General features: G+C 40.9%; 6 protein-coding genes and 1 long non-coding RNA gene across 10 annotated transcripts; 3 read left to right on the top strand and 4 right to left on the bottom strand.

Annotated features, from left to right (window-relative positions):
- Positions 1-9,420: 9,420 nt before the first annotated feature.
- Positions 9,421-9,816, top strand: LOC105896534. The gene is made up of 3 exons (XR_004164192.2): positions 9,421-9,466; positions 9,583-9,687; positions 9,775-9,816. It is a non-coding gene; the product is annotated as an uncharacterized LOC105896534 (long non-coding RNA).
- Positions 9,817-26,873: 17,057 nt separating this feature from the next.
- Positions 26,874-27,716, top strand: LOC105893716 (gap junction beta-2 protein-like). Its single transcript, XM_012820173.3, has one exon. The coding sequence runs from the start codon at positions 26,952-26,954 to the stop codon at positions 27,714-27,716; it is 765 nt and encodes a 254-aa protein (XP_012675627.1). The 5' UTR covers positions 26,874-26,951.
- A 5,329-nt stretch (positions 27,717-33,045) lies between these two features.
- Positions 33,046-33,752, bottom strand: LOC116221583 (solute carrier family 22 member 8-like). Its single transcript, XM_031572785.1, has 2 exons — positions 33,554-33,752; positions 33,046-33,270 (listed from the first exon to the last, which is right to left on the bottom strand). Exons 1-2 carry the CDS (start codon positions 33,729-33,731, stop codon positions 33,116-33,118), a joined length of 333 nt encoding a protein of 110 aa, XP_031428645.1. The 5' UTR covers positions 33,732-33,752; the 3' UTR covers positions 33,046-33,115.
- Positions 33,753-34,091: 339 nt separating this feature from the next.
- Positions 34,092-38,141, bottom strand: LOC105893202 (reticulon-3-B-like). Its single transcript, XM_012819572.3, has 7 exons — positions 37,996-38,141; positions 36,483-36,759; positions 36,044-36,182; positions 34,959-35,028; positions 34,820-34,866; positions 34,543-34,601; positions 34,092-34,363 (listed from the first exon to the last, which is right to left on the bottom strand). Exons 1-7 carry the CDS (start codon positions 38,075-38,077, stop codon positions 34,315-34,317), a joined length of 723 nt encoding a protein of 240 aa, XP_012675026.1. The 5' UTR covers positions 38,078-38,141; the 3' UTR covers positions 34,092-34,314.
- Positions 38,142-39,174: 1,033 nt separating this feature from the next.
- Positions 39,175-40,944, top strand: LOC105893206 (microfibrillar-associated protein 3-like). Of its 2 annotated transcripts, none has more exons than XM_031571391.2 (3): positions 39,175-39,473; positions 39,590-39,841; positions 39,941-40,944. In XM_031571391.2, the coding sequence occupies exons 2-3, from the start codon at positions 39,607-39,609 to the stop codon at positions 40,717-40,719; spliced, it is 1,014 nt and encodes a 337-aa protein (XP_031427251.1). In that variant the 5' UTR covers positions 39,175-39,473; positions 39,590-39,606; the 3' UTR covers positions 40,720-40,944. The 2 variants fall into 2 exon arrangements, with proteins under 2 accessions (XP_031427251.1, XP_031427250.1); XM_031571390.2 differs by having other exon boundaries at positions 39,180-39,473; positions 39,585-39,841.
- A 3,708-nt stretch (positions 40,945-44,652) lies between these two features.
- Positions 44,653-52,404, bottom strand: LOC105893195 (E3 ubiquitin-protein ligase RNF4-like). 3 transcript variants are annotated; one of them, XM_042708403.1, is made up of 8 exons: positions 49,552-51,108; positions 49,181-49,268; positions 48,501-48,630; positions 48,196-48,272; positions 48,069-48,081; positions 47,774-47,873; positions 46,048-46,099; positions 45,165-45,627 (listed from the first exon to the last, which is right to left on the bottom strand). In XM_042708403.1, the coding sequence occupies exons 2-8, from the start codon at positions 49,190-49,192 to the stop codon at positions 45,478-45,480; spliced, it is 534 nt and encodes a 177-aa protein (XP_042564337.1). In that variant the 5' UTR covers positions 49,193-49,268; positions 49,552-51,108; the 3' UTR covers positions 45,165-45,477. The 3 variants fall into 3 exon arrangements, with proteins under 3 accessions (XP_031427249.1, XP_042564337.1, XP_012675019.1); XM_012819565.3 differs by lacking the exon at positions 49,552-51,108 and adding an exon at positions 52,266-52,400 and having other exon boundaries at positions 45,166-45,627; XM_031571389.2 differs by lacking the exons at positions 49,181-49,268; positions 49,552-51,108 and adding an exon at positions 52,266-52,404 and having other exon boundaries at positions 44,653-45,627.
- Positions 52,405-52,749: 345 nt separating this feature from the next.
- Positions 52,750-59,579, bottom strand: sesn3 (sestrin 3). The gene is made up of 9 exons (XM_031571388.1): positions 59,518-59,579; positions 59,191-59,406; positions 58,732-58,914; positions 56,796-57,005; positions 56,519-56,651; positions 56,139-56,257; positions 55,855-56,045; positions 55,609-55,753; positions 52,750-55,084 (listed from the first exon to the last, which is right to left on the bottom strand). The coding sequence occupies exons 2-9, from the start codon at positions 59,296-59,298 to the stop codon at positions 54,998-55,000; spliced, it is 1,176 nt and encodes a 391-aa protein (XP_031427248.1). The 5' UTR covers positions 59,299-59,406; positions 59,518-59,579; the 3' UTR covers positions 52,750-54,997.
- Between the last annotated feature and the right edge of the window lie 4,276 nt (positions 59,580-63,855).

The raw sequence follows: 63,855 nt of genomic DNA, 5'->3' as shown, positions 1-63,855 counted from the left end.
CTTAATGCTTTGCGGTCACATACTGACTCACGCAAATCCAAGTCAAGCTTTCGCCAATCACATTCGGACTTCCTGTCTGCAGGGAGTGTAAGGTCGAAGCGAGCAAGCCTGTGTTCTTTAAGGAAACAAGAAGCTGCTGCCGAAGTAGCGGCCACTCAAGCAGCCTTAGAAATTCATGAAGAGGAAGAGCGCCACCTACAGGAGCTTGAAGAGCTTGAGGCTGAAAACAGGGAACGAGTAGCACAGCAAGAGGCAGAAAATGCTGCCAGAAAGAAAGCTCTGCAAGTGAAACGTAGAGAGCTGGAACGCTTGGAGACAATTAAGCGACTTAATGCTGCTAAGGCACGTATGGAGGTTTATGATCAAGATTCAGACTCTGACATAAAGGAGCTGCTTCAAGCTTTTGATCCCAAGATAAAGAAACCTCCAACCCTTACAAAGATGTCTTCGTCTCAGCATTTAGCTCAAGCACAGCCTGCAAAGTCAGTCCAACCTGCAACAGATAAACATCATGAGGACACCATGCTTCTCATAAAAACTCTAGCAGAGTCCATCAGTGCAAGTCGTCTCCCCATACCAGAGCCAGTGGTGTTCAGCGGAGACCCACTAAGGTTCAGGGACTGGAAAATGTCATTTCAAACATTGATAGACAGAAAGGCAATACAAGTAAATGAGAAAATCTATTACTTGCGCAAGTATGTCGGAGGTCCAGCAAAGACTGCCATTGAGAGCTACTTCCTGTTAGGAACAGAGTCAGCTTACCATGCAGCATGGGGCATTCTTGAAGAAAGATATGGAAGCCCGTTTGTGATCGCTAAAGCCTTCAGGGACAAGCTTAACTCATGGCCAAATATAGGATCAAAGGAAAGCTGTGAACTCCGTGAATTTGCAGATTTTCTAAGAAGTTGTGAAGCTGCAACATCACAAATTAAGAGTCTAGAAATCCTTGGAGATTGTAATGAAAATCAGAAGATTCTTTCAAAGCTTCCTGATTGGCTGACGTCAAGATGGAATCGAAGAGTTGTGGAAATACAAGAAAAAACTGAAGCTTTTCCTACTTTCAGTAAGTTTGTGGAGTTTGTCACAAAGGAAGCCAAGATAGCCTGCAATCCAGTGACATCTCTGCATGCACTAAAATCAAGTGAAGGTCACACGACAAGACCTTCAAAAATCAGGAGTATTGGTGCAAAGGTGCTAGCAAGTAGCAGTGGTGGGAGGGCAGATGTTACAAAATGCCTCTTTTGTGAGAAGCTAGGGCATGACCTCCATGTATGCCGGAAATTTATGGAAAGGGCTGTTGCTGAACGAGTCAAGTTTATACAGACTACAAGGCTATGCTTTGGATGTTTGAAGACAGGCCACCACTCAAAGGCTTGTGAAAGCAGAAGTGTTTGTGAAACCTGTAAGAGGAAACATCCAACTTGTCTACACGAGGACCGTGTTAAAGAAAGAAAAGAAGGACAATCTAAGGATTCAAATGAACGTGGGAAATGGAAACAACCATTAAAGGAAGTGGACAAATCGAAGGAAAGTAAAAAGGTTCCAACTGAAGCAACATCTAACAAGGTTACACAAGGCGTTATGAGCACTCATACTTCTACCATCATTCCAGTGTGGCTATCCACAGTAAGTGAACCAGATTCTGAAGTATTGATTTATGCCCTTCTGGATACCCAGAGTGATACGACCTTCATGCTCCAAGAAGTAGCAGATGTTCTTAACACAGAAAAGAAACCAGTGCAACTGAAATTGTCCACAATGTCCTCAAGAAGTACAATCATACCATGTCAAAGATTGACTGGTCTGCAGGTGAGAGGGTTTTACTCTCCAAAGAAAATTTCACTCCCTGTGACCTACTCAAGAGATTTCATCCCTGCTAACAAGGCACATATTCCCACACCCAAGACTGCAAGAGCATGGTCACATTTGGAGCATATTGCAGAGAAGATTGCTCCTCAACAGACCTGCGACATTGGCCTTCTTGTAGGTTACAATTGTCCACAAGCACTCTTACCAAGAGAAGTAGTGTCTGGGGAAGATGGTCAGCCATTTGCTCAAAGAACAGACCTCGGCTGGAGCATAGTTGGCTATAGCAATCCCTGTTTTAACAATGGTGATGCTATCGGACTAAGTAATAGAATTGTTGTCAAACAAGTGACACCAAGTTCTGGTCAAAGTCTTGCAAATGAAGTACGATACATATGTCAGAGTCAAATTAAAGAGCTGGTCACACCACCAGATGTACTCAAATTGCTTGAGTCAGACTTCAATGAAAGATCAGTAGAGGACCATCACATCTCGCAAGACGACCTGAGGTTTTTGCAAATAATGGAGGATGGTATTCGACAGAAGGACGACAGTCATTATGAAATGCCTCTGCCATTCAGGGAAGACAAGCCACAATTGCCAGACAATAAGCGGTGCGCTATTCATCGTCTCAAATGCTTGGAAAAACGACTTAAGAGAGATGAACAATACTACAAGGATTATGTAGCATTTATGACAGAAACAATTAGTCGCGGAGATGCTGAAAGGGTCCCAATTGATGAGCTAAACAACCAACCCGTGTGGTACATCCCACACCATGGCGTGTATCATCCCCAGAAACCAACAAAGATTCGAGTTGTCTTCGATTGTTCAGCAAGGTTCCAAGACATGTCACTGAACGATTACTTGTTAACGGGTCCTGAACTGACCAATGCCTTAGTTGGTGTCCTCTGCCAATTTCGTATGGCTCCAATAGCTGTAATGTGCGACATTGAGCGTATGTTTCATCAGTTTCACGTCAAGGCAGAGGATCAAGACTATCTGAGGTTCCTCTGGTGGGACGAAGGTAATCTCGAGGCTCAACCTGCAGTGTACAGGATGAGGGTGCACTTGTTTGGGGCCGCATCATCACCTGGCTGTGCCAACTTTGGCTTGAAGCACATAGCAGCCTAAGGTCAAGATCGCTTTAGTGAAGCTTCCATGAAGTTCATAGAAAGGAATTTCTATGTTGATGACGGACTTACAAGTGTATCAACTGTGGATGAAGCAGTTCAGCTGGTCAGAGAAGCGAGGCAACTATGTTGTACTGGCAAGTTGCGGTTGCACAAGTTCATATCTAACAGTCAGCAAGTTATGGCATCAATTCCAAAGGAAGAATGTGCTGTTGGGGCCAATAACTTGGACATGGATTTGGGAGAAACACACATTGAAAGAGCCCTTGGAGTTCAATGGTGTGTTACATCGGACCATTTCCAGTTCAGAGTAATTGTCAAAGAACAGCCACTCTCTAGAAGAGGAATTTTGTCAACAGTTGCTTCTATTTATGACCCACTTGGATTTATTGCTCCATTTGTTCTTATGGGGAAGAAAGTTCTGCAACAGATGTGTCGCGAAAGAGTCGGCTGGGATGACCCACTCCCTGATGATCTACGACCACAATGGGAGTCTTGGCTTTTGGAGTTACCACATTTGGCTGACATAAGAATCCCGTGCTGCCATGTTCCACATACGTTTGGGAAGGTTCAACGGTATGAACTCCATCACTTTGCTGACGCAAGTGTAACAGGATATGGGGAATGCACTTACCTCAGGGTGACCAGTGCATCGGGTGAAGTTCATTGTTCGTTGGTCATGGGCAAGGCAAGGGTCACTCCTACAAAGATCACCACAATCCCAAGGCTTGAACTGACAGCAGCTGTTGTAGCAGTCCGAACAAGTGACTTGCTTAAGAAAGAATTGGAGATCAAGGATCTAGAGCAGGGGTTCTCAAACTTTTGCAAGCTGGGCCCCCCCAAAGCTGGTTAGGGGTAGTTGGGGCCCCCCCAGCGCACGGCCCGCCGCCACCACCCTCAACTACACCACCATATATAGATAGATAGATAGATAGATAGATAGCATATTGTTATTGATAGGCCTGACATGTCAAGGTTAGGCTATTGTTAGGCCCATACAGACAATTATTATAACTATTTATTATTATTATTACTATTGTTATTATTATTATCAGTAATAGTAGGCCTATTAGTAGGCTATTCATTATTATCACCATCATTATGTTATTATTATTATAATTAATGACTATCGACCAATTATTATTATTGTATTATTATCATAATAATAATTAGTGTTATTATTGCTATAATTTGGATACTGTTATTATTATGGGCCTCTTGTGATCTTTACAAAAAAAATCCTACAGGTCTGTCAATGTGAGACATGAGCCTGCTTTGCACTGCAAAGGTTCTCAAATCTTGGGGCAATGTTTGAAAACATATCCTCAGGTCATCCTCGATCTGTGCGCGGTTGCGGTATTTAGTTTCGAGCGCAGTCAGTCTTGAAAAGCCTGCCTGGCACAAATATGTCGACGCGAAAAGGATGAGCATTTTTAAGGCTATGTCGCAAAGGTGATCATTGCTATCCAGAATGACGAAATAGGGGAGATGCTTAAGTCTACTGTCACTCTTCAATTGCTCTTTCATGTCTATTGACAGCTCGTCTGCTGAGCAGAGAAATGGATCCCGAACTTAGGTGAATGAACGGTAGTCCTCTTTGAAATAGGACCCAAACTGATTTCTGATATTCGGCGTGATACAATGTCATTTGACATAAGTATTGCGCTGAGTTTAGCTTCTATTCTACACGTCTTGCGCGGCCGGCAAAATCAGTGTTTCGGCAATTGTATGGAGTTGGCCAAGCTTAGCAATTCTATGAGCAACTACATAAGATGCCTCCAGACACTGCTTGGAGATGGTGGTTCGTTGTTGCTGGACGAACACGTTCATGTTTAAAGAAGTCCACAGGCTTCTCTTTCTGACTTTTACGAATCAGAAACGTGTCCATAGTTGTGTTTGTTTGCTGATACAGTGTATGTGAAGTTAATAAGGTTCTAATTTCAACGTCGTGTTCTTGTATGTGTGGTAGTGAACGACATGGATAAGGATAAGGCTGTGCTAGGCAATGATTCCTAACAAAACTAACTGTACACAATGTAGACAGGGACAGCACAAAATAGTATTCAAGTGCTGGTGTTTTATTTGTTGCAACACGGTGGATGATACAAAAATATAAAGGTAGGTGTTAAGGAGAAAAGGGCTAGCTGCAGTTGGGAAAAGGTAGCTAGCTAGGCTAGCTCTCGGGGCTACGAGCTTTTTCAAAAGACTGGGGCAAATTACTCCTTAGAATAGGCTACGAATAGACCTACTGCAAGCGCAGTAAGGTATTACTAAGGAAGGAGTGAGTCTTTAAAAAGACTGTTTATAAAGCAATGAATATCTGAATGATACAGGAAACAAGAGAAATTGAACAAACTCTGCAGAGTCATCTCAGGGTGAGAGCTTACCAATGCCTGCGGTTTTTTTTTTTATACTCGGAAACTTAGGTGCAACTCGCGTTCAAATGAAAAAACTCCGTTTTGATTGGTGGATCAGGAGCAAAACCGTATTTGATTTGTTTGGGTCAGTCCAGCCCCTTGCATTTCGCCCTTGCATCACGCCACTTTCACTAACCAGTGACAGGTCGGCGGTAGTTTTTTTTTTTTTCTCCGTCTGTGACATCGCGCCCCCCCTGGAGAGTGTTCGCGCCCCCCCAGGGGGGCGCGCCCCCCACTTTGAGAACCACTGATCTAGAGGAATACTTCTGGACAGACTCAAGAGTGGTACTTGGGTACATTAATAACGAGGCGCGACGTTTCCACGTGTTCGTGGCAAATCGCATACAGCGTATCAAGCAAAGCACAAACCCTAGGCAATGGAACCATGTGAACTCGGAAGACAATCCAGCAGATCATGCTTCCAGAGGTCTTATGGCTAAAGAGCTAATCGCTTCCAATTGGTTTACTGGTCCAACATTTATGTGGCAGAATAAGATTCAGAGTAGAGATGCTAAGGTGGGAGAAGTTGCCATCGACGATCCAGAGCTTCGGAAGGCCCAAGTCTTTAAGACTCAGGCCAAGGAAGAATCACTGCTAATTGACCGTATCCAAAGGTTTTCAGATTGGGGAAGAGCTGTAAAGGCTATCGCTAGGCTGAAACGATTTGCCAAGGAAATCAAAGGTTTACAGCCAAAGACCTGTAAGGCAACAAGTCTGGAAGAAAGGAAAGAAGCAGAACTTACCATCATTCGAATGGTGCAGGAATCCACCTTTCCTGAAGAGATCCAAAGCCTGCAACAAAATGAAGAAGTTAGTACCAAAAACAAGACTAACAGATTACATAAATTAAACCCATTCTTAGACGAACATGGTGTTCTCAGGGTGGGTGGACGCTTGGAGCATGCTGCATTGCATCCAGATGTGAAACATCCAGTCATCTTGCCCAGGAAGAGCCATGTGTCGGTCTTACTTATTAAGCACTATCATGAAAAGATACAACACCAGGGTCGAGGTATGACTCTGAATGAGCTAAGATCAAATGGTGTCTGGATTGTGGGTGGCAGCAGTGCGGTGTCCTCTTACATCTATAAGTGCACAAAATGCAGAAAGTTCAGAAGATCTGTTGAGGTACAAAGAATGGCCAACCTACCTCCAGAACGCTTGGAAGCAACACCACCATTTGTTTATTGCGGAATGGATTGCTTTGGGGCCGTTCTATGTCAAAGAAGGAAGGAAGGAGATGAAGCGTTATGGACTGTTACTTACCTGTATGTGCTCTCGCGCTATACACATAGAAATGCTGGATGACCTAAGTACCGATGCATTCATCAATGCTCTACGTGCCTTCATCGCAATTCGTGGTCCAGTTCGTCAGCTTAGATCGGATCAAGGCACTAACTTTGTCGGTGCAAGGCATGAGTTAACTGAAGCGTTGAAGGACATGAATCAAGAATGTGTAAAGGAGTTAGGTTGCGAGTTTGTAATGAACACCCCAGCAGCAAGCCACATGGGTGGAGTCTGGGAAAGGCAAATTAGGACAATTCGAAGCGTGTTGACATCCATTTTGGATCAGTCATCACGCAGACTTGACAGTTCATCTTTACGAACCTACCTCTACGAAGTCATGGCTATAGTTAATAGCAGGCCCTTAACTACTGAACATCTGAATGATCCATCTGGACCACAGCCCCTTACACCGAATCATATTTTGACAATGAAGTCGTCAGTAATCTTCCCACCACCTGGGAAGTTTGTTAAGGAAGACCTTTACCTGCGAAAAAGATGGCGCAGAGTTCAGTACCTGACCAACGAATTCTGGTCGCGATGGAAAAGGGAATATCTGCTAAATTTGCAACAAAGGCAGAAATGGCATAAGAAATGCAGAAATGCAAAGATTGAGGATGTAGTGATAGTAAAAGATGACACTGCACCACGTAACCAGTGGAAATTGGCAAGAGTTATTGACGTTTATCCTGGAGCAGATGGACATGTAAGAAAAGTGAAGTTGTTGATTGGAGATTCAACACTGGATTCAAAGGGCAAACGAACAATCAGAAAGCCACTCCACCTTGAAAGACCCATTCAGAAGACGGTGACACTGATTGAAGCAGACGGATAGTCATGCTACGTGTCTCCACCTTACCTTGGGGTAGTTCTTAGTTATAATAATAAACTAAATAGTTAAGGTTTGATAAGTTTATGGAAAGTAAAAGAGTTTGATTTTGAAGTAGTTGAAGGAAATCAGAGGTGATTTGGTGGGAGTGTAACTGCCAGAGAGTTTTTGTGTTTATTATTTTTGATTAACACATTTTCTTGATTATTTTATTTTAAGCATACTGTTGAGGTAATGTACATTTGCCATTATTACTGTCATTATGTAATTGCTGAATGCAAGTGTAGGAATTGGAATGTGTTGCACTGGGGAATTGAATTGGTGGCACACACTTGACCAAGCAGGTGGCAGCCACGGCAGTCCTGTGTAGCATGCTCATACAACATCAGCATCATTAGTGCTCATTGATAGTTAAGAAGTTAAAGTTTAAGGTTAAAAGAAAGCTAAGAAAAGGACAACAAGTTTCACCTACTCCCTTTGGTTGTGCGGCCAATGAGGTATGTGTATATGTCATTTCAATTTATATTACGTTTAGCTATATGTTTCATTGTGTAGTGTGTAAATTCATAAGTTTTATGTCTTTTTAGTTCTCACGGCAAAGCAAGACCTTATGTATGTTGTACATACAATAAATTGCCTGTCAAAAGAATTCGCAAGTTGTCATTGAACCGGGGGGAGCTATAGTCATCACTGAAATATTTGTAGACACTTTTATTATATGTCGTTTGTATCCATATAATAGGTAATGTAATGTAATGTATTTCACGTATGTCAAGAAGCTATTTAGTTTTGCTGATCTGTCATAAAACCACAGTGAAAAGCACATAGGGGAGGCAAACCTAACCTCTGCCTCAATGAAGGGGGCGTGCGATAGCCTGGAAAATGGACTTCCAATCCAGTGAAGTGATAGATAAATACATAATGGGAGACCAATGCCAGAGCTAAAAGGTTTGCTTCAAACGACAGGACAGAAGATAACTTTAGCAGCTAAACTCCGGACCAAACTCGGCTGACGGCCATGTATTTTAAGTAAATGTACATTTTTCGGCGTTTTCACGCTTAGATTTTTTAAAAGTTACCGAGAAAAAGACACTGTACTATCCGATAACACCGTTACTGTAACCAGCAAAAATAGTTGATGTGATTTGCGAGGCGTCTGTCAGCCAACTGTCTGACATTAGCACGTTAGCCTACGTTAGATAGTATAACGTTCTTGCAGCGTACTAACGTCACACGTTACCGTAAATGCCATATTAAAAAGGCCGCTCGAAACCAACGCTTTCACCCGAAAGACATGTCTTGTAATACACCTGTCTATTACGGCATCGAGGCAGAAGACCCGAAATAAAAAGCGTGCCTGTCATGGTGACATGGAGTTGGCCAAACGAACAAGCTTGAAAAAAATATTCATGACAGCTTGTGTTCGCAGATTACTTGTAGGACCCCCCCCCCCAAAAAAAATATTGTTATTGCAGATCTACACGAATCACACAAATGACCTATTTTGGATCAAAAACGGCGAATTTCGCCGAAAGGTGACGAGTTTGCACCCCTGTAAACATGGCTTCATTTGCAAAGGTGGTTGTGTGTGTCCTCATTGCTTGTGTCTGTAATGGTGAGTTTTCCCCTTGTTTCTGTTAGTTGCTTTTTATCTTCAAATTCTCTCTGAAATAGTCACTCGTTTTGTCTTCCTTTGAACAGCATTCTGTTTTCCGAAGAGAGATGTGAACTTTAAGGCCTCTGCAGTTGACCGCCAAAGTGATGATGTGGTTGTCACCACAACACCCGTTCCCCACAACCAGACCACATCTGCCCATACTGAAGCTGGTGGTGAGGTTTTCTTTTGCGAAATGTATGGGTTCCGTTGAGTCTTGTGTTGGTTAAAATGTTGACTCTTGTATGTTTATCCTAAGGTGGTGCAAGTGAAGATGCTGTGGCTACTACCCCAGCACCTAATCCACACAACCAGACAACTTCTGCACAAACTGAAGTTACTGGTAGGGTGTTTCTTTTTAGTTTTTGTGTGGTTTTCTGCAAGTTTGTTTTTTGTATAAAATGTGTAAGTGTGTCCCTTGGCTTCTCTTTGGCCCCCTCACTCATGTGGAATCCCAAGATGGAGCCAGTGAAGATGCTGTGGACCGCCAAAGTGATGACGTGGTTGTCGCCACAACACCCATTCCCCACAACCAGACCACATCTGCCAATACTGAAGCTGGTGGTGAGGTTTCCTTTTAACTATATTTATGGGTTCTGTTGAGTCTTGATTGTGTTGGTTAAATGTTCACTTTTGTATGGTTATCCTAAGATGGAGCAAGTGAAGATGCTGTGGATACCACCCCAACACCAAATCCCCCAACTACATCTGACCACACTGCAGCTACCGGTAAGGACATCAGTGCATGTCTGTTTTGATGGAACACTTTGAATGTTCGCGCCCCCCTTTTGACAGTGTCGCTTTCTATTTGTGTGTAATCGCAAGATGATGCAAGTGAGGGTGCTGTGGCTGCCCAAACTGGAACTACTGGTAAGGGAGTTAATGATTATACAAGGAACCACTTGGATGGTTCAAACTGTTTGCTCTGAAAAATGTATTAACAAGGAATCTGATGCAGTGCAAGGGTCTAGGAACTTTGAGTGTTGTGGTTTGGCATGGTCACTCGTTAATGTTTAAAAATGCAGCCTGGCAGGTCTCTAACAAATCTATACCTGTATTACAAATGTTTGTTTGGTTGAAGTTGAACAGCTCTGCCTGGAGCAGTGGCATACCGTAGGATTTCACCCAATAAATGTGCAATTCAATTTTTTTGTTTCTTCTCCCTGTAGTATCCCATACGACTGAAGTCTGATTCGACTGCTCCTCTGGTCACAAAGTACCTGAGTCACTGTCTGGACTTTTTGCCTCTACATGTTGACTGCAATAAAGGACAGTTTTGTTTTTTGAATCAAATGTTGTCTTGCCTTTTTCAAATTGAGGCCTTGTCCTGTTTTGGTGGTGGAGATGACTATGAAGCCTCTTTCCTAACGTATTTCCTGTATTGGTTTTACTATATGCTTCATGCAACAAGGCCTTTAACGACTCAACAATTTAAAAGCATCTAGTTTTGTCTGAATTTGTGAAATGGTTGAACTGGTAGTGATGCGCTATAATGGTGAACTGCTTGTGGCATTTCAGTAATCTCTACTGTACTGTTTGACATGTAGATCTCAAGTGAATTTGCGTGGTAATTGGTAAACAGCTGTCCGTCCCTACTAAGCAAGGGCATAGGTTTGCATATGGTCCATAGGGACTATCACGACCAAAGTTTGGGAAAGACCCAATTGTCCCCACCAATATTTTGTTATAAAAAATAATTTTGCCCAATATATTTGCAAACTCATTCTTATTATTATCATCTATACTATGTTTCTCACCCAGAAGAGTGAGAAATGTCCAAGTTTTCCAATGCGCCCTTGAGCCTGCGAGTCAAGATGCTGTCATTTCATTGGCTGAAGAGGCTCACATTCTACTAAACGCACTATTAAAAGCAACTAAATACACCGGGAAATAAGAAAGCCTCATATTAGTATTTCGTTTGGTCTCAGCATTGATATTTTTGTTTTTTGTAGATAGGAAAATGCCACCAAAAAAGAAATCCAAAGTTTTCACCACCCAGAGAGTAAGTAGCCATCAAGAAGCCTAGGTCATTGTAAGTTAGCTATCCTAGATAGTAGGCTAACTACCCACACAGTGCAAACCTTCTAGCTAGCCTAACAACGCCACCCATTCTACAATGGAATCATGTTTTGAAAGTTGTTAGTGTAGACTGTAGAGCATGTAACTTTTGCTTGTATTAAATCTATCCTTAGCGTCTTTAATCTTTCAACCAGTGTGTTAACATTATAAGGACTTGCTGAGCATGGAGCGCGCAGCTTCTCTGCTGGGGTATTCATAGGCGCTCCTGTTTCATGTTTCATAGTAACTAACTTATTTCTGCTTAATGCCATGTCTATGTCTGCTGTCTTAAGGTGTCCTCCTTGCACCCTTCCCCCATCCCTTGTTGTGATCTGTCAACTATTTGTTGTTGTTCTCATACATGTTTGTAGATATTTGTGTCATTGTGTTTTTATGTTTAAAAAAAAACAACATTAGCTGGTCTTCTAGCCAGAAGAATAAAGCTAACCTGCCCACAAACTGGCACCATGCTATTTTAGCCTAGTACCAGCAGGCTATCAACTCAAAAGTGATATTAACTGGTGATAAGTAGGCCTATATGATCCTTTGGATAGCAATAATGCTATCTCTCGACCAATGTCAGCAGTCAACTAAGCATGGTTAGTCTCTGTTTTAAATTGATGAATTACTGTGTAGGAAAACAGCACCCTGAAGCTACAGATGTAGAGCAGGGTGATGACGAATCAGCATCAGGGGTTCAGGTGAGACGTTGAATTGTCCATTTTGGTAAAGATTGCATTAAATTGCTGTTTTTTAAGGGATGTTTAGACAAAGTTACCCATGAATGTTATCATTCACATTGGCTATTTTTAGGATAAATGTTATACTTGTAGGTAGTAAGAAGGTGCCATATATTGGGGTGCCCAAATGTATGAATCATATAATTCATTAATACATTATTTCATTGCTCAGAAACGCTCTGTAGCTGCATCCAGTACAGATGATGTAGGCCTAGTACAGCTCCATAAAACCTGAACCAATTACCTACATATTAAAAATTCATTTCAGAACAAACAAATGCATTGCATGTCCTTCTGATTAGGTATTTTTGTTCATTAAGGCATTATTTTGAAATGCATTCAGAAAACAATGAAACCAGCCATTTTGTCTGATCACAAACCACTAATAACCACATTCCAATGTGCTGCCTGGGGAGAAAAGTCTAGAAGATGGCAATTTAACACCTCCCTTCTCCAGAACACAGAGTTTGATTTAGAATTTAGAGCTAAACTCACTGAATTTATATTAGTCAACACAGGCTCGGTCTCTGATTCAGCATTTGTGTGGCAGGCGACAAAGGGATTTATCAGAAGAAAAAAAGAGGCGCAAGGATTGCAGAATTGGAGGGACAGTGTCAATCCTTAGAGCAATCTCTTACAAACTGCTTCTCTAACGCTACATGTGGTATTTTAGTGAAAAGTCGAGCGGAATTGAACGATCTACTAAGAAGGAGAGCTGAATTCATAATGCACAGAGTGAGGCAGAATTATTATGTCCAAAGGTACAATTAACAGCATCCGTACAGAGTCTGGTATTTCATCAGGCCCTAAAGATATCAATGGTACTTTTCAAGATTTGTATTCAAAGCTGTACAAGTCCTCAGTCAATCCTGACACAACACAGTGCCAGGACTTTCTTAAGAAACTGGATCTACCTTTTCTTGACCCAGAGGAGACAGATGAACTGGGTCAACCAATTTCACTAGAGGAACTTAAGTTAGCATTAAAGGGAATGAAAAAAGGGAAGACATCAGGGTTAGATGGAATTCCACCAGAGCATTTATTACAATACTTTGATATACTTGGACCTACAATGTTACAAGCCGTAATTTCAGCTATAAAAAGGCACTTTTCATCGACAGACAAACACCACACTAATCTCTCTTATACCCAAAAAAGGCAAAGATCAAAGATATTAGGCTATAGGCCTCATTGGGACTGATGTTAAGCTTTTCTCTAAAATATTGGCACTTCGCTTGGAGCGCTTTATTGACAAACTAGTCCATCCCGACCAAACGGGTTTCATACCAAAGCACCACGCTGCAGATAATGTACGTAGGTTATTGCATGTAATACATGAAGCTAGAAACCTCCCAACACCAGCAGCAGTTTTATCAGTCGATGCTGAAAAGGCGTTTGATCGCCTTGAGTGGAACTACCTGTGGCAAGTAATGGAGACACTTGGTCTTGGGCGCAAATTCATTGGGATGGTGCGTATTTTATACACACATCATTACAGCGAGTTGTCCAAGACAACTATGAAACTATTTTAAACAATGTCCGAAGTGATCTAGCTAAATGGTCAGCTCTGCCGGGGTCACTACGGTACAGGATTGCAGTTTTTAAAATGAACATTTTGCCCCGTGTGAACTTCTTAAAGTAACAATATGTAACAATTTTACCTTAAAATAACAGCTTGAAAAAAAATGGTGCCGCTACAATTACTTTTAATATGGAGAATGGCCTCTCCGCCATTGCCATCGGGGGTCTGTACGGAAAATACTGCGGTATGTAAGATTTCTGTAGCCGCCTGGTCCTTTGTGTCTGAGCATGCGCGACTAGGATCGGGTAGTGACAGTCACTATCGGAACAGCTTTTACTCGTTGGCGAGAGCTGAAAGACACATTTAGATTAGGGCTGTCAGCGTTAACGCGTTAATCTATGCGATTAATGCGGCCGCGATTAACGCGATACAATATTTTAACGCAATTAAAAAAAAAAAAAAAAAATGAATTTTTTTTTTTTTTTTTTTTTATGCCTTTATTTGGATATGACATGAAGTTATGACAGGAAGCGAGGCGGAGAAGAGGTGGGGAGAGGATTGGGAAATTACATCAGGCCAGACTTGAACCTGTGTCCCCTCGGGCAATGTAGCCCGTAAGGGGGCTTGGCCTACCATTTTATGGGAGCGATGAGGGACAGGTGGGGCTTGAATAGCCCCCCTTGTTCAAAGTGGGGAATGACAGAAAAAGTTTGAGAACCAATGCGGTAGTTGAAGATGGAAAGAGCTGAGGGATTGTTGGGCGGAAAGTCTCTGTTTAAGAGCCAAAATGACGGAACAATCGACAAAACTAAAGTTGTATGTAGCATTTGTCAAGCTGAATTTAGCTATCACAGAAGCAGCTCGTCTTGAAGTTATCACCTTAATGCAAAGCAGTCCCAGGTTAGATGGTCCCCAACCCACACTCCATGACTTCTCTAGGAAAATAACTAGACCAGTCCGTGAAAAGGTTGCCATTTGGGTTGCAACATAGTTGAGGACAGTGGGCTGAATTTATAAGATTTAGTCTTAAGAAGAAAAAAAACTTTTAATCGCGATTAATCGCGATTAATTAATTTCAAAATGTGCGATTAATTAGTTGATTTTTTTTAATCTATTGACAGCCCTAATTTAGATACAAGTTCGATTCAGAGCTAGCCATCTTTTCTTGACTGTGTTAGCAAAGTTGTTGACTCGCTAGTTTGTCATAAACGAGGAAAGCAAATTTCAACAGGTTTCGCCGCTAGGGGGAGCTCCAAGCCAAAAACTCCTTAGTGCTGCTTTAAGTGCAATGATACCCCTACCTCCACCAGCAAATTTCGGGAAGAATCTTGATTCCCTAATTAGGCTGTATATTTGGAACAGTAAACAACCTAGGCTCATTCACTACGCTGCAACGCACCACAGGCAATGGAGGCCTTGCTCTCCCCAACTTTAAAGTGTATCACATGGCCTTTCAGTTACGTGCCCTCAGAGTGTGGATGGACCCCTTATGCACAGTCCCATGGAGAGAAATAGAGCAACAACTTATTGGAATTCCAAGATTACAAGACTTTGCTTTTGCAGGTATCGGTCTAAAAAAGTGTAGGCTGACCTATGGCCCTATTATCGCAAATACAATAGCCAACTTAAGGCGGGCGGGCGGGTGGGCGGGCGGGGCACTTGTGCTATACTAATAAGTGGCACAGGAACACCCCTCTATGGCACAACATGCACTTAATGTCCGGTAATAAGCCCTTTGTTTTCAAGGAGTGGAGTGAGAGAGGTATTTATACGCTGGACCTGTTGTTTAATGAAAAAGGTTTGCTGAGCTTTGAAGAACTCCAAGCCAGTTTTGATGTCCCCAAAACGTCTTTTTACTTTTATCTTTGCTCGAGATCAGCACTGAAATGCTATGGAGCACCATGGGGGAAAGATCTTGAGGCACATCCAGTCATTAAGTGGGTTTTTGATAACCCCATGAGAGGGCTAGTATCCATGATTTACACAGAGCTAATGCAAGCATCCACAGGTGAACTCCCAATAGTAAAGAGATGGGTAGGGATCTAAACATTCAGGCAAACACTATCGATTGGGACGCAGTTTGGGATAATATCTTCCACTGCTCCAAAAACCCAAGCCATCAGTGCATCCACTTTAATATATGCCACAGGACATATTGGACCCCTCAGAGAAGATATATTACAAAAGCCATTTCTAATCCTTTTTGTACCTCCTGTCAACCTGAACAAACTGGGACTTTCCTACACATGGTGTGGGAGTGCGAAGAGGTACACGATTTTTGGCATAAAACAACATCAATAATATCTGACATGATAGGATGTCCAATCCCTCTTGACCCTGTCGTCTTATTACTAAATGATGATTCTGAGGTTGAACTTGACTGAAAAACAGAGGAAGATATGGCTAGCTGGCTCAACAGCAACTAAGAAAATGATAGCCCAGCGATGGCTCCCTCCTCACTCTCTCATTATGCGGCGGTGGTTATCATACTTTCTGGATATAGTGATGCTCGAGCTATCCACAGCAAGTTAACAAAGCAAAACTCAGAACTGTCGAACTGTGGAGAGCTACGGCAGCCCGAATCTCTGACATGCTGACCTCAACAGCACAGGAGCTAGATAGTTCCCCAGTAGACAGTGACTAGGCAAGGTGTTTTTATTTTATTTTATTTTATTTTATTTACATACTTACTTTTGTTTGTTTGTTTTCTATTAATATATTCTTTTATCCTTTTAATTTTTCTTATCAGACCGCAGGAGGGGGTGAATGGAGATTGTATGTTGTTTATCCTGTGGGCTGTGGGTGGGGTGGGGTATTTGGAGGGGGTGGAAGAGTTCTATCAAAGATGATCCACGTGAGTCAGGCAGTAAGGCAGTAATGGACCTTTTGGAACGGACTATCTCCTCTGGTTTACTCATTTGTCGGGGCTTAGGTGCTAGTTTATTGCAGAGACTCTTATCTCAGACCTCTGTCTCTGGTTCTTTTCCGTGCTGAGGTGAAACTAGGGACAGAGAAATGAATGTAAGAGTGTTAAACTGAAATGTGATATTGAAAGATGATTTCTGTATAATGCTGCCTGATAATTCTGGTCTCTGTGAGAGTGCAAAGGTATCTCTCTTTGGAGGGGGTCCACCCCAAATTTGGGTGAGAACTCCCTCCATTTTGGTTATTAATGTGTGATTCTCATCTTGAGAAACCTCTTATCTAGGGGGGTAATTACTAGGCAATAAATGTGTACTTAAGGGGAAGGTATGCATAGAACAAGGAGCATTGTCTTCAGATCTCCCTCACATCCGTGTGTGTAGTCACTTCTAAGCAGCCAGGTATGTTCATGTTCTCTAAGTGTTTTTATGTTTCATGTGGTGTTTTAGAATTATATTCTTCACTTTAGACTTGTTGAATTTGTAGACTGTATTAGTAACGTACCTGACATAATAAATTGGTAATTCTGACCCACTGTGCCCTCTTAAGAAATTCTTAACTAGAGAAGTACTCTTAGGTTCCGGTGTTTCCACAGATGGCGGGCTAGAGGTAGTTTCATGCCTAAAGTGGCCACAAGCGTAAAACTTTGAGGGAACTGGCTATCTCTGGACTAGACATGCTACAGAGAACTGTTAATTGTATTATATAGCGGTGGCTTGCCGACCAGCCTCTGCACTGGATCGAATGGTTATATGGAATCGTACTACAGCCTGGTGCCCGTCCCTGAACCAAGTCGAACTAACAAGCTGCAAGGTCCCGTAACAGGACTGTAACGGTGCAAACCCATGACAGCGACGCGATACGCTTCCATCGCTTTGAGTGGGCGTGTTGTAGCGTGTGGAAATAGCATTTTCAAACTGTCAGAGACGACACTAAACAATCTGATTGGCCGCTGCCGGGAAAAATCGCTTCTCATTTGCATAGGATTCAACATTTTCCAACTTATCGGTCGCGTCGCCCAAAATGGTGGTCTACGTCACAATGGATTGGCTCCCGTTGAAATGCATGGGATTAGAATATTGCGTCGCTCGTAACGGTGTCATGGGTTTGCACCGTTAGACCTCTGAGGTAGATCCAGAATAGTTTCAGCCTGTGTCGGGGAATATGTCAAGATGTAAATCGGCCGTGGAAATATCCTAAGTGACACTATTCCAAGACAAAACCGGTTATTAAATAGTAAGGGAGGAATTCATATTACAGACGATAGGTGTACACAAAGAATGGAGTTGGAGATCAGCCTGCAAAACCCGGTGTAACAGGCCATAGTATACCCCTGGCCCGGACTATACCTGGGGTTAAAGGGGCCTAGGCTAGATTATACCCCGGGTATATTATGGCCTAGGCCAATTCATACTCAAGGGTTTAAATTGGCCTAGGCCAATTCATACCCCCTCAGGCCAGATTATACCCCCATGATATCAGTAGTGTTGAGTGATATACACAAGAATTACTTAATTTTTCAACATTTGATTGGGGGTTCAGCTTTGTCAGGTAAGTTACAGACGTGGACAAAATTGTTGGTACCCTTCATTTAAAGAAGGAAAAACCCACAATTGTCACTGAAATAACTTGAAACTGACAAGCTCCAGTTTTGTCTCGTCTGTCCAAAGGACATTCTCCCAGAAGCCCTGTGGCATTTTGGCAAATTCCAGTTTCGCTTTTATATGATTTGCTTTCAACAGTGGTGTCCTCCTTGGTCGACTTCGGCTCAAACAGCGACTGATGGTGCGATCTGGCACTGATGTACCTTGACCTTGGAGTTCACCTCTAATCTCTTTGGAAGTAGTTCTGGGCACTTTGGTTACCATTTTTATTATCCGTCTCTTCAATTTGTCATCAATTTTCCTCTTGCAGCCACGTCCAGGGAGGTTGGCTACAGTCCCCTGGACCTTAAACTTCTGAATAATATGTGCAACTGTTGTCACAGGAATATCAAGCTGCTTGGAGATGGTCTTATAGCCTTTACCTTTAACATGCTTGTCTATAATTTTCTTTCTAATCTCCTGAGACAACTCTGTCCTTATCTTTCTGTGGTCCATGTTCAGTGTGGTACACACCATGATACCAAACACCACAGTGACTACTTTTCACCCTTTAAATAGGCAGACTGACTGATTACAAGTTTGAAGAAGCCTGTAATGCTAATTAGAGGACACACCTTAGTTTAACATGTCTCTATGGTCAAATTATTTTAAATATTTTCTAGGGGTACCATCATTTTTGTCCAGGCCAGTTTAATTCGTTTTTTTTTATTATTATTCTGTTGAACCACAATTCAAAAGCAATGTCTGATTTTCATTAGTTCATTTTCAGTATTTTTTTCTTTATTATTACTTTTGTCAGTTTCAAGTTATTTCAGTGACCATTGTGGCTTTTTCTTCCTTTAACGGAAGGGTACCAACAATTTTGTCCACGTCTGTAAGTGAGAAAGCTAACTGACTTAAATCTTAAAACTCTAAAACATAGACTTTTATTACTTCAACCAGAAAAAATATTAGACTTCCACAAAGATCAAAGATTACTACGTCCTGAGACTAGCAAGTCCTTGCTACAATATAAATGTTCAAAGTTAAACACTGATAACAATATCAAAACATCCACAAAGGTCAAAGATTACTACAACACTTCGCATAATGACGTCGCATAACATAATCATTGACAGTTACTAGCTAATTTACCGTAGCATAAATTACAGGGTTGTGCGCTTTCAGGTGCCTCTTGAGGTTTGTTGGGTTCTTCCAACCTATTTTGAAGCCACTCCGTTTCTCTCCCGTTATTGCAGTGCGTTGTGTTTTATTTTCTGTCAAGTTATAATAAAAGAGTGTCCAGATATCTATTCTTTTTCTTCCAGTACCAGAGTCCAGAGTGCTTGAACTTCAGCCATCTGACGTTTGTTAGGAAATCTCTTGCATGTCTGGGCATCTCAGGGAGTAGAGGAGGGATACAGAACCGTTCAACATTCAACCAATGATATTAAGAATGTACTGCACTAGGTGCATGCAAGTTTCGAAAAAATAATTAATAAAGTTTTGTATTGTCCATTCGACCCACACTCAACCCATACCCATCAATGCGCTAGCATGTTCTGACAACACCCCTACCTCTTTAGATTTTTGTCAAATGTTCCCCTTATGTTAAATATATTTTTTAATGTCAAAATATTGGTTGGAGAAAAAGAAGGAGCCTGGAGGGGTATAGTCTGGCCTAGGCTATTTTACACCCCCGGGTATAGTTTGGCCTAGGACAGTTTATCCCCGGGGTATACTCTGGCCTGGGCCAAAGTATACCCAGGTTTAATCTGGCCTGGGCCAAAGTATACCCAGGTTTAATCTGGGCGGGGGTTAATTTGGCCTGTTACACCTGTACTAATACAGATTAAAAGCTAGGAGCTAAGGCTGATTTCCTAATAGAGTGGAGTCAGACAAATAAAATGGAGTCAGATTAAATATGGTTGAACTAAGAAAGATGTTTTAATAAATGTTACGTTTTCAGCAAAGCGAGAAGAGAGATGCATCCACCCAAACCTTCAAGACGCCTATTCCCTTATTGGTCTAGGAAGTTACGTCTTTACACTTTACATAAATATGAGATGTGTGCACTAACGTGGGACAGTGATCACTTCTCTCCTCCCTCATTTATGCTCTATTTCTTCCTCTCCTCCCTCTCTCTTTCTGCCTCTCCTCCCTCACTCTCTTTCTGCCTCTCCTCCGTCCCTCTCTTTCTGCCTCTCCTCCCTCACTCTCTTTCTGCCTCTCCGTCCCTCTCTTTCTGCCTCTCCCCCCTTACTTACACTCTCTTTCGGCCTCTCTTCCCACTCTCTCCTTCTGCCTGCCCCTCTCTCTCTATTTGTATCTCTGTCTCGCTCTCCCATTTGCTGTCCACTCCCCTCTACCTCTCGCTCACTCTCTGTTCATCTCCACTCCATCTTTCAATCTCCCTAGCATTCTCTCCCTCTTCCTCTGCACTCTCACCCTCACACCCTCTATTTTCCTTCCTTTTTTCTTTCACAACCTTCCTCCCCCTCTTTCTCGCTGTCTCTCTCTCTCTCTGTCACTCACTCACTCTCTCTCTCTCTGTCACTCACTCTCTCTCTCCCTCCCTCTCTTTCGCTCTCTCTCTCTCTCTCGCTCGCTCTCTTTCTCTCTCTCTCCCTCTCCCTCTGTGAAACCTGCCGCTCAGTCACATGTCGCTCCGTGGTGGGCCCTTGCTCCTCTGCCTCTCGACCCATGGGGCACAGACTCACAGTGGGCTCTGTTGTTCTGCCTCTGGCTCGCCTGCTCACCAGAGGGCTATTTTAACAAACAAGTATGTTCTGTTTCACTGTATTGGCTTTCTCACCCCGCACACAGTCTGTTCAGCCTCCTACCCTCTGGAAGAAGGTATAGGAGCCTCCGTTGCCGCACCACCAGACTCAGAAATAGCTTTATACACCAAGCTGTCAGGAAGCTAAATTCTCTCCCCTCACTCCCCCCAGCCATATCGGTCAGTCTGATAGGAGGCTGAAATCCTCCCCCCCCCCCCCTACAATAACTCAGGACTCTGCAACAAAACTGTCCCTTGCACTTTTATCACTTTACCACTTACTGTTATACTTGCACTGCCAATGTGTTACATACATCTCACAGGATGTCTTTTTGCTGCCTTTTTTTGCACTACCTGTCACTTTAAAGTAAACTTATGCTGCTGTACAGGTATCTGTATGTGTATAACTATATGTATATGTATATCTATATGTCTTGTCTTATCTGTTGTTGTGCGTGTGCACTTATATGTTTCACCGTGGGAGAGTGGGAAACGTTTTTTTCGATTCCTTCACTGTAAACCTGAACAAGTTCAGAGTACTTAAAACTTTTGATGTAACCGATTACATAATAAAATTTGAGTACATATATTATTATTTTTAAGTAAACTTAACTTAAAAATGATACATCGGCTAAACTGATTTATTTTGTTATCGTTTTCATAATTTTTAAGTTCACTGAACTTATATTCAAATATTTTTATACTTAAATCTTTTAATCTCTATGTACTAAATTATTTTCACTCAACAACACAAAATAAAGTTAAGTTTTAAGCCTTAAAAATTAAGTTCAGTGCACTTAATATTGGTGAAAGAGTTCAACTTAATTATTCTGAGTAAATAATACTTAAATAAGCTTACTTTTTTTAAGTTAACTCCGCTTGATTATTCTGAGTAGGTAATACTTAAATAGCTAACTTTTTTTAAGTGAGCACTACTTATTTTCAATTATTGACCACATATACTGATTTTCTGGTTCTGTTTACAAACTGACTTCAAACTGAAAGTTACTCTACAAGAAACATTCAAATCTATGTAAGACTCTATTAAAAAGAGTGAGATGAGAAAAACTTAAGAGGTATCCCATAATTTATATTTCTTGTAAAACAACTGACAAAATAAAAGATTACATCAAAGCTTTAAAGAACAGCGTTACAAAGTTAACAAGTCAACAACAAATCGTTTATTTCAACAAATAATTTTTTAAGGTGAGTAAGGACGGTTTCAGAGGTTTGTTGTCATCCAGACACATACAAAGGTTCTGTATGAGAAGGTGTGCGTGAGTTTTTTGGGATATTCTAAATTGAAAGCATATGTCAGGCCAAACAACAACATAAATGCCTCAGAAATCCTCTGCACCCAATTCAAAGATGTTCTCGCAGCTGAAGGGGTCGGGACCCGATGTAAGGAGACCAACAGGAGCATCATCAAAATCTGGCTCCTCTTCCTCCTGCAAAACACCATCAATACAATTACCAGGAGAGTTTCAATGGAAACACTTACAAAAAAACTGGCAATTAATAATACATAGTATCAACTAATATTAAAGTTTCAGTAACAAACAAAATGTGATCACTGTTGTGCAGTTAATCCTAGACATACCTGAAGGTCATAAGCCTCAAGGATCACCCGTAGCACCTCTGCTGTCTTGCCAGTCCGTGATGCCTTCTGCTTGTACACAAAAATATCTCCTTTGGTTGACTCCTCTTCTTATATGTCTACATCAAATCGGTTTGTTGTTTATATGCAACACGAATGCTGTCAGGGCAAAAAGAATATTGTAGGTCTTAAGTAACTGAAGTTCTCAACCATTATTGTTAGCTTGCTGCTAACACTTTTATCCATCAGATCCATTAAAACACATAGAAGCTAGCTAGCTGCTAAAAAGTTACATATAACATTAGCATGCTGATATGAATTATATGGTGTTTCTGTAGAACATGAGTTGTTTTCAACATAAACAATTGATTGTTGTTTACTTTGCACATGAACATATTTGGGGGGAAATAACCCACTAACTAGTTATTTAGCTCTTTAGCTTCCTAGCCGCTAGCGCCAACAAGTCGTGCAACTGAACTTGCTACTTGACAGCCAAAACGTGATTACTCAATAATAATTACAAAGAGGGAAATTCGCCACTTCTTATCGCAATTTCACTTGCTCCCGCAATTTTGTCGCAAAAACACCTAAAAAACACTGTTTACTTACCAGATAAGGACGCTTAGCAGCGACAGGATTACTAAAATATCTCCTTTGGTGGGGTGACCAGACGTCCTCTTTTACCCGGACATGCGTCCGGCAGAGATTGCAAAATCGTCCGGGATTTTGCCTCGTCGGATATTTGTGTTTCTCTGGGTCCTTCACAAACTAGTTTTACGCCCTTAAAAGTTTAGGAAAGGGTATCTCCCTTACGTTCCACCTTCTAGCACAAGCTCTGTCTGTAGCAAGAACGCATTGGTCGACCGGCCTCTCAGTGTTGCCAGATGCACGATAATTATCCTCCAAAGACGATCATTTTGAGCATTTAATATGATACTTCACCATTTCCAATCTGGCAACACTCAGCACCGTGCCGCTTCCACTAGTTGCATTGTTTACAACAGCACATGACATCTGCATGTGGAAAAGGTGTCAAAATTCCGTCGCGGGGGGAGGGGGCGGGGTCATCTGTATGCTACACACTACCACGCCCCTCCCCGCGACGAAGTGTCCTCTTTTTCACAAACTCAAATATGGTCACCCTACGAAGTTGGTCGACTCCTCTTCTACAGGAGGAACATGCTTATAGAAGTCTAACTGATACTATACAATTATTAAGTCTGCTGTGTCTGTCTCTCATCACAAGATCTCTGATTCTGTTCTGAACACGTCCTGCAACGACGTTGATGACGTCAGACGTCACGTTTGAATGAAACTGAAAAAATATGAGTTATCAGGCAATGTTTACTCAAACAAATACATTCCAATACAATTAAAACGTCTTCACTTGCTCAGAAAACTGATACAGTTAAAGTTGGGTCAACTAAATACCAGGTTTTAAGTACTGAATACATAATGTTAATAAGTTAGTAGAACTGTTTGGGTTTACAGTGTTTGTATGTCTTAACATGCAAAGTAATTGACAATAAAGCTACTTTGACTTTGACTCACTCGCACAGAGGCAGGCAATGGTTACACTTTTCCCATGGTTTTGTTTTACTCTACGTCTATGCTGTTTATAAACATATGTTTGTCAGCTATTTTTTGTGAATTCTTTTCAAATGGTCCCTTCCATTCCTCTATCACCCTCTGTATTGCTCCCTTTCTCTCTCCCTTTAACATACGCACAGAATACAGACCAACTTTTGCGAGTTGGCCCTTTCACATTTCGAAAATGGCCTGCCTCATTGTCCCATATTATGAATGAATAGAACCCTATTCGTGTTCCCTTTGTCTGACTCCCTATTTCTTCACCTCCATTGGTCTGCTAAGTGAGCATATCAGTATCTCTCATCCCAATGTGTGGGATCTGCATCAAAAATGTTGTCAATAGTGTGAAAATTGTAGAAACATAAGGATTGCGACAATCAGGAATTATGGATCTAGCCACAAAATAAAATTGGTATTTGAGGTTCTTCTTTGCCGCCATCTGCATATATTGCATGATTTTTCAAATCTATGATGACATTCAAAGGAGAAATATAAAGAGAGTCTATGTTTCTCTTTCTGGTGTAAAACAGCCACATTGCAACCACAAACACATCCTTCCAAGTGTTAACCTCAACAACCTTGTTGTAGTCCAATGATTTTCATAAATAAATCAGTGCACAAGTGGTTTTAGCTTTAGCTTTCAGTACTACCACGGAATGTGACCTGCCAAACTAACGAAAAGACAAAACACCTCATTTCAAATTTTGAATATCCTTTATGGAATAGTCAATGTTTGGCATGTCACCAGTGCATCTGCACCCATACTGATAATACTACTTGACTACTAGACCTAGCCTTAATGTTCCTGATGACTGTCGCTGTCCAGGGTTCTGAAAACATATAGGTTTCATACTGTCATACTCTATCTCTAATTCATAAGATGAAGACAATCCACTGTTGTACTGTGTCAAAAGTGTTTTTTGGAATGAGAACAGTCCCTTAGGGCAACAAGTTAAAAATATTCTATCAAAAGTAAAATCCATAAATGAAATTGCCCTAGGACTACCCAATTATATCTTCCCAACAAACTATTCACCTCCTAAATGAAACTACTCTTTCTACTCTGTCAGACCTTCACCATTTATTTCTCATCTTCTATGACTGTAACATGGCTGCAGGAAAAAAGAAAATGTTTACATGCACCAATATTCTGTTGCAGCACTTAAGCATCTCCCTACTCAGAGAGTGTCCTGACAGGGAGACAGTGATGAGATGTTGCAAAACAGAGGCTTTTAAAGAGCAGACAGCTGAATCGCTGTCGTCTGTTTTCTTTGTCTCTGTCTTGCTTTGACGCCAAGGAAGTGGTGCCATTGTCTATTCCCACTGGTTAGACCCATATTAAATCCCTATACCCTTTCCTGTGACTGGAGATTCGGCTCATTCAGATAGACTTCCCGGTCTTTGTCAGTCCACTGTAATCCACCAGACCATCAGGGAAATCTGAGCAGAAAACAGACCCTAGGACTGGCAGAAATGTGCCGGTAGAAACAGATCTCCTGAATACAGAATGGACTTTGTGCTTGCTCAGTGCATAATATGTCATTCTCCCCAGTCAATTGTAAGATATGTGGCCAAATGTAATTGAGCCCATGCTAATCCCTCTTTGCATGTTGACAATGAATCATTTTTGCGTCTTTTCAGCATAATTTGTTCTGCATTGGCAAGTCCTGCGAGAATGCAGACATGAAATTCTATGGAACACACATTCCACCTTAAACGCGTTCATTACAGTTCTGAGCTCTGAAATCAGTTAAGACTGTGAAGACGTTGTCATTTGGAAACTCTTTGAAGTGACGTCACGTGGTTAAAGCCTCCAACGCAGACTTAGCTCCGCTAGCGCATTTGAACACCTGTACAGCCGCTCTTCTAAACCTTTTCATGTTGTCCGAGGGAAAACGATCTTACTTCGTGAACGTCAGTGAATAAGCAGTAATCTGCAACACAATGATTCGCCCGCTGCAAGGTTTTTAAGAGTAAGGTGAGAAGACGTTGTTTATTTGGAAGTTTGAATTCTTATGTAAGTTGATTGTTTTGTTAAAATAGGCTGCAGATTTTACAGGTATTTAGTTTTTTTTGTATTTGTATTATGTTTTTTATTATGAATTTGAATCATCATTTTGGTTTAGGCAGCCTATTTGGAGTTTTGATGAATTACGTTTTCCCCTGCACAACATCAATTAAATATATCTGCCAAGAGTTGATGTTTAGGTACATGAACTGCTCGTACATCAATAGACAGCCACTGAACTGAAGATCAGTTTATTGTTGATTTGGCAGATCGAGTCCTAAAGAAGTGCCCATTGTTTTAAACAGTGCGTTATTATACTCCATGGCATAACATTACAGACTGTTTCTTCCGCTAAGATAACTACAGATGGCTACATTTTAAAAGCAAATGCATGGACAAATGCCGTTGTTCCTGAAATCGTTAAAAACCTTTGACTTCTCTCATACTTGTAGCCTATCAATATATGAATGTACTGAACTCAATGCAACTGCCTTATTTGTTCTCCTGTCCCTGTGAGTGATTTCTTAATGTCTTGGCAATGCCCTTTCTTGAGAAAAAGCTCAGAACATCTTATCAGAGTTTTCATTCCATTTTATTGCTTTAACAACTGATTTTTAACTCCTATTTTCCCGACCCTGTTTTCACTCAGGTATATTATCTTGTCCTCAGCTTCTAGATATCCAAAACTGCATTTCTTTCTAATCTATCATATATGTAATTTCTTATCTCCTGCCTGACTTCAGTTCTATGTCTCTCTCTATTTAACTCGTACTTTCTTACTACATCACTTCTTCACTTTCTTAATTTCTCTGTTTTCAGTCTTTCTTCTGTATTCTTCTCTCTCAGTCTTTTTTATCATATACACAAGTGCACACATGCAGGCGCACACACATGTATTCACTGTTATTCTCTCCCAAGCACACATACACACACTTATTGTACATATTTTGATCCAATAATTATGTATGTCTTCCACAGGCTGTTTAACCCTTGACCTCTACGAGCAGTTGCAGAGGACAGAAGAGCAGCATGAGCTGGGGCGAGCTGTACACCCAGCTGGCCGGCGTCAACCGCCAGTCCACCGGCCTGGGCAAGGTGTGGCTCTCTTTCCTGTTCATTTTCCGCGTCACCATCCTGGTCCTGGCGGCCGAGAAAGTGTGGGGGGACGAGCAGTCCGACTTCAAGTGCAACACGCTGCAGCCGGGCTGTGAGAATGTCTGCTACGACCACTTCTTCCCTATCTCGCACGTGCGCCTCTGGTGCTTGCAGCTGGTGTTTGCCTCCACGCCACCCCTGCTGGTGGCCATGCACGTAGCCCATCGCAAGCGCAGCAGCAAGTCCTCCGCACGGGCCAGGCAACAGGAGGAGGAGCTGAAGAGCATTCGCCAAAGGAGGCTGCCCATCACGGGGACGCTGTGGTGGACCTACGCCCTCAGCCTGGTTTTCAGGCTAGTGTTCGAGGCGGTGTTTGTCTATGCCATGTACGCCATCTACGGGAGCTTCTGGATCCCTCGCCTGGTGCGCTGCGAGCAGTGGCCTTGCCCCAACGAGGTGGACTGCTTCGTATCACGGCCCACTGAGAAGACGGTGTTCACCATGTTCATGGTGGCGGCGTCGGGTGCATGCATGGTGCTCAACGCGACCGAGCTCGCCTACCTCATAGCCAAAATGATGATGAAGTGCTCCAGGCCAGGCGCCAGGAGAGATGCCTGCTCCTCCCGCTGCTCCAACCGCCCGCCAGTGGAGCAGAACCAGAGGAATGAGTGTTTAACCTCCTTGACAACTCCTTTCTGATGCCCCCCCGCCCAGAGAAAAAAATTATTTGTTTCTGCCAGTTTAACATTTTATTACAACGAAAAAGGAAAATCTACTTTGTAAATACAGTACACAGAACAGCCAAAACATACATACACACAAGTATTGGGATGTGCAAAATCTTCGTAGAAATTAAATAGTCATCCATAAATACAAACTTAAAAGCAGAAGTATACAAGTAAGCAATCTTCTTCAATAAAGCAATAAGACAGCTAAGCTAAAACACACACACAAGTATTGAGAAAATCTTCACAGCTTTGCTGACTTTGTAAACATATTATGTAGAATAGCCAACACACACTATACATTTGAAAGTGCAAACTTTTCTTCAGTAAACAGAATCGTATCAAAATAAACCAGACATGTTTTTCCCAAATTCAATGTTACTTTGAATAAATTACATTAAATAATCATCAATAAGTACAAACAAGAATAGTCAATCTTCTTAAATAATACAAATATTTAGAACTTTACTTACTTTGTAAACACAGTAGGCTATGTACAGCTAAAACACACATTCAAGTAAAGTGCAAAATCTTCTTTGACCAAATGTTATCAAAATAAACCAAAGACATAATTTTTGAGAGAGCCATAATGCTATTCTGTATGGATCAAGCATTACCACCAGTTTTGGGAGGCTCTATAGAGGCACACGTCTGCATTTCTTCACTGCAAAATCACTAATTAGGTCATCATATGACAGCTTCTGAGCCACCTCACCATTGATGCTGATGACAGAAAGACCACTTAGACGTTCCTGCCCCATTGTTGAACGTAAGTATGTTTTAATGAGCTATAGTTTTGAAAAACTTCGCTCAGCAGAGGCAACTGTAACAGGGAGAGTTAATGCAATTCGAAGAGCAACTCAGAGATTTGGATACACCTCTTGAAAGCTTTTCTCATGGAGAAAATGTGAGCAACTCCAAGGCAGTTGTCTGTGGAAGGTTGTGGAAGGTTGATGATTTCCTGAACCATCTCAAGTCCATCAATATCAGAACTTCCTTTCTCAGTCAGTGTCTTCTGCACCTTATATTTGAGTGTGCTAACATTAGCAATAACGTCAGCAAGTTCGAGGTGTATGCATAGGCTAACCATTAAATCAGCAGCACATTTCACGTATTTAACAATGATTAAACATGGACTTACCTGAATGTGATGCACGGGAATCATCTCGCAGTTTCTTTCTCTATTTTTTTTTTCTGGCCCTGACTCCTGTTGTCTTTTTGAAGCCATTTTCGAAAAGTTGACCTAGCCAGGAACGTGCGGTCAGGGGAGGCAGAGCCTCACCTGTCATCGTGAAAAGTAAAAAAAAAAAAAAAAGATCTTATAAAATAAAATAAATATTAATATTTCTCTACTGATCTGTGCTATAAATGTAATTTCTGTATGATTCCAATCATGTCGAGTCCAGTCTGTTTGAACAGGACATGCGCAAATTCAGCGATTTTTATTATAAAAATGCTCGACATGATTGGAATCAGCGAGACGGTGAGGCAGATTGCGCAATCCCTCACAAACTGGGTTTAGCGCATGCGTGCGCATGCGTAAAACCTATTTAGTCTTTGACCGCATTGAAAAAGCACGGAGGTGAGGCACACAGTACCTCTGCCTCAATGAAGGGGGCGTGCGAGAGCCCACTGGTCGGGTTTATGCTGGTTCTGCCGTTGCTCTTCTTCTATAGGTTATATTTTACCCTGACTGCGAAAATGGAAGATTCTATTGCTAAGCTAAAACATTTCTCAAAACTGGACTTTCAATCAAAACGTGAAGTGATCAATAATGGGAGACCAATGCCGGAGCTAAAAGGTATGCTTCTAACGACGGAACAGAAGATAACTCGATCGACTTCTCACATTCAAAGCCAAATTGCTTTGAAAATGTTTGAACCTTAAGAATACATTTGGTTTTGGACGTACAGCGGCAGCTCCGTTGATTTCCCATTATTTCTCTTAGGATTGTCTATGTGAAACCATTTAACATCACACTAGTGGTTGTGATCACTTTGAACCCAAGACTGCTTTTTATTGGTGAGCTGATTTTGAGAAATTAAACTTAAATTGCAGCTAAAGTTGTGTCTTCCCATTATTTATCTTGGGATTGTTTTATGTCTATGTGAAGCCATTTAACATCTCACAAGTGGTTGTGATCACTTTGAGCCCAAGACTGCTTTTTATTGGTGAGCTGATTTTGAGAAATTAAACTTAAATTGTAGGTAAGTTGTGTTTCCTGGTTGCAATGGTTATCCTGTTGCTACTTTAGCTAATTAGCTAACTTTTTTTTTGAGCAATTCAATATATCTCTTGTTGCCTGTTTTGTGATATGCATGCCTAAAAGGTGCGTAATATTTCTATACTGAAATAATATCGGCATTATAATTATTATAACTATGATGATTTTTCAGTTGCCTATTTTTTGGTGCCCCCTCAGGATTTGGTGCCCTATGCACAGCGCATAGTGCGCGTTATGGGAGCGGCGGCACTGCGGTTATGCCTTCACTAAGCCATTGTTGCTACATGTGGCCTAGGCCACATTCCCAGCGAAGTGGGACATTGTTTGCTTTGAGTATGGCTGCTGTGAGCCACAGGTGTTGGTGCCTGGGCCGATGACACACCTGCCGTATTCAGAGGTGTAAAGTAACGAATTACATTTACTCACGTTACTGTAATTGAGTAGTTTTTTTGTGTACTTTGTAATTTTTAAGTAGTTTTTTAAATCGGTAATTTTACTTTTACTTAAGTAGATTTTGACTGAAGTATTGTACTTCGCTACATTGGAAATTACATCCGTTACTGAGTAAAAAAAAAAACATAGTTCAAGAAAGGAAACCGAAAGGCGGGAATCGCGCACGACAATTCTCATTGCAGTGGTGGATGCTGCATAGAGTGGATGATTGAGTCGATGCAAGCCCGCCGGTGTCGAGTCACGAGAGATAGAGATGGATGATAGTGCGGACTACCAACAAGCTGCGGACGACCAACAAGCTGAAGCACCGAACTTTCCGCAAGTTAAAATTAAAGAAGATGAAGAAACCCCGTATCCACAACTCAGCAAGCAGTTTGCCTTACAACCTAAAAGAGGCAACAGCTATATAATGCTGTGTAAGCTGTGCCTGCCCCGCCAGACAGAACTTTCTGCTTGTAAAAATTAATCTTCAAATCTGCGCAAGCATGTGTTGGTAAGTACAGTATTTGTCCCTTTCCATTAGTAGTTCAGACAGCGTTTTTGTTGTTTATTAGCTTTGCTACAATAAGCAAAATATGCGTGTCATGGCACTTGTAGCCTCATTTTGGCTAGCACTTGCAACCACCCTGAGTATGCTAACGTCAACTAGCTAGCTATCTATATACTCATGTACCCATCCTTCTGTTAACAGCCGTCATCCAATAGACTAATAATAATTCCATTCCTGTCTTCCATTCGTTTCAGTTCATAGCATTATTATGTTCAGTCTCTCATATTGTGTTAAAAACTGCAGATCAGTCATCAGCAATAAGATACACCGCATAAACTGATATTAGGCTAATCATTTGGCTGCCTCCCATGCCCTGAAACAGGAACGATGTAAATGCGCACACCATCGTTGTCAGACAGTTGGACAAGTCAATGTCAATGTGTATGTCGTTATCTCGAATTTATCACGATGTGGTGGCTTTGCAACGTGCACGTCTTTCATGTTCATGCTCAGGGGTTTCGGTTAGCAAGAATTTAGGATTATGAATTGTGATGCATGTAGAAATAGAAAATAATGTTATCATTCTGTATATATACTGTAGGTCTGTCATCTCAAGTAGCTATTTATAGCTATTTCTGTGTTAAGATGGCAGCTCAATACTTAATTGTCAGAATTGTTGTTTGTCATTCTACAGGTCTAGTCTATGTCAGACAACATCTTGACCGGATGGTAGGGGCTGAAGCAAGTTGGACAACATTCATCAGATGAAGATGATTTATTTTCCTCAATGAAGTCCAGAAGGTACAGGGGAGTTAGAAGGGAACCTAGCCTGTGTCTCAGTCAATATGGATCTGCTGAACTCCTTTCAGAATATCAAAAAACTGTCCCTGAAACTCAATACTGGCCTACCTGCCTCGGCCACCTGCGAGTGACTCTTCAGCTGTGCTGGATTGCCGTTTACTGCAAAGCGAGCCCGGATGAACTCTACACACCTTGAAAATCAGCTGCTGCTCTAACTCAACAAGACGTTTGTAGACTAATGCTCTAAAGGTGGACACAAGTAAAGTAACCAAAGTTTTAATATAGTGGGGCAGCGGCATTTTAACTTTTTTATTTTAGCTGTCATGTGGTTCATGTCTTGACATGTCCTCCCAAAAGTTCTTAAATGTTGTGTTGACAGTTTAATGTTTAATGTTTGACATGTTTAATGTCATTGCACTTATATTTCTAAAGATTTCCTTTAATTAAAAATAACTAGTTTTTGTATTGGATTTATGACCCCTTGTCCTTTTTTGCACTATATAGGAGCGGCCCCGATCAAGTTGTTGAAAGTAACTAAGTAACTTTTACTTAAAGTACATTTTAAATGAACTACTTTTTACTTTTACTTGAGTACATTTTTAGATGGGTAATTTTACTTGTACTTAAGTAAAATTTCATCAAAGTAATTGTACTTTTACTTGAGTACAATATTTCAGTACTTTTTACACCTCTGCGTATAATAATTGGCATGAGCCAATTGGAGGTCGTGTCTAGGCTACTTAAACTCGCCTTCCCTTTTGTTCGAGAGAGTTGCCTGGTAATAGGACGTAAGTCTTAGGTGCTCTCGCGTGGACTAGTTTCTTGGTCCTTTTACTTGCCTTGTTTTGTTTCGGGAGAGGTATCGTGTTTAATAAGGCGTAAGCCTTACGAGCTCTCACTGACCAGCTATAGTGGTCCTGTTTAGATAGTCGACTATTTATTGTACATATTTGTATTGAGGCTGTGATGCCAATGTATTTGTCTTTGCTCAAGTTTAATTTCTATTGCTTTATTTTTGTATTTAGTAATGTCCTTGTTAGCCTGCCTTATGTGAGGAAATAAAAACCTCATCATTCTAACATCTTCTACCTCCTGAGTCCTCCGTGAGTTTACATCTAGCTCTAACCGTGACGGCTATCTCGACCTTTCACATATACCCACTTATTTTTCAGTCAGCATTGCATATACCCACTTCTCAAAACAGGCTAGAGGGCTGGAAGGAGCAATTTGCTGAATTTGACAAAAAGCGTAATGGATTAGAATCACAGACTCACCTTTGAGTTCATATTTTAACCTTGCTGTGTGAAATAGGCTGTATAAGGTAAGTGTGTGCTATTGTCTGCACTCATCATGTAAAACTAAGTTTTATATTCAGCTGTTATATCTAAGGCCCATTACTGTGTCACTACTGACAGTGATCAGAGCAGACTGACGTAAGATAGCCACGGTACCTGAGGACAGTGGGGTACAGTTCCCCAGTGAACAGGTAGACACAGGTGAAAGAGGAAGAGGTGAAACCTTTCCCAAGAACTGCCAACACCGTCCGAGCCGTCTGGAATTCTGTAGTGGACCACACATTTTCAATAAGATTGTAAGGATGCATACAGTCATTACATAGAATCTACATGAAAATCACAACAACATTTTTTATAAAAACAGTGACAATTTAAGAATATGTTTCCTGCTGTTTTCATGTTTAAAAAGGTCTAAAGACTAGGGTATGTTTATAGGTTGTATCACTGCAATAACTCAACGGATATCTAATGCACATTAACCTCTTGACAAACTAATATTGTTTTGCAGGGGATCATCTTTAGAGACAAACATTACATCACGTTTCAACCTTGAGAGATGAAAATGTTGGCAAAGATGAGTACAGCAGAGATGAGGAGGCAAGAGGCCTGGGTGATACGCCGTCCAAGGTAGCTGAGCATCGTCAGAGCAAGCAGCTTGGCAGGGAAGTCCACAGCTCCAAATATCAACTGCATCACGTAGATGTTTCCAAACTTTTGCAAATCCATGGCCAACCCATAATAGGCAAAACTTGTTGAAAACCTGACAAAGAGGGGTCAGAGTATTCTGTGACATTTTTCTTATGATAAGGTCATTTATATCTGTGCAAGTATGGTCACAGTCCTCACCAGACAGCCACAAGGCATATTGATATTCTTCTCATCACAGGGGTGCGCAGTAAGTCATATGCAGTGTGGGTGGTCTTACTGGACTGCATCTCTTTGTGCATGTGGGATTTCAAATACTGAAGACACACACACACACACACACACACACACACACACACACACACACACACACACCTTCTGAAATGAAACATGAAATGAAATATGAAATGTCATTCCAATACATATGACTCCCACCAGGTGTACATTAAAGTTCCTCATTTATTTAACCCAAATGGTAATGATTCAAAAGGTTTGTCAAAGATATGGTTTAAATAAAACAGCACAACAACCTTGCCAATATTTGCAAAGACATACAGCAGTAGAGGAGAAGTTTATAAAACATTTTGGTCCTATCAGAGTAAGGCTAAAACTGACATCTGTAGCTGGCAATAGGAGCATCGGTCCTTTGGCATATAATCGAGGATCACTCTGCTTTGCTGCGCTTAACCGCTCCAGGGAGTTTATCTTGTAACCTTAGACATGAGGGGGAAATGCCAGTAAGAATTTCTCATTTCGTGCTGGTAGTTCACCATATTTTCTAAGCATTACAATGTATGTTATAAAATATTCTAACATTCTTGTATTGCACAGTGAAGTTACAAAATAACAGCTGAAGGGATGATGAATTAGATAAGAAGGAAGAAAGACTTACTTTGCCAGCTTGGTTTCAACTTGAGAACGAACAATTTCGATGTAACGATCAATTTGCGTCTAGTTTGGGGAAAATAAACGAGACAACCAACATTTATGTGCCTGAATACACATTCTACTTCAGCACTAGAATGGATGCAGGTACAAAATATATGTTTAAGTACATAATGGAAGTAATTTGAACTGCAATTACCATACATTGAGTATGAGGAAAAACTAGACTGAAATTGGACTGAATGATGACATAATATTGCAGTAATATTCACACAAACACTTACTTTATTTTTCTCGTACACCAGAGGTGTGCTAAAGAAAATGATGTCCGCTGTTGGAAAAGTAACAAATTAAATGAATTTGTATATGAACATAGACAGTATTTAACAAGAAATGAGTTTAGCCGACCATTTACCATCTTACCTAGAATTAAGATAGTGATACCATTGAAGACAGCTCCCACAAATGTCAACAGCCACATAACACCAGCCAACTGAAAAAGCAGCGTTAAGGTGAAATTAAATGAGGTGATGTTTTCATTACCGTTTGTTGGTTTGTTTGTTTGTTTGTCTAGCAGGATTATGCAAAAACTACCTAGCCGATTTCCACGAAACATGGAGAATGGTTGTAACATGAGAATATTATTTGCTTTCTTTTTATGTGCTCTCCGAGTTTTTTAGTTTAAAGGTATGTTTTTGTAGGTACCGTTTTGGGGGGAATATGTACAAACAGTTTTTAAAACACAATGTCACAAAAATATCACACCAATATACATCAGGTAGCAAACTTTATCAGTGCCAGTTGTGCTGTATTTTGGTAACTGTAAGCCAAGTTTGTGGGCAATTATCTAATGCCTTTTTAGATGCATTCAGTCAATTGGTTGCTAATATGTCCTTGCATTGTTCTTTAGTGAGTATATGACATGTATACCTGGAAAATACTGCCAAACCTACACACGTGTGGAAAGTGAATTCACAATGAAACGACCCACATAGCGGACTAATCACTAAACTTGTGTAATTTCTATAGCTCCCGAATCTCACTCTTTAATCCATCTGATCATCTGCCAGGCATTTCTGCTCTCCCAGTCATAATCACACGGTGGCCTGAAAGGCTCTGTTACAATGTATAATAGATTTTACAACTACACCACAAGAAAAAGGGAACTGGGCCTCTCTACTTACAAGAAAATTCATCCAGTCACTGTATCCATGTTTGATCGATACCCTTATGTAAAGTAGTATTTATTGTTACACCAGGTTTGTATTGCTCTTAGCTTGACTGTTCTCTCCCGTTTATGTCGCTTTGGACAAAAGCGTCTGCTAAATGACTAAATGTAAATGTAAAAATGTAATGATTGATATACTGTGGTGTGGCGTGGTGAGTCCTTATTGTGCTTCCTGTATCTTGTCTTTGTTGACGATTAAATATGAAGTATCCCCAACTCCTTCCACCACCCATCAAGTGATTTCAGAAAGAACACAACAGTATAGTCAAGAGAAACTCACTTTCATCGAATCCACCACGTCCTCCACCAGGATCAATCTTCTGGCCTCTAAGAGGCCCCGATTAACATGGGTCAGAGCATAGTCCACATGCTTCCGAAACTTCTGTGGTGAAATAGTGATGTCTCTCGCCATCAGGTTTCTATAAAACAAAACAGAATTACACACAAATAGGAATTACACTGAACAACTATGAGGACCACATGCTACAGGGACCACAAGTTGATTGCAATGATATTAAGTATCTTCACTGTCATCCTATTTTGATTTGTGTGTGTGCGTGTGCGTGTGCGTGTGCGTGTGCGTGTGCGTGTGCGTGTGCGTGTGCGTGTGTGTGTGTGCATGTGCCAATAAGCCCAGTACTCTCGCCTAAGCACTCAAGTCATGGCTCAAGTCACATCTCGCTTCTTTGAGTTCTTTGATAATCATCCTCCCGACTTACTTGAACGGGTGACCCTCATCAGACTTCTGTATAGCCTGTATGATGGACTTATACACACGGAAGGTGATGGTGACACAGAGCATAGCCAGGAGCACGTAGGACACGACACTGATGGCGCTGCATGTGGCCAGAGCAAAAAGCACAAACAGAGAGCCACCAAACACTAGGCCCGACTTCTTGGGTTCCCGCCAGTACACCAGCTCCTGCACTGCAGAGAGAGATGGAGGTTGAATGGGAAATGGAAGGGAGACTAGCTCTTCCACGGAGTCCAGTCCATCTGTGGAGACAAGAGCAGGCCACAGGTTAGTTTAATAGGTTTACATATGTGATGGCTCCACTGGTTGTATGCAGCGTCTCCTCTAAGATGACTGAACAAATCCAGCTCTTTTTGTTAATGTCACTTCATGAATGTAAACTCTAAACAGGATATGCTGATTCAGGACAGTGACATGGTAACCAGTGCATGGCTTATAGACCCTGAGCGAAAGTTTAGCCTACAGTCTGTGGCACCTGTGTTGTTGAAACTGACTTGCCCTTTACACTAAAATGGTCCTCTGTAGTTATGGGTCTCACTGTTGCACTAACAGAATGTAATTGAATCGAAAGCCTTTATTGTCATTGTATAGCTTTGCATACAACGGAATTTGGAGTGCGATAAGATAATCTGTGCAAACATGTCTGTTGCCACTCAACAGTGACCATAGTAACCAAAAAGGCCATTTTAGTCCTAGTTCCTAGTTTTGCATGTGAGAGCCAACCTATGAAAGGATAATCCCTGTTTCAGGTCGCAGACTTATACACGCAACCAACACAACGAAGACATTGGAATGAAAGTCATGTGCTAGGCCTTACAATGATGGAGAAACTAGGTCAGTTTGAAACAAAGAATGAAACTTTAAGCTCTTTAGTCATCTGGTTCCTTTTCCAACCAGCTCCATCAAAGGTGATTACAATACTGAAGTGATATTTTTTTAATTACACAGGCAACAAAAGCATATGCACTTGTCTTCAAGAGCTGTTACTATTATTTAGGCTGAAAGTATGGAAATATCAAAGTAGTTGAAGCCTTTGTAGGAAGCATTCAGTTTCTTCATTCACACAATAGGTATTCGTGTTTACAATGCAAATGTTTCATGGCAAGCTTTAAACCTCACAGAGGTATTGTATAATGTTATCAGTTGCTATACATGTTAATTGGAACCTTAGTGGGTTGTGTAAACAAGTCAATAATACATTTTCACAAATAGAGTCTCAGAAATAGTACAAACATTTTCTCGACTGCAGAGATTACTGTTATTTTCCTTTACTAATCTGTTTTGATAGAAGCATATGAGCTTCCTATTCTTTGGTAAAGAGTTCCAACATAAATTAGTAGTCAGCATATCAAACTTGACAGTCACAATTACCTCCGATGTTGTAACTGGTACACTACCATTTGATGTGAAACAGAGAGCATTGATCAATCAAATCAATAATAAGGAAGTCTACATTAATTAGTTACTATGAAACTCACCGGTTAAAGAATCTCTAAGTGATGCGATTGAATTCAGCCCTGATGTTGTGATCTGAGCAAACTGAGTCGTTGCCTCTGCCATTTTGTCACCGCTGTACTACAATACTGTCAAGAATCACTTCTCAGGATTTTCAGAATTATTTCTGTCAGGTGGTATGACGTCTGGAGCGTACGTATTCCTTCAAAATGACTTGGGAGTGGAAACATTAAATGGAGGCGTGTCTTTAAAGTTCATGGGTGCCAGGCATTCAGTGTGAAAAATCACACAGGCCAAATGTATGTGTTGTGTGCTGAAAGAAGGTATGTATTTTAAAAAGACCATTCCGTTGTCGGTATTTAAGATGGTGGTAGGTATTTAAGATGTTTACACTGTTTTCCTGTATTTGTTTTTATTATTTAATTACCTTTATTACCAATAACTGATTTCATGGCCTTCAGAAATGTCCAGGGAGTACAAAGCAAGAAGAGTCCTCAAGTCCTCCCAGGCAAATCTTTTAACTTTTCCACAAACAACGCCAGGTGTGCTGGGTTGAGACCCAAATCATCTTCCTTTTCCTAGCTCCTGATTAGGTAACAGGCGAGACTGTCTGAAAAACCTCAGGAAGTAATATGACTGCAATGCTGCCAAGCCTGTTAACAAGACTTGCTTGCAGAAGCTTTTGTGGACACAAGACCACGTTAAGATATACTTTTCAGCACATTTCAAACTTCTTCTATATATATTCTTCTACATATATTTACACGTCATTGCACTAAGTGAGTCCAAATGTCTACAATTATGTACTACAGTTTCATGTATTTATCTAATAAATACAAATGTAACATTGAATTGAAAAGACTAACACAGTGATACATTGGCGCCATCTCCTGAGCAGTGGGACATTTCATTTCAGTTATGGCAGTTCTATGAAGACATAATAGAGAAAATAAAAGGACAAAAATATGCTTTGATTTTTATCTCCGAGCAAAATAGCACATACTTAGGCTATTTTGCAATTAATATCATAGCCTACTTTACGTTTTTAATTTTGATCATGTGTGTTGTGGAACCAGGAGAGAGTTGAACATTCATCATAACATCTGCTTTGAAATGCTTTCCCTTCCGCACTTCCAACTGCAATAGGCTATGTCAGTGTAGGGGCTGGATCGACGAAGTCATGGCTCCTGACACGCATTCAGTGAGTGGGTGGACCTGATAACGCATAAACTGGATCAACAACTAAGCCCGCCCCTATCTATTGAACAAGGAAGCTGTTTCCAGTTGTGGCGAGGTGAACAAAATACGACAAATTACTATTTGTATATGTCTTTTTAATTAATCGACATCGAATCCTAGTAGACTAACGATACGTCTGTAAACATTTACGCGAAACACTCATTGCACAGCAATTCATGATTAGGCGATTAACATAGGCCACCTGTTGCATCTTAATCTTGAACAGTACATCTTCAACGCTCAGGCTTCAATCACAACTTCGGTGAGTACGAATTTAAACTTTACTTAATAGACTCATTTACATTTACAATCTGTCGTGTTTTGTTTCAGTCACTGAATTGCCCTGTCATTACTTTTCTACACCCTGAAACAGAATAGATCCCCTCTTGAGCGAGATGGCAAAACTGAACAGTCACAGCAGGTACATTTTCACCTGTGTCCTAGTAATTCTTGTCATGGTAGAACAAGGAGACGCACATATCCTTAAAGGCCTGGCTGATTTACCAGCCTTAAGGGACATAGTCGTGAAAGAGGGAAGCAGCACACTTATTGAATGCAATGTAACTGGAAGCCACGACGATATTCTGTGGTATAATTCAAAAGGGCATATACTGGATGAAAAAGAAGGGGGTAAGTTGGCCTATAGGTATTGGCTTACCTTTTTTTTTAAAGAAATGTATACGGATAACTATTTATATATATATATTTAAAAATGTGTGTTTAATTTAGGTGGCAAATGGCTGATACTGGACCAGGGAATCCTAAACATTACCACAGTAACATTTGAGGACAGGGGCAGGTACACATGTGTCGCTTCAAACTCAAATGGAACATCAAACTACACCATCATATTACGGGTGGCTTACACACACGGTGGCCTAGGCCTGTACTATGTCATTGTCTGCCTCATCACCTTCACAGTCACCATGATACTGAACGTCACACTCCTCTGCATGGTCAGCACCCACCTGAGGAAGACGGAACGGGCCATCAATGAGTTCTTCCGCACAGAGGGGGCTGAAAAACTGCAGAAGGCCTTTGAAATTGCCAAACGGATTCCCATCATCACCTCAGCCAAGACCTTAGAGCTGGCCAAGGTCACACAGTTCAAGACGAAGGAATTTGCCCGGCACATGGAGGAACTGGCACGTAGCATCCCACTGCCTCCACTTATTATGAACTGCAAGGCCTATGTTGATGACATTTTAGAGACACCAACAAGGTCGGGGTACCAGCCACAACAGGCCATAGGTGCTGCCTGTGATGGTGAAAGTGGAGAGGTGACCGGCAGTGTCCCTCCAACAGACGGGCTAAGTCACGAGAATCACGAGGAAGAAAGGGAAGACACCCCAGTGGTGAATAGCATGGACATAAAGGTTTCTGTTCACCCCGTTAGCACCCTTCAGGCTGCTGTGGCTGTCAGTGAGGAGAACGAGGAGTGTGATGTCAGGGTGTCCATGCTACAGTCAAGCACTGCTGACCAAAATGACATTGACGTAAAGACATAGGCCTTCTGTTAAGACTCTTCAGTGGCTTTCAGTTAGGAAGGCACATATATGATAAACGGAGATCCCTGTGGCAGCAGAATAGGGCTATGTGACCAAATGGGAGGGGTTATATTTGGGGTTCTTCTGGTGGTGGCTGTGATTTTTTTAGCTGCTTGATTACTATGTTCTGATTTCATTGGATGTATTGCCTGAGTGATGTTTCCATTAAAGAGCTGGTATACCGACTTGGAGCGAGTGATGAATTAGCACTATACCAAGTTATAGAATCAGTGCGTTCTGCCTCAGAAGAACACAAACAGGACATCGTAATCTTCACTTCAGGCGCACTCAGTTCCAGGGCACCAAAATAAGAGCCATTGACTTGAGCTATGCCTGTCACATGACTGACACGGTCTGTACACCAACTCAGTGGGAGACACATGGCTTATTGTCTGCTGTGTCCAGTCATCAACCACTGGTGCGAGATATGCAGCAATACAAATAGAATTTGAATTCCACATTCCAAGTATGTCGAGGACCGCTGGTCAAAACTTTGCCCACTTAAAATGGAAGCATTTCACACGTGTGCCTGCCTCCTTAGCCCAGTGCACCTATTACTTCCCCTTAACCAAAGGATGTGACCAACAGAGACCACATGTGGCACAACTGAGCCACTACAGCTCACTACATTTAGCAGTGCCCTACACACCACACATTGTGTTTAACTCAAATGTGAATGGAATAATTCTATTTTATGATTTTTGGAAGACAGTGAAATATACGCATGAAGAAGTGGTACTGTTTTATTTGTATTCTATTCTAGGTCCTTCACAGGACAAAATATGATTTACCTGTAAGGTTTTCCTATATCTTTTTGTCACTGAAGACCAATGGTAGAATTTGATTGTATTCCCGTTTCAGAAACAAACTGTGAGAGGTGGAGTGAACCTTCCAGTGAATGATCCAGCTCAGTCAGTGCAGGCCGTATATTTAGTCGGTAACTTTGTGACATCATAAATTGATTAAACCAAGGATTGTAATCAGCAGTGGCGCTTTTGCCACGTGTACACTGAGGCAAGCATTTGTCACTGACTTGGACTACAAGCATTAACTGACCATAATGAAATAAATTAAATTGGCCAGGATCAAACCACCAATACAGTGCAGACATCATATTTATAACCTCAGTATATGTTGAGTACATTTTAAGATAAGATTTTAAAGTCACCATGGCTAATTACAAGTGCTTGTCCTTTAACAAAACCATAAGAGCTTGTCCTTTAACAAAACCATAAGAGACTGGATGCAGGGGCGAATGCAATGCAACACAACCTGTAAAACCAGACTCTGTGGAATTCAAGTGGAACAGGAATTTTGGATCTACTTCATAGCCATGAGATGAAGCAGACTTAAAGGTGCAGTGTGTAGGATTTGGGGGGCAGAAATGCAATATAGTGTTTAAGATTATGTGTTCATTAGTGCATTGTAAGTTTTAATTAGTATGTCCCCTTTGTTCAGAGTGGCACTAGGGGGCCATATTTGCAGCTGAACGACAGGCCTTTGGATGAGGAAGTGGAGATTTTTTTTGTTAAGGCCCTTGAGGTAACTAAAATATAACATATATATATATATATATATATATATACATATATATATCTGTGACAAGGTGTATAGTATATGCTTATAAAAATGAAATATGCATAAATATGCATGTACTACCCAGGAGACCTGTGGTGCTTTCTGAGTAGGTATGCTGAATAGTAACTACTATCAAGAATGATTGTGTCTGTACGCACAGTACCTTTGCCCCAGTGGTTACGTCCTGATGCATCTTCCTGTACAACCTGTGCTTTTTAAATGGCCATTTTGTGGAGCCAGCAGACCTTCCAGGGGATGAGCCCCAAGGAAAATGATGGGGATGTGCATCAGCCTGTTGCAGAACCCCAGGGCAATCTAAGAAGCCCAGTGCTAACATTGAGGCATTAAGAGACCATGATTACTCATCGAACATGTCTGTACCCTTGGAGAGTGGGCCTCATTGCCCCTCTTCTTTCTATATAGTTGGCCTTGCCTTTTGTCGGTGAAAGTTAGTGTCATCTGTCTAGTATGTTTTACTAACCTTGTTCTGTCTGACCAACACCCCTCTTCAGTCAGGTCACGAACAGGTCAGTGCTGCATATCGCAAAGCTTCACAGCTGTCAACCAAAACCAAGCTATGGCAATAACATGATCTCAAATGAATTCTCTACTGTTGTGTCATGTAAATGTTTGAGGTCCAAGTTAACTTAACAATTTACTCAACTAACTGGTATTGCCTCTTTGGAAGTTAACTGGATAGCAATAGCAATAGCTGGGTTTTCTCTCAGTTATCGCTAGGTATGACAGTTTACAGTCATAAAAGAATAGACGGCCTCTCTCTGCTCCAGACTGCTGAGTTGCCGGTGTAGGGTACGGACTGTTCCAGTGGTGAGAGCCTGGGAGAAGACGTCCGGCTACGGAACTCCACACTCAATATTTCCTCCGTCCTCGTCGCGTTTTACACATTTGTTTGTTTCCCCCTAGACACACTGCACGACACTTTCCTTTTCATACATTATACTGATTGTTTTCCCTATTGTAAATAAACCCTTTTTAACTATCACTACGGTGTGGTCGACCCATTTTATGTCAGGGCTGCCTTGAGCCAGGCAGTAGTGACAGTATGAATAGATGCTAAAATGCTGCTAGAAGTATGTCTGACTGACTTTTTTTTTTTTAACTATAAACCTTTTTTAAACTAACACAACAAATGATACCTACTGCTTCACTTGAAACTAGCCCTATATAGCTTAAAATATGCCACTGATGTGGTTTGACATGTTGACATGTTTCGCAGTGTGAATGTTCGCTACTTACAATAACACTAAGTTATTTTCTATGTGATGACTTATTTTGCTTTTGTAAGCAAATACTTTCAAAATCAGTCAATAAATATTGTGGGTTTTTACTTATATGTTGCCCCTTTCTTTTTGTTGTTACTGGACATATCATGTGTCCTGTTAATACAGACTGATGGCTAACTGTAAGGGAGACAAAAATTCAATAATAAACAGAATAAATTGAAACGAGTTGTGTGTTACAGATGATGTGTTCGAACACGTGTAGGGGAGTGTGTGTGTGTGTGTGACTGACACTTCCAACAAAAAGATGTGAATATCAGGCCTACATGCGGGGGGGCCAGGCCTTCTCCTTCAGCAAGGAAGAGAGATAGAGCCATAGCCACGAGCAGTGCAAAGAGAAAACTTGATCAAGAGAATCTTGTCTTTCAGGCGAGATGGGAAGCAGATTATCTGTTCACGGAATTTAAAGGCAAACCCATGTGTCTAGTTTGATTAGAAACATTAGCAGCCATGAAAGATTTCAACATAAGTCACCACCACAGCATCGTGCACAAAGCTAAATACGAGAAGTACACCGCAACTGCTAGGGCCGCTGTCATAGCCGACCTCAACTCAAAAGTACACCAACTACAGCGACTTTTAACCAGAGCCACAACCACACAGGAGTCTTCACTCAAGGCATCTTATGCTGTTGCACTTGAGCTTGCCAAAGCAAAGAAGCCCTTGTCAGATTGTGAAGAGGCGTGCCGTAGAAATGGCCAAAGCTTTTGGTGACGATAACCTGGTTAAGACATAAGAAACAGTCTCCTTGTCCCGTCGCATGGTGACTCGCAGAATGTTTGACATTCACGATCACGTCGAGGGGAAGCTTTAACAATTCATGCATGACTGCAAGTACTTCTCATTGGCCTTGGATGAGAGTACAGATGTGATGGATGTTAGCCAGCTACTGATTTTAACAAGAAAAGTTAATTTGAAGTGCGCTGGTAGCGATGAAGTAAAATTGTGGCCCTCTCCATCATTCAAGTTGCCTCGGTCAAGTCTAATAACTTCAGTGGTGAAGACCATAGTATATTTGGAACACCGCTCTCGGGACCAGTTAAAGGGACATTACAGCATGCGCTATGACTCAATGAGTAGCATGTCAAGGGCAAAATTAAAGGCATGTGCTCAAATTTTGTACACTTCATCTCAACACACAACCCAAATACCTTAAAGGAGTAGTTCACAATTCTAACTTGATACACTTCTTATCAAATTGAACAAATTGCTTCTCACAGTCCTCCAGCTGTCTGTTCTGTGTGTGCTGTTCCTACACACTCCTGACTCTGTAAACAGGAAACAAAGTGGCTCAAAACGAGCCATAAACAATCCCTGCCAATCAACACGTTGCTTTAGGAGCACAGAAAGGAAAGGTGTAATTCGATTGGCTGTTGAGCTCATATCAACAACCCATTGCCAGAATCACAAGACTGAACATTTAATGCAGGTGTGAATTAATCTCAGTTCCACTGCATACTGTTGGGCGTCACCAGAGTCTAAGGAAACACATTGAACTTTTATATTTTTTTATTTTTATTTACATTTCAGTAATACAATTCAATTTTTTATAGAAATCAGCAAATATAAATAAACAGAAATGAAATACAGAACAATTACGAACACACACTGAAAAGTAATTGTACAAGCAAACGCACACTGACTGTGTTTTCAAACTCGCCCACTAAAAAAAGTCAAGATGACCAACTATAGTGAGTTCCTTTCCTCCAAAGGTATTGCTCGCTGGTTTTGTGCATGTGTGTGTGTGTGTGTGTGTGTGTGTGTGTGTGTGTGTGTGTGTTGTGGTAGGTATGGGGTAAAACATATTTACAGATAAATGCACATCATCCTTCTACCAAAGTCAGAAATAGATGGGATGGTACTGTCGACGAGTCAGTTTAGTTTGGCACCTGGGGCAGGCGTGCGTCCGGTCAAGGGATTCACGCAGGCATTGCTTACAGAACATGTGACCACACAGGGTGGACACCATTCCTCTGCCACTCTGCACAATCTGTAAGAAAAAAGAAAAATATATTTTATTTATGGAGTGAGATTAATGACAAAAATAACAGATATAACAGAATAATGCACAAGCCGAAGACCTACAAGAATCAGTAGCTCCAAGCACACTGGTATTTCTTTTCTGGAGGCAAAATTTATATAAATTTGCCATTTACCGTATGATCTGGTTTGTTTGGGCATGGCAATACATTTCGAACTAAATAAATGTCACATACAACAAAATTGTTCAAATGTTTTTTTTAGGGCTTTCAATAATATATCGAAAGTCTTTTTTCTGGCAAATCATGTGTAAGCATATTCCATCAATTTCACAGTTTCTGTAGTTAATACACAAGGGCATATCATTTATTAACAGTGTGAAAACTTCACCTTTCTGAAGATAACAGAACACCATGCTGCAAGTACTTACCTCATTATATGTGTTGAAGCATACCAGACAACTCACTTCACCTGTTGTCGACCTATAAAAGATAATCTCATTTTGTTATCTGGGATTTTGATGAAGTGAATCATTAACTCAAAACCTACATGTTCCCCATTAACCTAAGAAGATTATTAACCTTGTATGATTTTTAGTGATCAATCTTGAAAGTTGTATGAGCACACGTATGCTTTCCACCCCATTTAATTAAACTAAAACATTAAAAGTCCTTAAAAGGTACAGTAAAGCGATTCCAATCAAATACACTTTTGGTCAAAATCAGCCAACATCTTCTCCCGGTACGCAAACTGTCCATTTCGTGTGTCTAATCTGGCATTTGTACACAAGCCTGGCTCTGTAAATGGGAAACAAAGTGGTTCTGACTGAATCACACAACATTCTATTCTATTCTAGCCAATTAGCAACAGCAACAGTTTGTGCTTCCGCACAGGACAGGGGGAAAGGGAAAGGGAAAGGGGGTGAGACATGTAAACGTGCTGAACTCCACAACATAATCGCATCGTCAAGGAGAGATGGCAGAGAAACCGCCAAAGAGAAGGTCAGAAGAACAAAAATTGAAACAGAAGTTCTATGATCAGGCAAGGGCCAATCTAATATCAGTAAGGCTTCCCAAAAGTGGAGATCTCTGAGAGTTGAAAGGCTTGAAGACTGATGCAGATGTTGCTGTTTCTGTTTGACAGGCGGGTAATAACAGTTTTGCTGTTTCACAGAACCAATAGGTCTGTATTGTTTTGTCCCGTTTGCTTATGTTTGTGACAGCTACTCCTAACTGGTTAGCTTGTGTCACATTTGCGTGCCAGGTAATGTTAAATGACATGCAAGGACACTGGGCTTTCTTTCTAGTTTGCCGAGATTTGCTCCTGTTGTGATTGTTAGCTATAGAAGCAGAAGAGTTGTGAGCACTGCTGTCTGGAGTGGCTGTGCCATCATCTGCATTTTAGCTTCACAGCAACTGTAGCAGCAGTTTGCTAACCCACAACTTTGCTGTTCGATTTACTATCTGCTGTGTCGTTTCCTCTATCATAGAATTTGTCTGTACGTTTGAAAGGGGTTTTATAGCCACGAAGACCTAAAAACACGAGTTTGCTAGCATAGTGGGATTATTTGGATTGATGTTATGCTAGTTAACAATACCTTCCTTCTTGGCTTAGCTGATACAAACGTACGGCCCTCTTTTCGGTCACTGTAAAAACAATATGAACAACTAACTCTCGCTAATTTTTACTCCGTTGTGTTTTGGATGCAGTGTTTGTGTGTTTGCATGTTGTTTGTTTGATGGTATTTTATATTATGTTTGTTTGTTTGGCATTCAACTATGACATATTTCTCAGCTAGCCCTGTTGCTAGTGTCGTTATCGTTGCCTTGGCAATGCGCATCCATGAATTTGGGGGTGGACCTTCTGAAGCAGCACTTACGTGAGGGGTGTATTTGTTTGGCTGTTGAGCTCAAATCTCAGCAGTCTTTCTCTAGCACTGCTGGCTCCTCCTTTAAGTATGAAATACTATCTACCTGGCGTTCTGACATTACTTATCAATCACTTATCAATCGATCACCCTAACATAAATAGCAGGTCAGTACTACAGTACAACACTCCATGCATAATAATGGTTCATCATTGATAATGGATATTCAAGGAGATGGTCTAATTTATTTAAGACTGAAATATGCATAACATGTGTTTAAGGAGGCTACCTGAATCTAGAGTTGGCAGCTGGAGTGATGCCGGGGGTCTCTTCTTCATCACTGATCAGAACATAGCCTTCAGTGGCTCTGCTCTGCTGGCTCTGTGAACCTGACAAATAAACAGGGAATCCATATTCACCATTTTGTATTCATTTTGTCCCTGTGTCAGTGGGAGTAATTATTTCTATGGTTCAAGAACAATAATTTGTCTTTGTTTTATTTTTTGATGAGCAAGCTTTGTCAGACATGCAAACATTGATATACTGGAAGCCTTTTTTCAAGAATAATTGCTAGTGATTCTTACCTTCATCCAACAGCTTCCGGAAAAGGGGTGAGCAGTTATGAAAGAGGAGACAACATATACCATTAGACAAATGTCCATTAAATCTATTTAAACAGATTCAATTTGTAATGTTAATTCTAAAACCCACCACAACGCAGTCAGTGTTTGTGAGGTCAACCACAGATGCTTCTGTGGTTTCGCTTGTTAGGTCCACTACCTCTTCACCTGCATATAAATACAATTACACAACTGACAAAACCTCACATAAAACAAATGGTTCATTCTGCCATCCAAACTTAAAGGCATTGTCCGTGGCTCTGGCAAATGGTTGTTGACATTTTAGCTCAACAGCCAGTCAATCTATACACCTCTTCCTTTAATGTCATATTAAGATAATGCAGGTAATATTCCAATCAGGAAAGATGAGAACATAGAGCATGGAAAGGAACTTACCACGAAGTCGGTCATTCTCAACATCAATGGTCTCTGGAGGTTCCTCCGAGGTCATGCTGTCTGTGTTACGTCTACTTCTCTTGGACCCGCGTCTTGAGCAAGCATCACCAACCCGTTTCTTTCTCTGAGTCTGTCATAAAAACAAACAAATCTTTACCAAACATGTCAAATGGATCCCTCAGAATACAACGTAAAGGATTTTCACTTGATTCTGCATTTACATAATGACTTGATCCAGTATGTTACACGCAGGCATGCACACATTTACACAATGACTTGATTCAGTATGTTACATGCAAGCATGTACACATTTACACATCCAGATCCAGTATTACATGCAAGCATGCACACATGTACACATCTAATATGGCCAAATAAAACATTCCTGAGATGACATACATTTATCAGAAAAACAGAACAAAAGAGGTGCCACCAAATCCAAAACCCCTTGGCTAAATTTTCCAAGATATTTTCTGGAGGCCCTCAATTATGATGAGTTTTAGAGTGGTCCAAGTCTCAGACACCAGCTCATGCCAATTGCACTATGTGCTGTGTATTATGAAACAACATCCACACATGAAGATGACACACAGAAATACCATGCTCTTTGGATTTTACCCTAGATTTGAGCAAACCCCCCGAGTTATATACCGTGAGGTTTGCATTAATAGCTTACGTACTGTTCCACTCATGTCACTGTCATGTAGATTCTGCTGGATGCGTTCTGTCCTGAAAAATCGCCACCTCCGTTCGCACTTTCGATTTCAACTGTTCCATTAAGGGGGGAAAAAAACAACTACGTGTAAGCATGCGGATTTCTAGGAGGCAAATCTATGTCAACACATTATCTAACGTTAAGCAGGTAACGTAAGCAGTCTACCTAGCTCGGTCAGTCAATCCAAATACAGCTAGCAAAGACTGATAACAGGATAAGGATACACGTTATAATTAAAACATTTGGTAACTTGTCGCAATGGAAGTGGCTGGCTAAGAGTGGCTAACTAAAAATAGTTTGACATATTTGCTGATGGTGAGAAACACCACAACTTACAATGGCGAAAGTGTCTCGGTGCAACAATCTCGGTGCAACTAAACGTTCATTGTGTGTCAACTAATCAATGTTAGGTTTTGAAAATCAGACAAAGTCTCCCTGTCAGTATTTCAACATGCCAAGGATAACAAAACGTTAAGTGTAACAGGATATCTTACTACTTAATATGGCCAGCTAACTAGCTAGCAACTTCCACAAGGTCCCTAAACGACACGTACCGTTTATCAACACAGCTAATGCTACCGTTTTGTCTTTCGGTTTCGTACAGCGGTAAAGATAGTTCGACGTTTGATATTCGATTTTAAACGTTCCGTACATTTGGACACGACAAAGCACTCCATCTTAATTACATGAACAGTCCACTATAATATCATATTTTCAAAAGAAAATAACAATATTTTTGACGCTATCGATTTTTATCTAAACAGTTTCACAACATTCAGTCGCTTCGTTTTGTGTTAGGGACCGTCTGAAAATTATACATTTCATTGACGTTTGCTTTTTGACATCCCAGTTGGAATTGGAAAAATATGAAATAAAATCTCCTTTACGGCTCTTAAAATCTGTAGTACTTCCAAAACGGAGTAAGTGACTTCTCATAAGGCATTCTTAGAAGAAATTCTATCTAAATACATAAAATGCCCCCTCCCCTTCTTGATAAGTCAAATTATACGGGAGTGAATTATGTCTAGAAAATATTCACAAAAAAACAAAACTACCGTAAGTGACTTAGTGAATACTGTAGTTCTCTCACCCTGAAGGTTGTAGTTGTTCCCAATTACAGGGTCACAGCACAGATTGGCTTGTGTTTAAACAATACATATTTTACAGATATAATGGGTCTAAAGTCTATAGAAAGACGACATACATGGGCATTTTAATTAACAGTATCGAATGCGGGGTCTCTCAAGCAGTTATTTAACCATCATGGGCGTTATGTTGTCGATTTTTCAATCCCCCCATACAAAATGACAACGGTTTCTCCCACACTTTATGTCATGTCATTCTTTATGGTTTTGTTTACAATTAAATAATTAATTCCTGGAGCCATATCATTTGACTTTTCACATTCAACACAATCTCACCTGTAGCAAGTGAGACATTCTAAGAGCTAAGAGTCTACAGTCATCAGAATGAGAAAAAGCTAGTTGACTTTTAATGAATAACTTTTTCTGAAATAAATCACTCCTGTTTCTTTGTACGTACCTTAATGAGAGACTACAGTCAACAGAATGAGAAAATGTCAGTGAAATGTCAGTTCAGACTATTTTAAATAATTCACTTCTGTGTCCATGTACTTAATTTTTTAGCTAAATCGCACTTGTAGTAAGTGACTAATTCACTTCTGTTTCTATATGATTTGACTTTCCAACAAATTATCATCTGTGAGAAGTGACACACTGTAATTGGGAACTACTACAACTATCAAAGAGTCATTTTGTTACAATTTAGCGTATGTTTCCCGATGTACGTCGATTTCTTAGCAAAACCTCGCTTATAATAAATGGCATGCTATAATTGGGAACTACTACAGCCATCAGAATTGGAAAAAAAAAAATCACTTGTTAAACTTTAGTGAATATTTTTGCTAAAATAATTTACTCGTTTCCATGTACATCATTTATTTTTTTTGCAAAATCTCACCTGTAAAAAGTGACACTGTTTCTATATAATTTGACTTTATCGCAAATTCTCACCTATATCATAGTGAATCATAGTAATTGGGAACTACTACAACCATCAGAATGAGGATTTCTCTTTAAAAGCTTTTACGGGGAGTTTCTTCTTAGTATGCTTTGAGGGAAGGCACAAACTCTGTTTTGGACGTTCTACTGCTTTAAAAAGGTTTTAAGAAGATTTTGTTAATCTTCAGTAAATATTTTTAATAGCATCTGCCATATCAAAGCGAACAACCTTCAAATGTGTAATTTGTACACTGTCCCTTACACAGACCCGTAGGAACTGAAGGAATAGTGAAGGTGTCGGTTAACTGTTTTCGGATAAAAATCGATAGTGACAAAAAATACAGTTATTTTCTTTTAGAGGCTGTACATGCACATGTTCATGTAATTAAGCTGGAAGGCGTTGCAAATGTACGGGAGTTTAAAATAATATGGAATATGGATATGGAATATCCAGCGAATATCAAACATCAAACTATCTTCACCACGGTCAGTTTCGTTTGCACAACAGTTTCTGTATCACCAAAAAGCTAAATACTCGATGTGACAGGCGAACAATTAGTTTAACTCGTGGGCTATTAAACTTCGACACCTTCATATCATTATAGTCAACATTAGGTACCGCTCAAAAGCAAAGTTTTCGAGGTTAAGGTCAGGGTTGACGTTAAGCCACCTCGAATCCGTAGCAAAAAGTAAAAGTACGATACGTTACACAAAGGCAAATTAATGATCTATATATGTACTTGAGATCACCACGTTTCGTGTGTTGTATAACCTTTGATGATTGTTTACTGACACAAAGAAATCTAAGATGCAAGGCTAACTGGCTATCTAGCTAGCGATAGCTATCCGAATTCCTTCCAACGACCTGGGCAGCTAACGTTAGCATCGACTGGTAAGGGATTTTAATTGTCATTAAATTAGGTGAGATAGTGACAATAATTACTATAAGTAACGTAATATCCTCTCATGAACACCTGAATGAGTTATACACGACCATTTCAAACACTGGTGTTTAATCTGGAAACTTACATTACGTAGTGAAGATAATCCATTTGTCGGGGTCTTTCGCAAATTCAAAAACTACGTCTTATTCTTGTGAGGTTCCTATAGCTTGGTTATCCTCTATATAATTCAACATTTACTGCCACCATCAGGACTGGAGTGGCATCGATGGTATAAGATTACAACATCAGGGGATGAGGAAGCTTTTAAAGAGGCAGGCATTGCTTCTTGTCAATTATGATGTCTGTATGACGGTGGACTCCTTTGGCGGCTATGTATGATGGGCATTGCCAAGATATACTAACGTCACACACAGCGTCTTTAACCAAACAGTTATGACTAAAATATACAGTGTGTGCTTTTACCATATTCCAGATTGGAACGAAAGGGCAATGCCCTACAAAACACAATGTAGAAGTTATCTACATATAGAGATATTACTTTTGTATGTCATGGTGGAAAAGAGACAATATATTATTTATCTTAATTAATCAAAGAGGTACTGCAAAAGTTAAGTGAAAACCTTTATTACAAGTCTACAATTTGGGTTTGGTAAAATAATCAGGCAGAAAAATTGCAGCTGGTGGACACTTACACTCTATACAGAAAAAAAACTATGGCAGGCACTGTTGGCTGTGGCAGACAGGTATATGTTAACCTTCAACAACAGAACAAAAAAAAACATCATATACATAGATTCATATTCACTTTATGCATTTTCTAACAGTATATAAATTAATTGAATGAAATGTGCAACTGCCATGGTGTTAACTGCCCATGACACTACCGACTCTCCAAATAACAGCTCCCTAAATTGTGGTATGCTTTGTTTTGTAGTGATAAATACAGTTCAGAAATAATTTATAATCAACCAAACATCCAAATACTGAACACAGACAAACACAAAGGGGAAAAAAAGACAACTGATTTCTTAAACATTGATTCCATTGTACACAAAAAGCAAATAATTGGTCAACAGCAGCAGTATATGATCACTGTGTGGAGTGACACCACAGCATGTTACAAATGTTGTAACCTTTGGTGCAAATTTTGAGTTCACAGCATCATTATCCATCCTCCATACCACATATTAATACACACTTATTCAACTGACATGCCCCCAGCAGCGGGTCTATCAGGTACACCTGCTCATTTACACAAACAGCCCTGTGTGAACTGCAAACCATATGGCTTTAAGGCATATAAGCATAGGGACATAGTCAAAGAGAGCAAGGAGATGTCTAGCTGCCCTCTCAAGGTTTTCAAGCATTACAGTCTTTGGTTTTTACAGCAAACTGTGCAGTTATGAAAGAAGATGAATGTACGATAAAATTTAAAAAAAAACTTTAAATGTCCTTCATAAGGCCTTCAAGTTCAAAGTAAAGGCCACAAATACTAACACAAGCTCTGGTGTGGAGAGGGGCATCTCTGAATACCCAGAGGCACCTCTAGCTAATCATGGCTTCCACTTATGCTTCTTAAGTAGAGGAAGATAAAGCTACATTTGGGCACTTGGGCATAAACCAACCAAAATTATAGAAAAGAAAAACTAAAGAAAAACTTGCTCTGATGTCTGCGGCAACATACAGATGACAATTTTTAACTTTGGCTTAATGTAAACAACATGAATCCATCCATCCTGCTTTGTGCAATATGTACAAGTTGCTGATGGTGTAATGGTGTGGGGAATGTCTTCTTGGTACACACTGGCTCCCCTTTAAGATGAACTGAGCACAATCTGACAATGCCCATCCCTTAACGACTAGTCTAACCTTGTTCAAATGGCCACCCCCAAGATTATGTAACAGAGCACACATGATCTCAAGCTGGTGCCATGAACATGACGGTGACTGCTATTAATTACCGTGACAACCATAGACCCCGGATCTTAGTAGGTTGCCCTCTGAAATAAGAATGATCTGAAGCGCTATACAGCGTATCGATCACCTAGTTCAGCAGTTAACATCTTGTCACTGTTGATCATTTACTCAGAGGGTATTTAAAAACTATTTAAATTATTCAAACACAGTGAATAGCAACAGTTAAACTTCTGAAAGCAAAACTCAACAGCGAATTCTGTGATATGAAAGACCATTTTTCAGTGTATTACGTATATTCATCAGTTCCAATGTCCTTTAAATGGACACGGACACTGACACTGACTGACAAGGTCTGGTAGAGCTGCTGAATGAAATCGGTCTCATGCCAGTCCAGCATAAACACAGTGAATGATCAGGACTGACTGGTAACTTCGTTATTTTCTTTGATTTCAGTCAAGTCTCTCCAGTCTGATCTTTGAAAAGACATGTTGCTCATAACCTAAGCAACATTACTCCTCAGGTATGGTAAGAACTCAACATCTGCGTACTTGTGATGTCTATTTACCATACAAATAAGAATTGTAAAAAGGAATATTGCACTTCTATTTCTTTCAGTACACTTTTAAAGAAACGGCTTCTTAATTTGCCTTCCCATGACAGAATCTTGGACCAGTGTTTAGAAATTCAAATAATACTGACAACAGAACTTCAATGTACCCACAGTTCACACTTTTAGTCTTCGGCATAGGATACCTGGGCTTCAAATGAAATGAGAGGGCTCTTGTAGGGTTTCAAAACACCTTTGCTACAGTGGAAATAACATATTACTAAACTATTTTAAAATACAAAAAAGATAGAAAAAATGGGAGGGGGGTGGTAAAAACAGGCACCTAGGTTTGTAGTGACAGGGAGGAGTAGCTCAGAAGAACACACGTCTGGTCAGGTCATGTACTGTGTGATTGCACGAAGAGCATAAAGCAGTTCCGCCTGCATCCGAGCCTCCATCAGAAGAAGATTCACATGAACCTTGAAGTGGGGAAAGGCAACAGGAGAGTCATTCAGTTATTCAGACAGTGCATTAAGTCTTGTCAGTGTGCCGTTTTAATGAGTTTCTTTTCCTAAATGAGCCTGAAGTTAGGCTGTGTTTAATACAAAGACTTGCGGTTCATGCCAAGTGTTTGAGACAATTTTTTTGTCTCGTCATATGTACTTAACTTACTATGCTGTGCAATAATAAGCGGAGAGCATAGCCACAAGTGCAATTAGAGGGGTCTATGCACAGCTGGACAAGTACAACCTATACGGAAAACTTCAAAACTACAGCACAACTATATTTCTCATTTGGCAATGGAATGTCTTTTTAACTTCCCTGAATAACAATGATAAGCCATTATATGGCCCCTGTACTTTATTTTTTTTGCACAAGTTCAAAGTGGAGGAAGACCTTGCAGTCTTGGACCATTCTAGGAACAATTATTCACAGGGGAAAAAACTGAAAAACTATAAATGGTTAGTCACAAAACTAGTGATAAATGCACACAGAAACACACCTTCTCCGAGTGGTGGAACTGATACCAGTAGCTGTCATACATGCGGCGTGTGGTCCTCTCTGGATAGCATGTCACCGTCTTTATGTAAACTTTCAGGTTACGTTCCAGCAGCTGATTCACCTCTCCATAATCGTAATCATCATACCTACACACAGAGGACCCATGTATTGTACTTAAATGATCAAAGCCAACAGTGCACTCATATAATATAATTATGTAATGTGACAAAATCTTGGTGTGTTTTACCTAATACCATACATGCAGTGGACATAGTTAAAAAGCGCCCTCCGCAACATGCTGGTATCGACGCCCTCACGGCTTGCCATGTTGTAATAGGTTAAATCACAAGCCGTCCTAAATTTCTCATCCAAGAGGAGGCCAATGTCCGAATACAATCTGTTCACCAACGAGAACCCATGGTCTTCCCATGAGTAATCCTAAACAGAAAGAAGCATTTGTCTTACACATTCAAATAATCGCATTATGTTATACGGTGAAAAGTACCTGTGACCTGTGCACAACTTAAGTACCTGTGCTCGAAATGTGGGCGGGTTGTCCTCTCCTCGACGGGCAAAGTCTTGATACCCAAAGGCAGCATCTTCAACAAAGCGTGAAGTTCTAGACGGTGAAATCATTTCGTCATCAAAGTCTGTTCAAAGGAACAAGTAAGCACTAATTACACCTCTGGCATCCGTTCTTGTTTGTTATCTCAGTAGATGTGCTGGCAGCTCTTTTGCAATCAAGTCAGCATTAGATCATATGATCTGTTCAAATCAGTAGCCAATATGGGTAACATTGAAAAGTTAATATGAACAGATCAACAACAATACAAATGATCAGAGCCCTTTAGCTTGCATCAGAGTTGGTTGCCTACGTGGCTCCTACACTGTGTCTGTGTCTGTTGTGGTACCTGATGACCCCACAAGAAGAGACTCTTTCTTTTCTTTCTCAAAGCGGATGACCATTTCTTCCTCTGTGGCCTCCTCTTCCTCTCGGTCCTCTCGCAGCCTCCTCATCCTCTCCAGAAGAGACTCCAGCTCGCTCTAAAACAAACACACCAGTGCCCATGCAGTTTTTAGTGTGCTGAATCGACCCATAGACTGGAGCAATTAAAGAGCAATTCACACTGCAATTGCCACACAGATCTCGTGTGTAGAAAGTAAAACAGAAAGTTGGAAGCCACTTACCTCGGGACTTTTGCTGAGAAGGACGTCCTGCTCTGACTGGCTGCAGCTGGTGAGCTCACAGGTGCAGTAGGCACTGCCTGGAGCCGGTGTGTCGGGATTGATGCCACTGCCAAACACAAAACTGGCCAGGGCATGGAAGTGCGCCAACAAAACAACCGCATGGACCAGCTCTGCCAGAGACCAGCTGTTCTCTCCTGTCTTCAGTAGGCCCTGTCAAACAATGAGCGTGAAACACTAGAAACACGGTCTGCTACTTGGAGTTTAATATCACTCCTTTTGAATACAAAACTCAGCTTGATTAATAATCTTTCATTCACTCACTAGGTCTAGAAAACAATACTTTCTTCTTCCTAATGGTAGTCATTACAGTTTTTGATGTATGACATGTCATTTCTGATATATATATATATACACACATACAGTGGGGAAAATAAGTATTTGAACCCCTGCCGATTTCGCAAGTTTGGCCACTTGCAAAGAAATGTGTGATCTATAATTGTAATGGTAGGTGTATTTTAACAGTGAGAAATAGAATATCAACAAGCAAATCCAGAAAACTGCATTTTATAACATTTATGACTTTATTTGTATTTGATGCAGAAAATAAGTATTTGAACCCCCAAGCAAACAGCAAGAATTCTGGCTCCCAATGACCAGTTATGTGCCCAAGAAGCACACAGATTAGTCCTCATTAGGCCTAACAAGGTACACCTGATCTCAACTGGTGACGTGTATAAAAGAAACCTGTCCAAAGAATCATACTTCACACCTTCAACCTCACCACCATGGGCAAGACCAAAGAGTTGACCAAGGACGTCAGAGATAAGATTTTAGACCTGCACAAGGCTGGAATTGGTTACAAAACCATCGGCAAGCAGCTTGGTGAGAAGCAGACAACTATTGGTGCGATTATTCGTAAATGGAAGCAACACCAAACAACTGTCCATCGCTCTAGGTCTGGGGCTCCATGCAAGATATCCCCTTGTGCGGTATCGGTGATCATCCGAAAGGTGCAGAATAACCCCAGAACTACACAGGGGGAGCTTGTGAATGATCTCAAGGCAGCTGGGACCACAGTCACCAAGAAAACCATTGGCAACACACTACGCCGTAATGGTTTGAAGTACTGCAGAACTCGCAAGGTCCCCCTGCTCAAGGAAGCACATGTACAGGGCCGTCTGAAGTTTGCCAATGAACACTTGAATGATTCTAAGGAGGATTGGGAGACAGGATGTGGTCAGATGAGACCAAAATCAAGTTCTTTGGCATCTACTCCACTTGCCGCGTTTGGAGGGGGAAGAATGCTGAATATGACACCATCCCCACCGTCAAGCATGGAGGTGGAAACATTATGCTTTGGGGCTGTTTCTCTGCCAAGGGTACAGGACAACTCCACTGCATCGAGGGGACTATGGATGGGGCCATGTAATATGGAATATTGGGCTTGAACCTCATTCCCTCATTCCCTCCCATTGAAAACGCAACCTTAAGGATTTGGAGAGGATCTGCAAAGAGTAGTGGACCAAAATCCCTCCTGAGATGTGTGTAAACCTGGTGACCAACTACAAGAAAAGTCTGAAGTCTGTGCTTGCCAACAAGGGTTATTCCACCAAGTACTAAGTCATGTTTTGCTAGGGGTTCAAATACTTATTTTCTGCATCAAATGCAAATTAAGTCATAAATGTTATAAAATGCAGTTTTCTGGATTTTTTTGTTGATATTCTGTTTCTCACTGTTAAAATACACCTACTATTACAATTATAGATGACACATTTCTTTGCAAGTGGCCAAACTTGCGAAATCGTCAGGGGTTCAAATACTTATTTTCCCCACTGTATGTGTGTGAATATATATGTATGTACTGTATATGACTATGTTCCATTATATAAATATGTGTTGACAGTAGATATTTCAGTGAATGGAGGATTTATGTTACCTCTATATGCTCCTTAGTGATGAGCCAAGGTCTGTGTGCGAGTATTTTGTTGAGATTGTTGAGATTTCTTAATTTTTCATTAGCATACTGCAGTCCTTCAAGCCACTCCAAACAAACGCCTATCCGGTAAAACTCCTGCACATGCAGTAACACCAGGAACCAGCACTGATGCCGAGCTGCTGCCTATATTCAATAAAAGACACACACACACAGACACAGACACAGACACAGACACAGACAATATGACTCAAGAGCAAACTACAAATCTACTGCAAGTGATACTATGAAGGATACCAGAAAGGGAAAATAAAGCAGTTTACAATGAAGGAAACCAATTCCACCAAGGCGATAAATGTAGCTCAAAAACAGTATCAAGTCAACCATCAAAAGTATGGTGGTTTGGCATACCGTTTATAGTTAACAGCACATGCTATTTTGACATCTTTAAATCTATCTCACCATCATAGCGATATAGTGTCTGTAGTGCAGGGGTAAAGGCCCATCCCTCCTCAGCAGGTAGAACTGGCAGCGCAAGAAGGCTTGCAGGTAATGTGGATGAAGCCCCATCACTTGGGTCAGGTTGTCCAGTCGCCCCGCAGGAGAGAACAGCTCAGCTATCAGCAGCTCAGTGTGAGGGTCCACTGCCCATGTCTCTAGAGACCACGCCTCCACAATCTACATGCAGAGAAAGGAGGCAAGTGAGTTGTGTGCCGGTGTGTGTGTGTGTGTGTGTGTGTGTATGTGTGTGTGCAGGTAACACATTATGCACAACCCTCTCTCTCTTACCTCCTCTTCTGGAATGAAGGAACTGGGGCCTGTGGAGTACGGCAGAGGGCTACTTCTGCTTGTCTCCTAGGAAGACACAGGTGGAGGAATGCTTACTGACAGTTTAACAAAAGGGCTTGAGTCAACGACTCAGCTGAAATCATGACAGATGGTGCTGCATTCTCATCTGTCATTTTTCTCAGAAGTTTCACATGACCCTCAGTCTCTCTCTTACCTCACCAGCCATGAATGAGAAGAAGGCTACAAGTCAGACGTAATGTAGTTAAAATGGTGGATCGAGTAGACCGTTGCATAAGCCTTTTTTTATGTGAAATGAACCATACTCTATTGGGTTCAGTAAGTGTGACTCACCATTTTAAATCCCACCATTTCAGTTGTCTCTACAAGAGCCATCAATACATGAAATCACTCCTGATATAAACTTGAATGACTTTTGCTATCAACTCCAAAACCTACTTCAAAATTTCAAGACCACAATGAACACTGACAGAGTATCTGGAATGGCAGCGAAAGTTACTATCACCCCTGAAGTTTCCCTCTATTTTCTTAGGTTAGGGTTTGTGTATTATGTAGGCATAGCTGAAATATTCTGGCTAAGGAGTTTGAATAAACCCCATCACAATTAATCAGCATATAAAGTCATGTAAAATTAGAATATAAATAGGCTTATATTTCTCCCCTGGAGAACTACCTATAGAGTATATAGGGCACCACATCAAGTGTGTGTTCTTGTGATTAAAATAACAACAGAATGTGTGTGAAAAAACAAACCATTAACACTTCATCACAGGAACAGACACCTTTGGTGTAACCACACTACCCTCTGAAACAATAGCAAGCTGTTAAAGTTAATATGTTGCCACAAGTCAGCTGTAAGGATCGTCATCTGTGGTAACAACAAGATTAGATTAGCATGTCTAATAGGTCAGGAGCTATTTATGTGTAATGTAACCTCGATAAAATGCCATAATACTATCAACATTATTTTGGGAAGCAGTGGGAAAATAATGGCCAGTCATATCTATGACCACTGGAGTATCTTAAATATTGCAACCTAGAAAACAAAGTAGAAAATGACACTATACAGTATGGATATATGAAAATACAGTTGAACTTGAAATCCTTGCTCAGGCTAAGCAACTGAGCCTCTTCTTTAAATGTGGTGTATGCTGTCATGGAAACCACATATCCAAACCATCTTCACTGACTGAGTATTCAGACTCTCGAGCGCTAGCGTTATTGACTCGGCCGTGGTGTGTTGACTTGAAAAGGACTCACACTGACAGTCTGCTGGTACCGCTCCTAAAACAATGGCCCACTATCTGTTTCTTGTCACGACATCTACATGTCATATCTACATACCATATCTACATATCAGTCAAAGCTGGGAAACCCTATGCAATACGTAAGCATACATTCACCATAGCAGCAAAAGTCACTTGACACCATCAATAGTGTTAGTTATATTGTCAATGTCAATACAATAACTATTTCAACAATGTGCAAACATTTAAAAAGATGTTCTTGTATATCTCCTTAGGATTTGTTAGTGGTGTTGTGCAAGCAGGATTCTTCATACTTCAATGTCGGGTCAAATAGGGATATAAAGCAGGAGTGGAATGAGGGCCAGCACATGAGCCTCTGGAGATAAATGCTTTGCAGCAGGCCTAGTAAACAAGATGATAAGATAAACGCAATATCAGCTGAGATTGTTTTCCAGCATCTGACAGTCACTGACTGCCACTCGGTTACCCCATATCATAAAAGCAGGCGCACTGCAGATTGCCATAAAAAGTACCTGGGAGTCCAAGGAGAACTGAACATTGTACCAGCACTTCAACAGTGAAAACACCTTGTTACCAGTGGTAATATGTCAAACCTGAAATGGCCAAGGGGAACTTAAAGGGCTAATATGCTCAAAGTAATACACAACCTGAATTTTACAGACAGATAGACATGAATGTTTCAAAGTACTGCCATTTTTTTTTTAAATACAGAAAAATAAATAACCTAAACTCTTTGACACGCTTGGCATATACATCACCGTCAGCAAGTAGGCTAGAATATGTATGGTATGGTGTATGTCCATGAAAGCAGTTAGTTGGCCTGATATATCACAGGGACGTGCTCCTGCGTCAGAAATGTTTACTCAGAACTGCCCCCTGACACTCACACACACACACACACACACTCACACAAGCGCGCACACACACACACACACACACACACACTCACACAAGCGCGCACACACACACACACACACACACGCAGTTTACTCTGGTCCCTTCTCTCAATGGACTGTTCTGAAAGGCAAACAGACATTAGGCCAGAAGAACATCAGCACCAGTGCCCAGACACTGCAAACAAAGGACTCGTAAGGTCCCCGCTAGCTTTTACGTGATGTGAGCGTATTCACACACACGTATCAGCATATTCTCACCATGTGTAGAAGTGTGTCGGTGTGTGTCTGTGTCTCTGGATGTGAGCAGTGCGAGGAGCATCTGCCCAGGTTAGGTAACTACTGTCATTAAACACACTCATCACACCAATCTAGTTCACACAGCCTGTGCAACTTCAGTGGGGTGGGGGGGGGTTGGGGGGTGACTAAACTGGAAGGAAATTAAAATACTGATTTTCGGAGCTAACATTCAGATGAGAAACATGTTGTATGACGGTTAACCACAATTCTCAATTTAGGTGTGATCCACAACCCTGTGCACATTGAGTCCCTCATTCCTCTTTTACAGTTTGTGTTTTATGTCTACCTCATAATGCAAAACATGCATAGCCCTTGATACAAATAAAAGGAAAGTGATGTTACATTTTAGTGTAATGAGTACATTATATTGCAGGCATAAACCCATGAGTGACATCATAAAAACCTGTTGCTGCTTTTCATCCAGTCCTATACTATGACAAATAACCGGGGTCCCTAAGAAACCCTATATAATATGGCAATGTATGTAACCCTATATAATATGGCAATGTATGTAACCCTATATAATATGGCAATGTATGTAACCCTATATAACATGGCAATGTATGTAACCCTATATAATATGGCAATGTATGCAGTAGGGTTGCTGAAGAGCTGGCCACTTTTGATGTTGTTGAAGCTCGAGCGGAGCCAGTCAAGTGTTCTGCTTCTGCTAATGCGCTGGAATGTGACTGTGTCCTCACTGAGCTCTAACTTAAACAACAACAACATGTGATCATGTGGTGTCACAGTGTCTCCCCCCGCTGAGGAATGTATTGATCTGCATTCTTGTCAAATGCACTAAATGTGTTCATGATAAAATCATGCTGTGAGCACATTATAACCAGACATGAAGGTTCTGACATCTAAGTCCTCAAGGCTTCACCTTTGTGCTGAAGCGTTCAGGCTGACAGACTCTCTTCTATTAGAAGTCCAGGAGTCCCCCGAGTGCTATCCCACACAAGCAATTGCCTGTACCAATAGCCCCGTTTAAACAGCGATACCACTATACTGCCATCCAGAAGACCCCTCGTTATGCAGGCTTTGCTTGTTTACTTGTTTTGATCCAAACAAAGCCAGCATAATGTTGCCCCAGTGTGTGTTTTTAGACAGCATGCCAGCATCAGAGGTGTGGCGTTTAACATAGCCTCTACAATGCCTCATTCAAGACCACTTGGAACTCTGAAAATTGCACTAGAACGCCAAGTCAAAGGCTCAGACGGAAGAAAATATATCCCCAGCTTCCGTGAGGCACGTCATTTAATTAATTTGACATTGTTATCAGTATGACCTTGACTATATCAAAGGTTAAAAACCTTTTTTTAATGCAAGTGGATGAGTGAAGAGGCAGTGTGTTAAAATGAAGAAGAAAAAAGTTGTATATAATTATTGATACCCTGCAGACTCATCCATTGATGATTCATCACCACATTATTTGTTTTTGTATTTGGCTCGAACATATTAGTCAGAGCAGGGAAATATCATGTTGGACGTTCTGAATTCCGAGTTGTCTTAAAATGTGCCATAACATTGGCATTGGAAATAAACTAGCCTACCTGTTACTTTGAAAAACAATGACAGGTGAACTTAGTGACAACGGGCTCTTGCAAGCCATGCACATTTACAGTTCAGACTCAAGCATAGTTGGTGTGCATCATGTACAACATGTTTATGGCTGAATAAAGGCACAACGTGTCTGCCTGGGACAATATAAAAGGGACTAGAGGTGCCAACGACACAGTGTCCCACTGCACAGTATTGTCAGTGTCACTTGGAACAATCTATACCCAGATACTATTAAGGGAAAATCTTGAGTATCTCTGGATCCTGCTGGATCTCCACAAACTGGCTATTGTAGGGAC

The sequence above is a fragment of the Clupea harengus genome, chromosome 8 (assembly GCF_900700415.2).
Source record: "Clupea harengus chromosome 8, Ch_v2.0.2, whole genome shotgun sequence".
Lineage (NCBI taxonomy): Eukaryota > Metazoa > Chordata > Actinopteri > Clupeiformes > Clupeidae > Clupea > Clupea harengus.
This window is presented reverse-complemented; position numbering and strand designations above follow the sequence as displayed.

What these genes read in the sequence shown, in the direction of transcription:
- LOC105893716 (XM_012820173.3), top strand. Translation starts at nt 26,952, where the DNA reads ATGAGCTGGGGCGAGCTGTACACCCAGCTGGCCGGCGTCAACCGCCAG.
- LOC116221583 (XM_031572785.1), bottom strand. Translation starts at nt 33,731, where the DNA reads ATGGATTTGCAAAAGTTTGGAAACATCTACGTGATGCAGTTGATATTT. An exon ending in CAACATTTTCATCTCTCAAG is followed by an intron (nt 33,271 to 33,553) that starts GTTGAAACGTGA and finishes GGTCCACTACAG; the next exon opens with AATTCCAGACGGCTCGGACG.
- LOC105893202 (XM_012819572.3), bottom strand. Translation starts at nt 38,077, where the DNA reads ATGGCAGAGGCAACGACTCAGTTTGCTCAGATCACAACATCAGGGCTG. An exon ending in ACGTGGTGGATTCGATGAAA is followed by an intron (nt 35,029 to 36,043) that starts GTGAGTTTCTCT and finishes CTGCTTTTTCAG; the next exon opens with TTGGCTGGTGTTATGTGGCT. An exon ending in TATCACTATCTTAATTCTAG is followed by an intron (nt 34,867 to 34,958) that starts GTAAGATGGTAA and finishes CTTTTCCAACAG; the next exon opens with CGGACATCATTTTCTTTAGC.
- LOC105893206 (XM_031571391.2), top strand. Translation starts at nt 39,607, where the DNA reads ATGGCAAAACTGAACAGTCACAGCAGGTACATTTTCACCTGTGTCCTA. An exon ending in ACTGGATGAAAAAGAAGGGG is followed by an intron (nt 39,842 to 39,940) that starts GTAAGTTGGCCT and finishes TGTTTAATTTAG; the next exon opens with GTGGCAAATGGCTGATACTG.
- LOC105893195 (XM_012819565.3), bottom strand. An exon ending in TGAGAATGACCGACTTCGTG is followed by an intron (nt 48,273 to 48,500) that starts GTAAGTTCCTTT and finishes ATTTATATGCAG; the next exon opens with GTGAAGAGGTAGTGGACCTA. An exon ending in GCTGCCAACTCTAGATTCAG is followed by an intron (nt 46,100 to 47,773) that starts GTAGCCTCCTTA and finishes TATCTTTTATAG; the next exon opens with GTCGACAACAGGTGAAGTGA.
- sesn3 (XM_031571388.1), bottom strand. Translation starts at nt 59,298, where the DNA reads ATGGGGCTTCATCCACATTACCTGCAAGCCTTCTTGCGCTGCCAGTTC. An exon ending in TCTTCTTGTGGGGTCATCAG is followed by an intron (nt 56,258 to 56,518) that starts GTACCACAACAG and finishes TCCTTTGAACAG; the next exon opens with ACTTTGATGACGAAATGATT. An exon ending in CACTGCATGTATGGTATTAG is followed by an intron (nt 55,754 to 55,854) that starts GTAAAACACACC and finishes CTCTGTGTGTAG; the next exon opens with GTATGATGATTACGATTATG.